The sequence below is a fragment of the Silene latifolia genome, chromosome 4 (assembly GCF_048544455.1).
Source record: "Silene latifolia isolate original U9 population chromosome 4, ASM4854445v1, whole genome shotgun sequence".
In the NCBI taxonomy this organism is placed as follows: Eukaryota; Viridiplantae; Streptophyta; class Magnoliopsida; order Caryophyllales; family Caryophyllaceae; genus Silene; species Silene latifolia.
The window spans coordinates 40505306-40577394 of NC_133529.1; the positions used below are offsets into that span (position 1 = coordinate 40505306).

A 72089-nucleotide genomic window follows, 5' to 3' on the forward strand; every position below is an offset into this window, starting at 1 on the left:
GCCATTTAGTGGGATCTTGATCTTTTGATGAAGGGTGGACGTTACTGCTTTGGAAGCGTGAATCCAAGGTCTTCCTAGAAGTATGTTGAAGGAAGCTTCAATGTCCACTATTTGGAAAATAACCTTTCGCTCAATTGGCCATGTGGCTATGGTTAGGTTAACGAGTCCTACGACCTTTCGTCGTGTACCATCATATGCGCGAACACCTTGATTGGTAGGGGTCCAATCCGACTCTTTCATGCCTAATTTGTATGCCGTTTTGAGGGGTATGACGTTGACCGCAGAGCCATCATCTACCAAGGTCATTGGCACATTCTTCTTTAGACAAATGACAGTGATGTAAAGAGCTAAGTTGTGACTAGCGCCAAAAGGTGGCAAATCTTCGTCTGAGAAAGTAATAGGATTACTTAGCTTTGGTGATTCTTGGAAGACCAAGTTGACTACATCTTCGGGTGTAGAGTTATGTGCTACATTTAATTTGGCCAAAGCTTGCAGTAAAGCTTGGCGATGTGGGAAAGAGCTTGCTACTAATTGCCAGACTGAAAGATCAGCCTTTATCTTCTGTAATTGCTTGAGCAAATGGTCAGTGGAGTCATCTTCGTTATCATTTGGTGTGACAACGTTGGTTGGATCATTTTGAGTAGTGCTTTGATATGGACGCCCCGAACGAGTTAGGTGGTCCACATCTTGGTCTTCACCATTTTGGACTATTTCCTTGACTAGGGAGTTTTCAATGAGGTACTCGTCCTCATCATCATCGGCCCATACTCCATTGATCGTAGCTAGTTCCCTCATTCTCATGATTTCATCTTCTAGTCGTATGATTTGGTCGACTAGTTTATCAACCACGGCGACTATTTCTTGCATAGTAGCGTTTTGAGAGAAGATTAGTGGCACATGCTCCTTGGGTGTTGCGTTGGGATCATGTAAAGTTGTCACCACATTTTCTAATTCTCAAACTTGCCTATCCACACTCCTTGCCCATGTGATGAAGTCGGAAATGGTAGGAGAGATAGTAGAGTAGAACCCCTCACTCTCGATTGCATGGATCTCATCTTCAATTGGAGAAATGAGGTGTGAACAATCTAAGGTAGATTCATCACTTGTAATCACTAGAACTCCAAGAGGATTCTGAGTGTTGTTGGGTTTACCTCCCGGCGGTATTGGTAGTCGACCATCTTCAATCATGTCTTGAAGCACATTTTTCAATTTGTAGCATTTTTCTGTGTCATGCCCCTTACCCCTATGGTATTCACAGTACGAGTTCTCATCCCAGAATTTGGATTTATTTTCGGGTTCGGGAGTAGGTCCAATGGGTTGGAGTTTGCCTTGTTTCATTAACCTTTTTAGAGCGTTGGAGTAAGTGTCCCCAAGATTTGTGAATTTTCTTGGTGGGGTACTTTTCTTGGATGGCTCGAGAAGGTTAACCTCATCGGTCTTGCTAGTGGAGCCGTATGAACGACTTGTTGAGCCTTGGTATCCTCGACCTACCGTTTTGGACAAGAGCCCTTTACGCATGTCATCCTCAATCCTTGTCCCTAATACGGTTAAGTCCTTGAAAGTCTTGATGTTTTGGTATCTCAAATGATTGGCATAGATGGGTTTGAGATTATCCACGAACTTCTCCACAAGGGTAGCCTCATCCGGGCGTTCGACTAGTTGGGTACTAGTCTTCCTCCACCTACTTAGGAAGTCGGTGAATCCTTCTTTGTCATTTTGGGTAAGAACCTCTAGAGTGCGCATGTTAACTTGGATCTCGGCATTATCCGCATATTGCTTAGCAAATTCGATCGCGGCATCTTCCCAAGTAGCGATCTTCTTGTGTTCTAAGGAGTAGAACCATTGCTTTGGGATGGTGTCAAGAGATGAAGGAAAGATCCTTAAGAACATCTCGGGTTTGATGCCTTTGATAGACATGTAATCCTTGAAGGCACGGATGTGGTTCAAAGGGTTTTCGTGCCCCTTGAATTTAGGGATATCCGTCATATTGAAGTTGGTTGGCAATTTGGAATTGACGGCCTCATACTTGCGGTTGTTTTCCCTATAAATGTCATCTCCTTTAAGGTACATCAATTGGTCCTCTAAGTATTGGAGTCTTTTCTCGGCTACCGTTAGTCCCATGGGAGGATTTTCGTCCTTGGATTCACTCGCGAAGTCACCTACTACTTCACTTTCGTGAGGAGGCAATCTCCCCTCTACGGCGTAGATCCGACCTTCGATGGTGTCAAGGCGATCATACACTTGGTCTTGGGTAACTTGGATTTGGGCTAGCGCAGCTAGGATTCGATCATTACCATCTTGAAGTTGGTTGAGGTTCGTGTCGCTGGTTCCAGGCATCTTGAAAACTGGATAAGAGATCGATGATGAATCAAAACACGATCGACCATTCTAACACACTTGCTAAAAGAGGAAATGTTTTGACTCGTGAAGTGGGTGTGTGCCACTTGTGTTGAGTGAGCTTTGAAGAAAAGACAAGGTTTGAAAATGTGTATCCTAGTCAACTATAGTGTAGTTGTAGGAGTGGACTCGAAGTGAGGTTTTGAAATGGACCTGTGGACCGAAATTTGACTCGACAAACGAACAGAGTTTCGACTGGGTTTTACGCTAATCAAATTACCTTTTTCGAAATTTTGATTAAAAAAGGGTTTTGATTTTTGAACAAATCGTCGTGGTTTTGTTTAGAAATGGTGATCACGTAAGGTACAAACATTTATACAAGCATTATAACGGGATGCTGAGTGCATTTAAAGGGTTTTGGTTTAAAGGGTGGGTTGCCATACCGAACCATCAAACCCGAAGTCTGTGGAGAGGCTCGTACCAAACAAGAGTAAGGCCGATTCCTAGTCCATTTCCTCAAGTAGTGAAGGCCCTTGATACAAACAAGAGTAAGTATCATGGTATGGATGACGTCAATCGCTATCCATCCTTAGGCCCAAATAAGAATTAGGACTGTTTAGACGGGACGATTGGTCGAATGGGTTGGGTTGGGCCTAGGAAGGCCGAATGAAACGATCTAGGAAGACCGAGTTATGAAAACCGACAATTGTCTTGTACAAACTATTCCCTAACCTTGTTCAAGTTTCACCCTTTTGGCTACACGTAAGTGTATTATCCCCAGCGGAGTCGCCAAACTGTGGACAACGGGGGCCCACGGGGGCGCTTGGGAGAGAGAACAAGCGTTTGCATTTTGTGGAGTCGCCACCAATTTTTATGGAAAATTGGAACCGTTCGAATACCTCGTGCCATGTCAAGACACAAAGTAGAGACATGAACACCAAGCAATCGTTACCCTTAGCATTCTATGTCTAGAATGACTCTCGTGGATGCCAATTAACACGGATGTTCACAGAGATCTGGAGTAAGGGGTGAGGGTACGTATTAGGAAGCTCTTTTGATCGAACACCTAATCCCGCCCGCCTCGATAGCGGCCTCTACTAATGATTAGGGACATCATCTATACTCGATATATCGTCGATTTTATGCATGCAATGCAACATCCAAGTTTTAATCCTAGCATGTGAGAATTAGCTAAGTGGGTGAACAATTAATTTAACATACAATTAATGTCGAAGTAGGATTTAATGCTCAATTACATGTGAAAACATACAAATGATACAAGAAATATGACAAAGAAAATTACAATAACGAAAATTACAATAATTACAATGGGTTTAGCGATTTATGTCGAAAATACCTTTGAAACGGACAATTTAAGAAAAAGAATAAAAGAAAGAAACAACGAACAGATCAGTAGATGATAATACGATTAATAGTTAATTATACGTAAACTATTTAAACTAGGTCAAGCAACAACGGAGTTCAGAGACAGAACTCATCCTGAAACAGGCGCAGCAGGACTGCGCCCTATGGAAGAGGCGCGGCAGTTGCTGCGTCTGTTCCAAGGGTGAGTTCTGGCTGTGAAGCCGGAACTGCAAATCGTTAATATCAATTGATGAATTTAATGATTGATTACGATATTTAACTCGGATGAAAGTGATTAATAGGTTATTTACATATGATTGATGGTCATAAAAGCAATAAAACACGAATGAGACGGATGCAAACGAAATATTTACATGAGTGAATGATTGATTAGTGACATGGGTGAATAAAATAGGATGAACATGATGAATTAATGACAAATTAATGACAAAAGACAGATGAAAATATATCAAAGATCGAATTCCAGAAACTCAATATGAATGAATCGATTTTCTACAACCCGGAATTGAATTTAATGACGAAAACCCGCAAATATGAGATTATAAGGGATTTAAGCCGAATTAATGATTAATAGTATGCGTTAATGAATGATAAATAATATACATGTGAAATTATTATGCTATCATACCAAAGAATTGAAGAACAAACGAAATCAAAAACAAAAGAAAACGAATTACAGAGGACGAAGGAAGAAGAAAGGAAGCAGGAATTGCGGCAGCCTCACGAAGAGCGCGGCAGAGGCTGCGCTCCTTCAAGAGGCGCAGCGATTCTTTGCGTCCTTTCTCGACGGTTATCTTCTGGTAATCCGTAAAAAGAGTTTTAAACGAGGTTTTAGAAATCGGTTTTAATTGGTATTTTCGACATAAACCTTACAATTGTGATACAAAAAGTAAATAACAATAATAAAAGAGAGATTTACACCCTCAGACTTACATGTTTGACGAAACGAGATGAACTAAGTTTATGATTAGTGATGCTCGACTCGAATGTAGACGAAAGTGCCCTCGTAAGAGGAAAACGAACAGATTAATTAAGTTGATTAGTTGTGGAGTTGGTCAAATTGGTCGGTCATGCAAACGAGGCTGGTACTTAGAAGGATCCGAGCTTACGTGGTCGAATGTTCAAGCACGTAGATGCCAAGAAGTAAGAACAAAGGTCTAGAATGCAAAGGGAGAAGAGAAGGGCGGACACTCGCGTGAGAAATATGAGGAGCGAAGGCTCCTATTTATACTAATCACGTGAAGGAATTAGGGTTTCAGAGAGTCTTTGGAAGTGAATCTCGGAAAGATATGAAAAAGATACGAAAATTACGCAGAAAAGGACCTGGGAAGAGGCGCGTGAGCTGCGTCTCTTGGAAGAGGCGCGAAGCACCTGCTGCGTCTGTTCCCAAGTGGTTTCCTCCTGCGGAAGAAAGATTTCCGTGTTTAAGTTATGGAATAAAGGGATAATTCGGTTTTCCTTAATATTTTGTATGAATATTACGGGAAATTGTTTGCCAAAGAGTAAAGATTGTGAAATATTTATAAAATATGGAATAGAAATATCCGGAACATTCCAGAACATTCTGACTCGGGATTTAACGGTTATCAGAAAATGAAGACGGTTTTAGGCCCGGACTCCAAATGTATTCTAATTACTGTCAAAACGACCGTATCGGCACGTAGATGACAACTAAGAGGTAGACATTAATGTTTGAGCAATCACTTGACGATAAACTTACGAACTGTCACAAATCGTTCCGTATACCAAACATGCGGCCCAATCATCACCGGGTGGTTTGCGGGAGGTGCAGAAATGAGGTATCTACAATAAGGCATTAGGCTCAGTCAGCAAACGCCAACCCAATTTGGCCATGAAAGCGGCATTAACTTGTCGCATAGAACGGATACCGAGACCACCATTGTCTTTGTCGTTGGTAACTGTATCCCACGAGACGAGGCTTAATCCTCGACTCTCCTGATTAACTCCCCAAAGAAACCTCCTAGACCGCCTGTCTAGGTCCTCACAAAGGGATTTAGGAATTCGAGCTGTCTGCATAGCGTATGATGGTATCGAGTTGAGAGTAGACTGCACCAGAGTTGCTCGTCCCGCCATGGATAGGCCTCTAGATTTCCACCTGGACAATCTTTTATCAACCTTTTGCATAATGAAATCGAAGGTATCCTTAGTCACCCTTCCATTTATAGTCGGCATTTCCAAATAAACTCCCAAATCCTCCGTTTTTTCCACCCCCAACACAGTCGTGATAGCTGACGAGGCATCCTCCGTCACATTGGATGAAAAGAAAACTTTGGATTTATCACGGCTTATTCTTAACTCCGAAGCCTTACAAAATTGGTTCAAACAATCATTAATTCTATGGGCTTCATCAGGATTTGCTTTAGCGAATAGAATAATATCGTCCGCGAAAAATAAATGAGTAAGGATAGGACCGCCCCGACAAATGGGAAAACCCTTCCATAGACCAGCCTCGCTAGCTTGTACAATGAGTTGGCTTAATTTTTCCATACAAATAGTGAATAAATATGGTGAGAGAGGGCCCCCTTGACGAATGCCCTGAGTAGGAGCAAAGAAATCAGTCTTTTCCCCATTCCATAGCACATTTAAAGTGACGGACTGAATCAACGACATAATGACTCTAACCATCCTAAAGGGTAGACCCATATCCAATAAAGTATGATGTATAAACGGCCATTCCAGCTTGTCATACTCCTTTTTGAGGTCCAGTTTAAGAACCATGAACCCCTTTCGGCCCTTCTTCTTTCTCATCGAATGCAAAGCCTCTTGTACAATAATAATGTTATCAGTAATTTGACGCTTAGGAACAAAACTAGTTTGGACAGGATTTATGAGAATGGGAAGCACCGGCTTAAGACGATTAACCAGCATCTTAGTAATAATCTTAAAAACCACATTGCACAACCCGATGGGACGGAATTGACTAACCAAGTGCGGGTGTTCCACTTTAGGAATCAAAGATATGAAAGCCTCACAAAGGCCAGCAGGTAGCACTTCCTCATTCAAAACACCCAAAACCATCCAACACACACTTGGCGAGACAAACTCCCACTGACTTTGATAAAACAGCGCTTGGAAACCATCCGGACCAGGTGCTTTAAACGGGGACATTTGCTTAAGGGCACACTGAACATACGTCTCAGAGAAATTACGCTCCAATTTAGCCCGTTCAGCAATAGTCAAACGAGGAAAACGGTTACAAACCAGCCCGGAAAGATCACACTCCGTCGTCGGTCCTGCAAATAATTTTTTGAAATAAGCAATCACCAACTCTTTAACCTCAGACGGCTCCCATACCCAATCACTTTGCTCGTTTTGGAGTGCTTCAATTCTATTTTGTTGACGCCGAATAATAGTGCCCAAATGGAACAGCCTATTATTCCTATCACCGTCACAAATAGCCTCCATACGCGATTTTTGGAACCATAGAAGCTCTTCTTCTCGCAGAACGTCATCGAGTTGGGTTTTCAATTTACGCTCATATTTATAAAGGTAATTAGCTCCATTCCTTGATAATTTCTTTTGCACGCCCAACAAACGTCTCTCTAGGCTCCGTTTTTTCGCAAAAATATTACGAAAAATAGACTGGTTCGAATCTTGGAGTTTATTCGCAAAATCATGAATAAACGGAATTAATGGCTCTTCATTTTTCCAATTCTTAACCACAAAATCCATAAATTTATCATGAGTAAGCCAAGCCGCTTGAAATCGAAAGGGTCTTAAAAAACCCGGAAGAGGAGCGAATCCATTGGTGCTAACAACAATCGGGCAATGGTCCGACTGGTTTTGAATCAAGTGTCGAATAGACCCTTCCTCAAACATCGTTCTCCACCCAGAATTACATATAGCTCGATCAAGCCGAGCCCACTACCTAGTCTCCACTGTGCTCCCTCTAGACCACGTGTACTCAGGTCCAGAAAAATCCAAATCGATCCAATTGTTATTCTCGAACCAGGTGTTAAAACGATTGCACCTCCTCCTCATGCCATCGCTGCTTCCATTACGTTCCGAGAGAAATCGAGTGTCATTAAAGTCTCCCATCGTCAACCAAGGTCTATTATGAGTGCGAGCAAACCTCTATAATTCGAGCCATAACTCCTCTCGTTTAACCGCATCAGGGCTAGCATAAACCGCAGTGTAATACCACGGAATTTCTCCAACTCGAGAAATCTCAACTGTAAGGTGTTGAGGATGATGTACCAATGGCGTGACGGTCACCTCCTCAGGTCTCCAAAACAGCCAAATACCACCACTAAAACCACGAGCATCAACCCGAGTCTTACCTCCGAAGCTAATCTTATCACACACCCTTTGGGCAGTCTCACCACTGATATGTGGTTCAACCAAAGCGAGAACTTGCGGTTTATTAACTCTTATCAACTCCTTGAGCATCGTCAAAAATTCAGGCCGCCCTGCTCCTGGACATTCTAAGTCATGAGACTAAGTGTAGGACGTTGGTTCAAACTATTTGGAAAACGATCCATAAAACTCGTAGGACGAAAAGGAACCGAGGACAAAAAAGCCTCAGAGAGTCGGTTCAAGACCATCATCACCTGTGAGGTGATCTTCACTTCCAGAAACAGGTCTGGAGAAATCGTCACTGGAGGAAGAAACGCCTCTACTTCCAGTTCCATCGTGTGTGCTAAAGGGATGGCTGTGACCATGTCCGGGCCTTCCATTGGTGATATTAAGCAGGGGTAATGAGAGGGGGGGATGAGGGAGTGACGAGTGATGGGAAGACAAAGCGGGTTGAAGAGAGAGTTCATGGTGAGGCAACGAAGCAGCAAAAGAGGGTTTACCAGGTTTTTTGATGAAATTTATGTCCACCTTAACCGCAAGAGTTTTCTTCTTTACGTTTTCATTCAAAGAAGCAGAAGAATATTGAGATTTGGTTGAAATATTTCTCGGCTTATTTTGTGGAATAATTGTCGAGTCTAAAAGATTATCTTTAGGCTTATTTTGTGAAGTAATTGACGAGGTCAAAGGAATATCTTTTGGCTTAGTTTGCGGAATAACTAATACGGTCAACTGATTCTCTTGGCTTATATTCGGAATATCTTTTATTGATTCAGTATGAATAGCATGATTGGCAAAGTTTCCAAAACCCTCACATGAATCAGAGTCCGTTAAGGAAATTATCCTTGCCTCATCCCCCTTATTTTCCGCAATAGGATCAATTCCCTGCATCAATATCACGTCGTCCAATTCTGCTCTATTCTCCTTATTTGACAGCGGATTCTCGCCATCCAAATTAATAGAAATATTCTCTAAGGATTTCGGGCTTGCACTTGGACTAGGACGACTTTTAGATGCCTTGGACGAACTTCCCTTAGCAGCACTCCTAACTGGAACCTCGACTAAGACTGTTTCATCACCCTTCGAATCATCTCCCAACTCGGCAAGCGTATCAAACCTGGACCCAGATGGAATAGGGTTTTTCAGAATTTGGACTCTCTGCCCAGCCTATGGGTTAGCTTGATTCATGATTTCCTTCTCTGTTTTGGTAGCCCTACGACGCATAGGTTTCTTGACTTGCATCCAAGAGCCATACGGATTCTTGTCTACTTCACCCCCTTGACTATCTTTCTGGTTGTTGTCACCCGCTTCCGGTGCCCCAACCGGCTGAACCTCATCTAATTCCGAATGAAACAAAGGACATTTAGCATCTACATGGCCTAATTTTCCACATTTGTAACAAATCTGACGCAGACCTTCATACTGAATGATCCACACCTTGCCATTGAGTATAAATTTAGACAACAAAGGTTTAGTAAGGTCGACTTCAACACTCATACGAATAAACTGACCCCTTTCCGCGGAAGCTGTAGGTCGATCAATCCTAACCACCTTGCCTACTTTGCTCCCAATCTTCCTAAGAATATCCTCATGATAGTATTCCACAGACAACCGGGGAATGCGTATCCATGTGGTAAGAAATCTAATAGGTTCATCAGTACCTATGAAATTCAGAACCCATTTCCTTATGGTTAAATAATGATCACCAATCATCCACGGACCCTCAGTAAGCACAAAATCGTAGTCAGTCTTATTAGTGAAACGGACCACATAGTATGAACACCCCACATCAGTGAAGATGAGATCACCTTTCACCGACCATTTCTTCTTCAACTGACGGACCAAAGAGTAATGTCCAATGTTCTTGTCGAACATCTTAATAATTAAGGAATTTCTCCAATTACTTCGGATCATCATCTTCTCCTTTTTCGTTAAAAGAATAGTCGGACATAAAGGATCCATATCCTGAGCAGGGTCCTCAACGTCGTCATCCGACACATCGTCATAAATGGCATTATCCGTGACCGTAAAACTCTGACCATGATTGATAGCAAAGGATGGGTCAGACCCATTATTCAAAGAGTCCTTATATGATGCCCTAATATTCCCCGGATTGGAATCCAGCAGTGGGAAACTTTTAGGGACCATAGATATATCCATATCACTTGATGATTCTTGTGTATATTCAGTAGTAGGTTGATGTATTTTGAATTTCTTTGTCGAACGAGACGACTGCTCATCACCATTTCGAGAGATAGGGTTTTCTAGAGAGAGATGCATTTTTTCATGAAAGGACAATCACAATGAATAGAGATTTGAGCATATACAATTAAACATATTTAGTAAGATTTAAGCATAGATGCTTCCTCTTCATTCATCCAACATTATAATCAAAACAATGTTGTTATACTTCGTAAGAATGATTACCTTTCCTAATTCATGAGAAAAATAAATATATACAAAATTAAAAAAAAAACATTTTTCAAATAAATATTGTGAGTATTAGATTAAAATATATGATGGAAAACAGAAAATGATTTAAGGCTTGAAAGAATTTAAAGTTGGAACAACGAATTGAAGAATGATCATCGGGTTTCAACCAATAACCATGCAAAATATTTACTCGCATATGACACTATTAAATGGTCCAATTGATATCCTTGCACAATATTTCAACATTTCGTCTATGACATTTGATTTATAACCTGCTTGACAAAATACAAATAGAAGAAACGTGTTACACGGGAATTTGAAGTGCATGAAAGAGTGAAGGACAATGTAGCAAAATTTACAACATTTGCCAATTAATATGTCAAGGGTTAGTATATATAAAATATACCATCTCATCATTTTATAGAGATTCATACAACCATTTGATATTCCAAATACACCTTAATAAAATAAATCGGGACAATAAAAGATTATTCAAGCCAAAAGAAAATTGTAAAGAATATCCATAACCTTTATTTTCTAATTTCATGCAATGTTATTGATGATGTGAGCATACCCTTCTCCTGCAATTTCAACACAACCACAAAAATTTTAAGTAAATAAGATTGTAACTATTAATTCAAAACATAATAAAGATAAAAAGTAAAATAATTTATATACCCAAGTTTTATTCACTCCAAGTGGATGAATAATAAGAGTATAACCTTCTTGCAAAAAAAAAAGTGAAATAATTCATTTAGTTCTCTGTATACTTTACCTATCAAGTTTTTTAACACAAAATATTACGATTTATTGTTATAATATTTATATAAGAAATTTTTTATAATTAGTTTTCGCATTAATTTCAACTATTTATTAGAGGAAAGTAAAAAGATTTTGTGAATGAAGGGGAAGATAAAAAAAATTATGGTAACATATATACAAAGTATAATAATGTTGTAGCAAAATAAAAAGGCCATCCAATTAAATAAAATAAATAAAGGTTAAATGAATAGGGTAGTTTAATAACCAAAGGAGAGGAAAATAATTATAGGATAAAACTTTAGTTGACTTACGAATTGACCCTCACGACTCACTTTTAGTTTTATTGATAAACATTTCTATACAAAAAACATAATTTATATTGAAAGTTCTAAACGATATACTCAAACTATTAGCAAAGAGTTATTTTTTTGGGTACAATTAGCAAAGAGATAATGACAATTGACATGTGAGTTATACAAATAAAATTCTATAAGCAATACGCATTTGATGAATTTCAAAATAAATTTTATGTGAGCAATTTTTGAGTAAAGGATACACGAGAAAATGTATCAGTTGAACAATAACACCATCATAGTTTCATTTTTATATCTCTTTTTAATTAGTGACATTTGTATATCTCTTATTATTGGTGAACTTTTATATGAGTATCTTTAACATTTATTCCAATGAATTCCAAAGAAATAAGGATACATAAGTTTATTATTTCAAATTTTATTTTTTAATAATATACTTTGTAGTATAGATACGATTAGATTTGGGAGAAAGAGTAGGAGAGGAACGTAAGGAGTAGAAATCCAGAGATAGACTTGACAATTATTCGTAGTAGAAAATTAACAAAACTAACAACACGTTTTTCAAAATGACAATGAATAGAGATTTGAGCATATACAATTAAACATATTTCGTAAGATTTAAGCATAGATGCCTCCTCTTCATTCATCCAACATTATAATCAAAACAATGTTGTTATACTTCGTAAGAATTATTACCTTTCCTAATTCATGAGAAAAATAAATATATACAAAATTCATTAAAAAAACATTTCTCAAATAAATATTGCGAGTATTAGATTAAAATATATGATGGAAAACAGAAAATGATTTAAGGCTTGAAAGAATTTAAAGTTGGAACAACGAATTGAAGAATGATCATCGGGTTTCAACCAATAATCATGCAAAATATTTACTTGCATATGACACTATTAAATGGTCCAATTGACATCCTCGCACAATACTTCAACACTTCGTCTAAGACATTTGATTTATAACCTGCTTGACAAAATACAAATAGAAGAAACGTGTTACACGGGAATTTGAAGTGCATGAAAGAGTGAAGGACAATGTAGCACAATTTACAACATTTTCCAATTAATATGTCGAGGGTTAGTATATATAAAATATACCATCTCATCATTTTATAGAGATTCATACAACCATTTGATATTCCAAATTCACCATAATAAAAAAAATCGGGACAATAAAAGGTTATTCAAGCCAAAAGAAAATTGTAAAGAATATCCATAACCTTTATTTTCTAATTTCATGCAATGTTATTGATGATGTGAGCATGCCATTCTCCTGCAATTTCAACACAACTACAAAAATCTTAAGTAAATAAGATTGTAACTATTAATTCAAAACATAATAAAGATAAAAAGTAAAATAATTCATATACCCAAGTTTTTTTCACTCCAAGTGGATGAATAAGAGTATAACCTTTCTGCAAAAAAAAAGTGAAATAATTCATTTAGTTCTCTATGTATACTTTACCTATCAAGTTTTTGAACAAAAAAAAATACGATTTATTGTTATAATATTTATATAAGAAAGTTTTTATAATTAATTTTCGTATTAATTTCAACTATTTATTAGAGGGAAGTAAAAAGATTTTGTGAATGAAGGGGAAGATAAAAAAATTATGGTAGCATATATACAAAGTATAATAATGTTGAAGGAAAACAAAAAGGCCATCCAATTAAATAAAATAAATAAAGGTTAAATGAATAGGGTAGTTTTATAAACAAAGGAGAGGAACTTATATTAATTTAATTTTTTTGTGTTTGCGACTAATTGTTTTTTAAAAAACTTCTACTTATTTGTTAAAATTTTAAATAAATAAATGAATGTGTAATTTTTAAGTAGCACGATTTTTGAAATATTAAGGTTAACAATTATCAAAGAGAAAATATATAACCTAAGAGCGGTAAATTATATTTTAAATTAGCAAAAAAAAAACGCATATTAAAAGCATTATGAAGATAAGTTTAAAAAAAAAGTAAATCATGATAGCACTTTAAATTAAGATCTATAATCATAATTACAACTTTAATATTAATAGTTTAAAACATCAAATATGAACAACTAATATCCCAATGTTTAAATTAAAATTATGCATCACGAATATGGTTAGATATCAAAGTATATAATTATTTATAAAATAATCTAATTTTAGCTAATTGTATCAATTTAAAAGTCGTAAGTATCCCCATATGCAATAATTGCAATAAAATATATTTTTTTTATTAAAAAAAGTGTCAATAAATATTGTTGATTAGTATTGTATAGGAGTATAAATAGATGATCAACTTTGTAAATCATTCCATAAGTACTAACCAATACGAGAATAATTTAGGGAGAGTATTTAGGGAGATTTATATATAATAGCATTGTTGCCATTTTTAAATGGTCTAATAGTATAACATTGATTGCGTCCATAATCATCAGTTATTTACTTCTATATATAACTTTTATTTGTGTTTTAATTACGTTATTACGCAGTATTTTTTTTTTTAAATTGTAAAGTTGATGGGATGGCGCCACATCATTTATACTTGCGATATACAATGCCATGTCAGCGGTTGAGTTAGAAGATTAATATATAGATAAATTGTTATAATATTTATATAAGAAAGTTTTTATAATTAATTTTCGTATTAATTTCAACTATTTATTAGAGGGAAGTAAAAAGATTTTGTGAATGAAGGGGAAGATAAAAAAATTATGGTAGCATATATACAAAGTATAATAATGTTGAAGGAAAACAAAAAGGCCATCCAATTAAATAAAATAAATAAAGGTTAAATGAATAGGGTAGTTTTATAAACAAAGGAGAGGAACTTATATTAATTTAATTTTTTTGTGTTTGCGACAATTTTTTTTTTAAAAAACTTCTACTTATTTGTTAAAATTTTAAATAAATAAATGAATGTGTAATTTTTAAGTAGCACGATTTTTGAAATATTAAGGTTAACAATTATCAAAGAGAAAATATATAACCTAAGAGCGGTAAATTATATTTTAAATTAGCAAAAAAAAAAAAAAAACGCATATTAAAAGCATTATGAAGATAAGTTTAAAAAAAAAGTAAATCATGATAGCACTTTAAATTAAGATCTATAATCATAATTACAACTTTAATATTAATAGTTTAAAACATCAAATATGAACAACTAATATCCCAATGTTTAAATTAAAATTATGCATCACGAATATGGTTAGATATCAAAGTATATAATTATTTATAAAATAATCTAATTTTAGCTAATTGTATCAATTTAAAAGTCGTAAGTATCCCCATATGCAATAATTGCAATAAAATATATTTTTTTTATTAAAAAAATTGTCAATAAATATTGTTGATTAGTATTGTATAGGAATTAACCAATATGGTAGCAATTTGTTGATTAGTAGAGTATAAATAGATGATCAACTTTGTAAATCATTCCATAAGTACTAACCAATATGAGAATAATTTAGGGAGAGTATTTAGGGAGATTTATATATAATAGCATTGTTGCCATTTTTAAATGGTCTAATAGTATAACATTGATTGCGTCCATAAGCATCAGTTATTTACTTCTATATATAACTTTTATTTGTGTTTTAATTACGTTATTACGCAGTATTTTTTTTTTTAAATTGTAAAGTTGATGGGATGGCGCCACATCATTTATACTTGCGATATACAATGCCATGTCAGTGGTTGTGTTAGAAGAGTAATATATAGATAAATAAATAAATAAATAAATAGATAGATGTATAGACAGATTCGAGTCAGGCCGGTCAATTCCGGGTGCAGATCAAGTTCCGGATGAAATAGACCAAGAAACAAGACGAGTAGACGAGCATGTTGGAGACAATAGGGCTTTCGGGGGTGAGGCCCTAAACATTGATAAACTAGGGTTTTTAGACAAGTCCAAAAATCTTTGCTATAAATAAACGCCGTTCATCTTCTCAGCCTCAAACATATTAACTTTTCTAACCAATCTCACTTCATAGAGATCATAATACCCTAATTCTTCCTCTCTGGTATACCCTTTTCCCTTCATTCGTTTTAATATCATTCCATTTCTTCCAAAATTTTCTGGGATTTTTATTATAGTAATTTTAAGAGATTTATTTTTATTTGTCAAAATTTGTGTAATTGAGTTAGAATCAGAAAAGTAATAGGCATATTTCAGACAACGGGTTGTAATTGATACAAATAATTAGCAACCTTTTGCACGGTGCCTATAATCTTTGCTACTCAATCACGATTGAAGGCTACTTTTAATAGTTTCCCTTCAAATTTAAAGCAGCTACATTTGTTAGTCTGTTTGCTAATTCAACATTTGTATGCTTTATTAAAAATCTGACCTGATTAGACGAAGAGATCACTTGGTTGTTGCGTTACAGAAATACATGGCTCCATAACAAAAGAGTCAACAGCAAGTGCGCATTTAATGGTAACTTGACTGCCGCTTGGAGCCAATACTAAATTAAGTCAGTGGAAGATTCCTTGATTCTAATTACAATAGTTTCTTGGCACAAAATCTGGCTATATTTCTTCATATATATATATATATATATATATATATATATATATATTTCTGTATCGTAATCATTGATACTAGTTTGTTTTTATATAATTTGTTGTTGATCTGAATTGCCTCTTAGAGTAGCCATTTGAATGAATGTGGTTTCATATTGGTTTAGTTACGAGGCAAATATTAACTTGAGATCTAATGTTTTATTTGATCTTGTTGCTTAGGCCCTCTTGTGGGAACTAGTCTTGTTTTATGTGAATGGTTCTCCAAGAATTGCCTTGGATATAACGTGTTACAAAGGAGCCATTGGTTCATCTTTTTTGTTGTAAGTCGTATAGCCTTCGAATAATCAAATGGTAATGTTCATACCATTTGGTTCAGACAGAGGCTGATAACGAATGGGGGAACTTGTTTCCCCAGCTCGAAACAGTTTGAGGGCAAGGAATGTTTTCTTTACACCTTCATCTCATTCCTTTCCTGGATAGTATTCGGACATGTCTTTCTTTCTTTTCATATCTTATCAGTGATGAGGCTTTAACATATAAGAAAATCCGACTTTGTGACGGATTTTCGATGCAATTACCTTTGTTAACGCTTGGCTTCTGAGATGACTGATATTTACTTTTCTAGTTTTTAAACTTATCTACAAATATCAGTCACAAAGTAAATGGTCTCTATTTCAGTCACAAAGTAAATGGTCTCTAGTTTTTAAACTTATCTATTTCAGTCACAAAGACCATATCTTAAGGCCTTTTGTTGTCTTTGGAAATGGTCTCTATTTCCTCTAGTATGTTCATTTCTTCATCCAGTGGTGTATATGGCCTTAAGAGTGCTTTAAGCCTGTAACACTGAGGTTCCGATCTCAAAATAATTTCTTATTACGTCTTAACAGCCATAAGAGAATTGTTAGAAATAGAATGATCGTTCTGTAAGAATGATCGGCCAGCTTCTTAGAGAGTAATTTGCTGTACGAGTGTTGATCGTGGCCTGCGTCATTAAAGCTGTGCTCTGGATTGTTGTAGAATAACACAATGAATGGAGTTCTAACAACACTTGCGAAGGCGGAGGATTGTTGAACATATGGCTTGATTCTAGTTTTTGTAGAGAGTTTATGTTGTCCTTCAGTTTTCTTGTGCTTTCTAGTAGTTACCTAATGAATAACGAGTGTAGATTCCGCACAAAAGCAACAATTAGACTGTAAAAACTAATTTCTATAATGTGTAGTAATAATAAAAGGTAGAAGCAATAAAATTCCGACATTTTTAGGTTGAATGAAATTGATAGCTGTACTTACAGTTTTTAATAAAAAATAGTTATTTTTATCATAAATAAGATTGATTCTGTTGTCCCGGGTTCGACTCCCTACACGGGAGTGCTGCGGTTACTTGTCATCCTAAAAAGGATGTCTTATATGGCATACGTGGTTTGCAGGATATTGCATGTGCCCGGGGGGATTCAACCCCTCGTCACCAAAAAAAAAAAGATTGATTCTGTTTTTTAGGGAAGTGTGCAATTGCTATTGTAATTTTTGTTAAACCTCCCTACTATTTTTAATACAAAATTGCTAAACATTGCACCCAATTTATTTTACTAAATGTCGCCCTTAATTTCATTTTAACTTGACAACTTTGCCCTTCTTTCTCCAAAAAATATTCTTTCCTTTTTTTTTCGATAAGTTGGAAATGGGTGATGAAAATTCGTACAATTACGACGGAAAGCAATTAGAAAATGATTGGAATGCCGAACAACATTATCGATATTACAATGAGCTTGATAGTTATGATTAAGCCGAGGGATGCGGTTACGGTTATGATGATAGCAACACGGGTAACACGGAAAAGAGAAGCGGTTTTGGAATGCCGAACAACATTATCGAAATTAGATATGAATTATCGTATTAATTACCGATGAATTAACAAAAAAATAATATTGGACTAACGAATTAATGAACTTTTTGCCTATGTTATGATTGATAACATAAACGATAAATAATGACTATTTAAACTAGATAAAAATTGACTATTAAGAGCGAAAAACTTTAATCGGCCATAACTTTATGCTCGGGTGTCCGATTTTGAAGATTTTTTTTTTCTTTCAAATCGCATAACTTTTCGAGACGAACACAATGGTAAAAAAAAAAATGGAAAGTGGCCCATTCGTTTGAAAAACACGAATTGGCCTGGTGTAATGAGCCGCAGTTGTAGCGCACAATCCCTAAAAATTGCGCGCGCGGTCCTTTTATTTCGAACCCTTAGATTTCTGTTTTTAGTTTCATTTAGTACTTCAAGACTACTTCCTGCGTGTCGAATCTTGGAGTCTCGTTTTTAGTTTAAAATATGTTTTTAGGCGTTTAGAAAACATATCGCTATTCTACACAATCAATGTATTCTGCTACCAGGACCAAACTATCAATTTTGCCCCTATGAGAGGTGCTAGTCAATTAAACCGCTTCTCATCCAAAAGCTTGATATTGCTTGTGTTCTTGCTTTCAATAATCGTATTGCTTACTTTTATTGCTTTCGTGTGCCGGTCTTGATAATCGTGACTAGGATTCCCGACACACGCCAACCGAGACCGATTACGAAAGCACTAGTGATCCTTCACTAGTGCTTGGCGCTCTCGCTTGCATTCTTGTCGTGTGTAAGACAAGGGTGCGCGCCACGTTCCAGCTCAAAGTCCCGGACCGTGACATTTGGTATCAGAGCTCGGTCTTCACGACGAGCTGTTGCATACGATGACGGGAAAGACCGCAGAACCGAGTGGGAACAAAGGAGAAACTAGGGCCCGGGTGTCGGCTTTAGAGAAACTACTTGAGGAGAAACTTCCTTATCTGGAAAAACTCGTGGTGAGCCTCGGAGGCACTCACCAAGCCGTAGACGAGACGGTAAGGGGGCATGAGGCTCGCCTTGGAGCCGTAAATGAGACGATAAAGGGGCATGAGGCCCGCTTTGACGCTATAGAAGCATCGATCCCACGGGAGTTCGCGGAAGAGATGGGCTATGTCCATGAGAGACTCGGACAACTCGGAAACATGTGTAATACATTGATGAAAATGGCCGCAGACGGGAATTTCGGTGGGACTACCAAGGTGAAGCCGCCTGCACCTCACAAGTATAGTGGGGCGAGAGACTCAAAAGAAGTCGATAACTTCCTCTTCGACGTGGAGCAATTCTTCCGAGCGAGTGCGCTCGATGAGACACTTAAAGTCACTACCGCGAGCATGTATCTAATCGATGATGCCAAACAATGGTGGCGTTCCAAATACGCCGAGATCGAGGCATGGAGCGTAGTGTTGGAGTCATGGGAGGATTTCAAACGACTCCTCAAGGAACAATTCTATCAGGAGAATACCGACTTCCTAACTCGAAGAAAACTCAAGAGCATGAAGCATACGGGTTCTATCCGGGAGTATGTAAAAGCCTACTCGACGTGTATGCTGGAGATAACTGATATGACCGAGAAGGATCGTGTGTTCCAGTTCGTTGATGGTTTGAAAGAGTGGGCTCAACGAGAGATCATGCGACAAAGATCCGACTCTCTCTCCGCTGCAATGACCGCAGCCGAGAGACTAGTCGATTATTATACTGAGCGCGAAGCTGCGCAGAAAAAGGTATTCCCTGCAGCGAGTGGGAGTAACCCCAGATTTGGAGGAAACACGTCGCAAAACAAAGCTCCTTCTATGGGAAACAACCGATTTCGCCCAGGAGGAGATTAAAGAAGGTGGGGCAAGCTAATCCCACTCCAACTTCCTCAAAGGGGAGCACGTCGGAAGCGTCTACAGCTAGGAAACCGTTTGCCTGTTTCTTATGGAAAGGACCACACCGAATGTTCGAGTGTCCGCACCAGGGGGAATTCAACGCCCTCAAGAAGAATTTGTCAAAGATGTCTGTTGAACCAAACTCCGAAGGGACGGACCAAGAAGTCGACCCGGGGGACGATGACAAGTTCAACGAACAGGGGGAAGTGGCACAGATGGGCGCGATGCACATGATGTGTTTGATGGGAAAAGGCACCAACCTTTCCGAGGCCAAGTCCAGTGAGCTCATGTACGTAGACGTAAAAATTAATGGAATTTACACTCGTGCCATGATAGACACAGGAGCCTCCCACAATTTTGTTACCCCTGATGAGGCGAAGCGGCTCGGGATGGAGATAAACCGTGAAGGAGGAAAGATGAAAGCCGTTAACTCCAGCGCTAAGCCAATTCAGGGCATGGCCAAAGATGTAGTGATCAAGATGGGTGAATGGAGCGGGAAGCTCGACTTCACCAGTGTCCTGATGGATGACTTCAAGATCGTCCTCAGACTGGATTTTCTAAAGCGAACACCAACCTTCTTGGCATCCCATAATGGTTCCCTTATGATGGTCGGGTCAAATCCTTGCTTGGTGAAGGCCGTGGGAGGAGATCGTAAGATGAAGGGACCCTTCCTTTCGGCGATACAATTGAATAGAGGACTTTAAAAGGGTGAGCCAACATATTTGTGTACCGTGTCCATGAAAGAGGACACTTCTGCCGAATCAGAGGAACCCTCGATAACGCGGGTGTTGGATGACAACAAGGACCTGATGCCAGATTGTTTACCTATGAGTCTTCTGCCACGACGCTCGGTAGACCATCAAATCGAGTTACTTCCAGGGACAAGACCTCCTGCTCGAGGACCATATCGCATGGCACCTCCGGAATTAGATGAACTTCGAAAGCAGCTAGATGATCTGATTCGCTCGGGGTCGATTCGACCTTCTAAAGCTCCTTATGGAGCCCCTGTGCTCTTTCAGAAGAAACAGGACGGTAGTCTAAGATTGTGTATCGACTATCGGGCCTTAAATAAGTTGATAGTGAGAAATCGCTACCCCATTCCTCTGGTAGCGGACCTGTTCGATCAGTAACAGGGCGTTGTCTACTTCACCAAGTTAGATCTGAGATCGGGTTATCATCAAGTTCGAATTGCCGAAGAAGATGAGCCAAATACAGCTTGCGTGACGAGGTATGGGTCTTTCGAATGGTTGGTCATGCCCTTCGGGTTGACGAACACACCTGCCACATTTTGCACGCTGATGAACCATGTATTCCATGAGTACTTGGACAAATTTGTGGTGGTTTACCTGGATGATATCGTTGTGTATAGTCGCTCTTTGGCTGAACACGTAGAACACTTGAAGCTTGTGTTCGCGAAACTGCGAGACAATCACTTATTTGTCAAAAAGGAGAAGTGTGAGTTTGCCCAACCTGAAGTTAATTTTTTCGGCCACATCGTGGGGAAATGGAGAGTTAGAATGGATCCGAATAAGATTACTGCAATCAAGGACTGGGGTACCCCAAGAAACGTGTCGGAGCTTCGCTCTTTCTTGGGTCTAGCAAACTACTATCGGAGATTCATCCGGGAGTACTCAAAAATAGCCGCCCCACTGACTGATTTGCTGAAAAAGGATATCAAGTGGGATTGGTCTATCGACTGAAGAAAGGCCTTTGAGAGGCTCAAGGAAGCAGTGATGCAGGAGCCCGTCTTGGCGCTGCCGGATATCACCAAACCCTTTGAAGTAGAGACGGATGCGTCTAATTATGCCCTTGGGGGAGTACTTCTCCAAGTGGGTCACCCAGTGGCCTTTGAGAGTAGAAAGTTGAATGGGGCCGAGACTCGGTATGCTGCCCAAGAGAAAGAACTTCTTGCTATTGTTCATTGCTTGCGGGGATGGAGACACTATCTCTTGGGATCGAAGTTTGTAGTCAAGACGGATAACACCGCAACATCCTACTTTCTGACTCAACCCAAGCTCAACAGCCGACAAGCTAGATGGCAAGAGTGGTTGGCCGAGTTTGATGTGGAGTTCACTTATCGACCGGGAGCAGCGAATAGGGTCGCTGATGCCCTAAGCCGTAGGTGCGACTTGGCCGCACTGCACACGATCGCTCACTTGTCCACTACCACTGTGGTCACAGATATTCGAGTTAAGGCGAAGGAACACCTCGACCAAGACCCAATGGCGAGGACTCTGAAACAGTTGGCCTTAGAAGGGAAGACTCGCAAGTTTTGGGTGGAAGATGGGCTTCTATTCACGAAGGGACATCGCATCTTTGTTCCAAAGGCGGTTGGGTTGAGGAAAATTCTTCTACAGGAGTGCCATGATACCTTGTGGGCAGGTCACCCGGGATGGCAGAGAACTTTATGCCTATTGAAGAGAAGTTACTATTGGCCGCAGATGAAGGATGATGTGATGGAGTATACGAAGACATGCCTCATTTGCCAGCAAGATAAGGGAGAGAAACAGAAGCCGAGAGGGCTGCTAAATCCGTTGCCCGTGCCAACACGGCCATGGGAGAGTATCTCAATGGACTTTATCTCTGGGTTACCGAAGGTAGGGGCGTTAAGTGTGATTCTTGTCATTGTGGATCGATTTTCGTAATATGTAACTTTCATTCCCCTTCCTAAGGCGTGTAGCGCTGAAGAAACTGCCAGAATGTTCTTCAGGCATGTTTTGAAATAATGGGGATTGCCTCAAAGTATAGTTAGTGACCGCGATTCTCGCTTCACGGGACTATTTTGAGGAGAGTTGTTCAATCTCCTGGGTTCCAAGCTGCCGATGTCCTCAAGTTACCATCCCCAAATGGATGGCCAGACTGAACGATTCAATAGCATGTTGGAAGAGTACTTAAGACACTTTGTGGGGGCAACTCAAATGGAGTGGGTGAGACTCCTTGATGTTGCCCAGTTCTATTTTAATATTCAGACGAGCTCTTCTTCTAACAAGAGCCTGATTGAGCTGGTTACAGGTCAACAACCGTTATTCCCACAGTTGCAGATACCTATGGAGGCCGGACAAAGAAAGCTCACGAGTATGTTAAAGAATGGAACGTGAATGCCGAGATTGCTCGAGCTTACTTGGAGAAAGCGTCTCGCCGCAGGAAGAAGTGGGCAGATCAGAATCGGAGACCAAGGGAGTTCAAAGTAGGCGACATGGTCATGGTGAAGCTGAACAAAGAGCAAATGAGATTCCTCCAAGGACTGGACAAGCGAGTAGTGCGAAATTACGAAGGCCCCATCCAAGTGATCAAGCGGATTGGGGAAGTAGCATACAAGCTTGACCGCCCTGCCTGGATGAAGTGTCACCCTGTCTTTCATGTGAGCTGTCTGAAGCCTTACCATCCAGATCCATAAGATCCCACCCGCAATAAGAGCAAGCGTGCCTACATCCGTTCCAATCAACTTCCAGCGACATAAGCCGACTGAACCAGCCATGCAGAGTTTCAAGCGTTGCCGAGGACGGCAATAAATTAGGTGGGGGAGAGTGTAATGAGCCGCAGTTGTAGCGCACAATCCCTAAAAATTGCGCGCGCGGTCCTTCCACTTCGAACCCTTAGATTTCTTATTTGTACTCATGTATTTTCATTTCTGTTTTTAGTTTCATTTAGTACTCCAAGACTACTTCCTGCGTGTCGAATTTTGGAGTCTCGTTTTTAGTTTAAGATATGTTTTTAGGCGTTTAGAAAACATATCGTTATTCTACACAATCAATGTATTCTGCTACCAGGACCAAACTATCAATTTTGCCCCTATGAGAGGTGCTAGTCAATTAAACCGCTTCTAATCCAAAAGCTTGATATTGCTTGTGTTCTTGCTTTCAATAATCGTATTGCTTACTTTTATTGCTTTCGTGTGCCGGTCTTGATAATCGTGACTAGGATTCCCGACACACGCCAACCGAGACCGATTACGAATGCACTAGTGATCCTTCACTAGTGCTTGGCGCTCTCGCTTGCATTCTTATCGTGTATAAGACAAGGGTGCGCGCCACGTTCCAGCTCAAAGTCCCGGACCGTGACACCTGGCGTGTTCATGTGATTTACACGAATCAGCCTAGGCAAGTTCATGTAAATCACACGAATTTTACACACGAATAGGCTTAGGCCAGTTCATGTCTTTCCATTTTTTTACTAGTGTGTTCGTTTAGAAAAGTTATGCGATTTGAAAAAAAAATTGTCAAAATCGGACACCCGAGCATATAGTTATGGCCGTTTGAAATTCTGTTCTTTTCTAATCGTCAATTTTGTTTTTAATTTAATCGTTTTTGGTTATTAGTTATCGTTGTTATTAATTATCGTTTATTAATATATGAAAATCAACGTTACTAAAATATGTAAAAAAACGAAAAGTGATATGTGGTTTTTTTTTCGATTTTTTGTTATTGTTGTTCTTGTACACGTTTTTTTTAAGCGGGTTTTAAAATTTTTGAAGCGGAATTAGTTTGAATACGGAAATGAAAATAATCAAGATGGTAGTGTACAATGGAGCAAGGGGCAAAATAGTAATTTGTTAAGGGCGACATGAGTAAAACTAGGGGCGACGTTTAGCAAACCCCTTTAAATAACTCTTTCCTTTTCTTTATTTATTTATTCACAATAGTCTCTCCTTTTCCCTTTTTAGTAAAGGAGACTTACAAATTATTCTATAAATATAAGTAAAAAGGAGACTTATACATTTTGCGTCTAATTTAATTGATAGATATAATATTCTTACGTAATTTTTCACAAATTATTAAACTGTCAGAGTCTCACTTCCCCAGATCCTCATTTTATAACCTGAAATTGATACAATCATAAAGAAAGACTTTTGTATTTGATAAATTTTATATATAAAAAAATTTTAATGGTGCCTAGTTCCATATGGGCAAATAAGAAAAAGGGAAGATAAAAATTATCTCATACTTCGCTTGTCGTGTTAGAAGAAGGATAGCTATACTGATTTGGTATACTCTAAAGACACCTTTGGTACAATATTGGCAATCTTACAAAGATGTACATTCTCTGTAAAATAAATGTACATTCTCTGGTTTCATCTTTTACTAATTTGCCTTTTAACTGTACAAAAATATATGGAGCTCGGCATGTTTGGAAGCACAGGAGAACGTTCTTTTGCGGATATTATTACCAGTATTCGATACTGGGTCATTCATAGTATTACTATACCTTCTCTATTCATTGCGGGTTGGTTATTCGTCAACACAAGTTTAGCTTATGATGTGTTGGAAGCCCTCGGTCAAATGAATATTTCATAGAGAACCGACAAGGAATTCCATTAATAACATGCCGTTTTGATTCTTTGGAACAACTCGATGAATTGAGTAGATCCTTTTAGGAGGCAAAATGACCATAGATCGAACCTATCCAATTTTTACAGTGCGATGGTTGGCTGTTCAGTGTTCACGGACTGGCTGTACCTACCGTTTTTTTGGGATCAATATCAGCAATGCAGTTCATCCAACGACAAACAAAACCGAATTCTAATTATAGAGATACGACACAATAAAACCCGAATGAACAAAATGTTGAATTGAACCGTACCAGTCTTTATTGGGGATTATCACTTATTTTTGTACTTGCTGTTTTATTTTCCAATTATTTTTTCAATTAACAATTAAATAAAAAGAACCAAAGCAACATTAAATATATAGAATTAGAATAGAGTTGAAACTCTCTTATCTCATTCGGAAGGCCCTCGTTTCATAATTATCAATGACTGTTTGTGTCTCTAGCACGACCACTTGATGAAATGTGGAGGGAAGTGGGTTAAATAGCCGATACTACTGGAAGGATTCCTCTTTGGATAATAGGTACTCTAGCTGGTATTCTTGTGATCGGTTTAATAGGTATTTTCTTTTATGGTTCATATTCTGGATTAGACTCATCGCTATAGTAATTGGATGAACCGAGGAATAGATATGAAAGTATAAGAACTCAACGGGACCTTCCTTCCCCCTCGACTTAGACAAACAACGAAGGGGAAGGTGCCATTAAATTAAGAATTAAAATATCATAAAAAATACTTTCGTATAAATGAGAAAAGCACCCCTTTTTAAGAGATATAGTTTTGGTCATTCAGAACATCTATTCCTCGATAGTACGTAATTGACCCTTGGTAAATTGTTCGAAAAAAGGTAATATTTTAATTTAGTCAATGACACAACATACTCTCTATTTTTATAGATTAAATAAATTGCAAGAAGTTTCATTTGTTCTGATTTCCTCAATTTGTCCACTCCTTTAAATTTCAATTATACGTTTACCAATAATAATAAATAACTAATAAATCTAAAAAAGGGTTAAATAACGAGAAAAGAAAAATTCTTCATAATTCTTAAGTCTTTGACGAATGTAATCAAGACTCATTACTCATTATTATTTTGACACACGACAAGGCATTTAAGCTTAAGCATACTTTACTTGTCGTGTGTCGAAGACCGGGAAGGCAAGGAATCCCCCTAGAATAAATTTTCCTTTCATTTATCTTTTTTCGTTATAATATCTGCTTAGGCTAGTATCTAGTCAAATTTTATTCTGGAATAAAAAACTTTTGATCCACTCTATGACATTGAAATATGATATATGATGATAATAGTAACATCATTCCAATTTCGATTGAAAAAGGTGAAAAAGTCAAATAGTTTTCTTCGCGATAGTTATATTATAACTAATAATCTAATGTATCATTAAAGTAATAATTTCAAATTTATTGTAAATGTAAACAAAAATATAAATAAACTTTTAAGAATTTTTTATTGATCGTCTAAAATTGTCAAAGAATTGTCAATACGAATTATCTTCTTGTTATGATCTTTATGTTGATAAATCCACGAATCTAGAAATTCATTTCAGACAATTGAACTTTTTCAAACTGTTTCTTTTTAAGAACCAAAAAAATCTGTGCCAAAATAACAGATGCAAAGAATTACAAAAGACCTTGTACGCGTAATGGGTCTTGAAAGACTATTTCTGCGTCTCCCTAGCCAAATCCACCCACACTAGGATTACTCGTTAATGGTTGATCAAGTTTGATAGATTCACCCTCTGAAACAAGAAGCTCTGGTCCTGGAGGAATAATATCGACCACTTCACATCCATCCAAGGCATCCGCAATGCTTATTTCGTATCCATCTCTTTCTTTTCGTAAAAGTTTCTTCACTATACCTGTTGTTGTGGAATTATAAACTGTATTATTACTCTTGCTTCCGTCAGGATAAATCTGACCCCTCCCTCTGTTACCACCTACATATATCATATATTTAAAAAGTAAATATCTTTCTTAGTAGCAGGGTCCGGGGAAAGAATAGGAAAGGTGATTTCACTATATTTTTGATCAGTAACAGGACCTATCACAATAATATTTTTTTATTGGGATGGTAACTCTGAAAAGAAAGATTTCCGACCTTTTCTTTCATCTCCGGAGAAATACGATCGGCTGGGGCTAAAATCAAATCCCTCAGGTAAAATAAGAATATCCCCGACATTCAATCCCCCTTTCTTGCCGTTAGCAATAACTTGTTTTAATTGCATATCTAAGGAATTCGAAAAACTGCTTCAAATACAGTATCCGGAAGAATCACTTGGGGAACCTCAATATCCACGGGCTTGTTAGCTAAATGGCAATTGGCACATACAATGCACCCAGTTGCCTCTCGCGGATTTTCATAGCCTTGTTGGGCAAAAATGGGATACGCATTTGAACTGAAGGGCTTAGTCATTATATATATATCATGAGCGAGACGGAAACGAATCGAGTAAACTGTTCTCTTATCCAAGAAAAAGTATTTATAGTTTGCATTTGCATGGTCCAATCATTTATCCCGAAAATTTCTACAATAAATTGGGTAGGTTGCTAGTATAGTTTCCTATCCGCGATTCTGCTATTTACTTCTTTAAACTTAATTTACTGAAATAAGAAAGAATATTAATGGAATGTAGAAAGATCGGCTTGCCTTGGATAGTTAAAAATGGAAAGATAAAGTATGATTTTGAATGGTTTGCTTATGTTTATGTAAAAAAAAAAAAAAACATTATAATTTTATTTATATCCTTATTATCTTTTTTCTTTTCAGTCATTCAGTGAATGATAAATCACTACAAGTGATGGGACACGATTTAAATAGTGGAAAATCCAATATTTAAAAATTGTATCAAGAATGACTGGAAAAGTGGAAACAAGACCCGATATAATTTGATCATTATGAGCAAATCCAAAATCTTTGTAGATAGAGCCAATCATTAGTTCCCAACCGTGGGGCGAATGAAATCCAATACATAAATCCGTCAATAACAGAATAGAAAAAGCTTTTATTGTGTTACTTAAGTTATATAGAAATTCCTGAACCCAAAAATTAATAAGAATAAGTTCTTTATTCGCCAGAATAGAACAACTGCTTAGAATAAAGAAACATATTATATTTGTCGAGAATTGGAAAATTACATGGATACAATCCTCATTATGCATCTTGATAAATTGAATCGTTTCGTTGTGGATTCTGATACGAAGTTTTTGTAGATGCGTTTCCGGGTATTCCTTTACCATTTCGTCCAACAAGCGTAGCTCTTCTAATTCCATGAATTTTTCTAGAAAACTTTTTGTTTTTTAATATCATTCAAAAAAGTTTCCAATCTGTTAGTATTCCACCAATTAGTAATCCAGGATTCCAGACTTTTTTTGACATGATAACGCGATCCACCAAGGTAAAAAGACTATTATAATACTACGGTTTTATGAGTCTTTGGGTACTTTATCGAGTGGGGCTTACTCTGTCGAGTATGTATGTTTGGTATACGAAACAGTAGTCTGCCTGTAGGGTACTCGATCGAGTAGCCTTGACACTCGATCGAGTACATGACTTACTCGATCGAGTAAGTTGGTTATCGGGTGATTTGCGACGGGTTTGTTAATAATGCGGATTAATATATAATACTCCGTCATCTTTTTCCTAAACACTTTTACAAACCTAAAAACACAAAAAGGAGAGATTGCAAGTTACGTTGTTCGTTTCATTCGCATTATTGGCAAATCCCGGAGCTAGAGGTGTCGGTTTCCTTTGTTCTTTATACCGTTGTGATCCTTGCGTCAAGGGTAAGTTCTACGTATCATTTTTATAGCATTTGGTTAATGTTGGTTAAACCCTAATTTGGGATTTGGTGTTTTTTTATGATTGTATGGTTAAGGTAGTAATTGTATGAATGTATGTATATGAGGAGGGTTCCTAGAAGAGAGGTTTTGAGACAGCTGCTAGATTGTCTGATTCTGTGATTGCATTCCAGGTAGGGTTTCCCTACTCAGTATTAATTACATGATGTGTTTGGTGGTTTCATTGTGATTATTGTTAAAGTATATTGTTGGTGGTTGTGACGGTTGTTGGTTGTATTGTTGATTAATATCGTTGATTAATGTTGTATCTGTCTGTGGTCTTCGGGGTGCGTCCCTGGTTGAGTGGACTCACTTGCGGGAGTGGCTTCACGCCCTTGATTCGCCTTCTGTGGAACCCGCCACAGGAGGGATGTGCACATTAATGAACATGGGTTTATCGCTCGATGGAGATGAGCGGGGCTTAGGTGGGAACGGCTGCGGTCCCCCACTAGCGGTGTGGAGTATGCATTGCGATGGGTACAGCGGGGCTACACACTTTAGTGTGTAGTCAGTTGTGTGGAGTTTGGTGATAGAGACTGGGGTTTTGATGTGTTGGTTGAGTTGTTTGGCGTTTGTTTCATATTGGTTTGTATTGTGTAATTAGTACTGACACCGTTGTTTGTTTTGTAAAACTGTGGTGATCCATTCGGGGATGGCGAGCATGTTTGATACGATGCTTTTGGGCTAGCTGGGATGAGTCATCACTTGGCATTAGAAGAGTCTTCCGCTGTATTAGACGATGTCTGTAGTTGTTCAGTTTTGCTAGTAGACAATTTTGGTTTTGGGATTGTATTTCATTTAACAGTTTTGGTTTGATACATGTAATCACTTAAACTATATTTACTTTTAAAATACGTTTCTTTATTGTCTTTTGATTATCATTGTCTTGGGTAACCGAGATGGTGACGTTCCTATACCTGAGTGGTCCTGCTAAGGCACTTGGAGTATGGGGGTGTCACAAAGTGGTATCAGAGCGACAATCCTGAAACCTGTAACCAATGAATCTAATGAATATAGGGAGTCAAATTAAAATGAACCCGGGGTAGAAGTTGTAGGAGCTAATGCAAAGGCTTGGGAGACGTCCTAAAGTCGCGAACTCGCCCTACAATTTTGAACCGGTCACATGGGGTACGTGTCGGGATCGTATGTGTTATCTTCTTGTGTGAGTATTTATATAGTGACATGTGGTGTGGAACGCTGGATGTGTGAATGTGGAGGATAGGAGGTACGAAGTAAATGTTGATAGATATGTGACTTGTATGATTGGATGAATGAGGCATGTTGTTTGTTTTATAATGTGGCATGCTAGAAATATGGAAGTAAAGTTATCTTGCTTGAGTATATAAAGAGTTGTTTATATATATACAAGTTGTTGTTGTTTCATGTTGGTATATAAAGCTTGTATTGTATAGTAGGAAAGGAAAGATAAGCATGCGGGTAGTTATACGAGTCTGCATGACTCGATCGAGTGGAGGGCACTCGATCGAGTTGGTGAGAGGCTCGATCGAGTGGGTCTGACTCGATCGAGTGGGTAATTTTGTGTTTTCTGGGCAGAAGCGTGTTTTTGGGCACTCGATCGAGTAGGTAGGGGCACTCGATCGAGTGGTGTCAGCTCGATCGAGTGGCTAGTCAGCTCGATCGAGTATGTTTTTGAGCAGTGTTCTGATCAGGTTCTGGAGTCGAGGCACTCGATCGAGTAGGTGGGGCACTCGATCGAGTGGCCTCAACTCGATCGAGTGGGTTTTGGGACTTGATCGAGTGGGTTTTATATAGGTCGTATGCATGTTTTGGGTTATAGTATGAGTGTTTATGTCTACCTTTCTCTTATATAGTTACAAGATGTCGCCAAAGAAAACCGCCTTGTATGCTAGAGCTGAGAGTATGACGGTTGACGACATAGTAAAGATGTTAGAGCACCAAGATGCTCTTACGGAAGCTTTAAAGAGAGTGGGGAAGGATAAGGAGGTTGATCACTCCAAGATCAGTATCCGTATAGCTAGGTTCAATCCGAAAGAGTATAAGGGAACTGGGGCGCCAATTCTACTAGATAATTGGCATAGGGAGATGGAGAATATCCTGGAGTTAGTTCACTGCCCGGATGAGTTGAAAGTAGAACAAGCTGCGTTCTACTTGAGGGAAGCGGCATGTGAGTGGTGGGATAAGGTCAAGGTGAGTGCTAGGGAGATGTACATGAAGCAGGGACTACCTGCAATACCTTGAGATGAGTTCAGAAGAGCCATGAGACGTGAGTTTGTGCCGGAACATGTGAGGAGTAAGCCGAGGGAGGAGTTCGATGAGTTTAAGATGACATCTGATATGGCGGTGGCTGAGTATTACCGTAAGTTTAACGAGAAGTCCAGATACGCTGAGGATATGGGGCTGAGTGAGGAGAATCTAGCCTTAAGGTTTGAGAAGGGGTTGATGTTGGAATATGTGTCCTCCGACAATAATACGATCACAACTGTCGATTATGATGATCACATGTTTAAGTCTCATTTTAAGAATACATGTGGGAAGTATTTTTACAGTCAACTGGTCCACACATATCGGTAATGATTGGCTGACTAGAGTTGGACATTACTGTCGTGCGATGGTGGTGATCAGTTGATCCCCTTAGGTCATACCTAAAGGGTAACACTCTTAATTGATTATTTAATTGATCGTATGACGATACGGGTTGATTAAATTACTTAAAATTGACGGACGATTTTGGAAGTAATATTTACGTGTCTCATTGTAATTTGATTAAATAAGATACAGTCTAAGTGATCGAATTGTTTTATTACTAAGATGAAATTGTTGTTTACGGAAACAATTAAAACTGAATGAATAATTTATTATAAATACAAGATGTTGTGATTTATAATTGGTAAACCGTTTTGGTACAAGTGATTGTGAATTACTAAGTCGATTTTGTACATGACATATTTTTATTAATACGTTGATTTTTAATATGTTAAAAATGCATGACAATTTTACATGACTTGTGACATGTGACAAATTGATAAATTGACAAAGATAAAATGGAACCCATTTTATCTTTAAATGGACCGAAATGAAGGGTGTATTAGGCTAAATATTGTGTTGATTATTTTAAGTGGAAAGCATAATCATTAACCTAATGGATAGCCATGCAAACCTAGTTGTTTTTGTGAAGAGCATCTTGATCATGCATTGGCTATTACCACCCCCCTACCCGGTTTTCCTAGTGCAAGGCGAAGGGTCTTTTGCTCTATATTTTCCTAATATACACTACATGCATACTAGTGTATAATTTCATTCTTGCACATCTAGAAACAAAAGAATTTTGGAGAGATAAATTACTCCAATATTCCTCCCCTCTTGACCGAAATTCCAAGAGGACAAAACAATAGTTTTGGGTCAAGTTTTAGTTAAATTAATATTATTCTAGTATTAATAATATTAATTTTTAAGAGGTTATCTTGGGTATAATTCCTTGGGAGGGATTCTAAGCTTGAATCCTTGTTCATCCAATATTAGGAAGCTCAAGAACAAGTGAGTAGGAGAACTCATTTGTGCCCATATATCCGAAATCTCAATGTAAGGAAAACGATTTCTTCTTTATCCTTATTCATGTTTGCATGCATAAGATCTAAATTAATTTTATGACTAAATTAATTATAACATATATGAATATGGTGAGTATAATGAGATTATAAATTTCTAACAAGCGGTATCATGAGCCTTAGGTTGTTTGCATGCAAATCGGTTATTGTTTTTCCGAGTTATACGATTAACAAACAAAACTTATAAATTTGTGTTTATTATGATATATCACGAAATTTATTATGCATGTTAAATTTTCAGGTCCTAAAATGTATGTAAGATATTTTGGTTAATTTATGGATTTTTATTGTTCATTTTGTATAATAATGGCATTAAAATGTGATTTTATGATAAAAATGTCATTTTTGGACTACAATTAGCTAAACTTCGATTTTTCTAGTGGTTTTTGGATATGTTTTCACATATATTATATTTTGATGACCTGTAATGTTTCATAATTTTATGAGTTCTTATGCTCGAAATATGGATTTTTCAAGATAAAATCGAATTTAAATGGAAAAATAGGTTAATATGAGTTATATTTCGAATCTGGTCATAGAAATTTAGTATGTTGTCACATGCAATTTTACAAGATGTGTGTAAAATAATTGTCTATAATGAAGTCTTTATGCATGATTTATGAATTTTTGATGAAAAATCACATAAATAGTGACTTTAATTAGTAAAAATTGCTAAAACATACTTCATGACTAAGGAAAAACGTCACATGTGACACCCCTCGTTGAGGTAAATAAAAGAACTAGTAAAACGCAGCGGAAATACGAGATTTTTAAAAACTTTTAAGGCTTCTAATGAAGTCCAACGCGAGGCATCACCAACACGATAGGTAAGTTTAGATAGTTAAGTTTAAGTTTACAACACAAGCCTATTTATTGGGGAAAAGATATCCCACGAATTAACATAAGTTCGAAAAGTAGGTGAGTCTATTATGTGATAACTAAATAAGGTCCGAGGTAAGAACTCGCTAGCTCACACGGTCTTCCCCACTTAAGCTTCATCACAAACCTGTCATTCATAATAGATATGAAAGCCACAGTCAGTGGGGAGTAACTCAGGGTTCTCCCAACCACAATATGTCAAAATGCAAGTAATTAAGAATTTAGTTAAGCAAACAAGCATAAGAGTAAATACTTACGGTATTAAGAAAATCATGATTAGTGGGCACAAGAAAATAGGAACGGTAAAGCACAATGAGAGAAGAATTATTAGGTCAAACTGTCACATATCAACTCGACTCAAATGTAAGACAATTACAAAGTATAGACTCAAACAAGACAACCCTCTAGACTCCAACCTCTTGGTAGGACGACGATCATAATACGGTCCTAGTCTAAACTCCGCGGACTCTCGGGATGGACGACACCCGATTCGACAAACGATACCAAATCGTATCCAAGACTCGAAATATGGTACACCTAACCGTGCCCGAAAGTCGAGTAACCTCAAGCGGAACCTTGTCACCTAACCGTGACCCCCGGTCCGAAAAAGGCGGAAGGAAAAATAGCCCAACTCGGAAACAATGGCACCTAACCGTGACCCAATGTCCGAGGGCGAATAAATAGGGAATGTCGAGTAGTCTCACAATGTAAAACGTCACACTCGGGTCCGAACAAGAACCATAACCATTATGCATGATCATAACATTAATGAGTCTTAAAGTAACCAATTATCGATAGGAAAGAAGATGCATGCATAGCTCAATCATTATTAGAAGTCGCAAGTGAAATAGAACAAACAGGGGACTCCCAGAGGATGGTGTACCTGGCCAAGCCACCGGCCTGGGACAACATGCCAAAATCAAAATTTAAATAAAACTTACAGTGCACTCCCGGCCGGTCACCCTACGGGAATACAAACAAATTTCAAAAACACATAAAACCTTCATGCGCTCCCACGGTCAAGATTCCGCACGGTCATCCTACTGGGAATACGCCAAAACTCAAAATCACCTAAAACCTTCGGTGTACTCCCAGCCGGTCAAGAGGGCCGGCCATCACCCTACTGGGACTACAGGCTTACGAAATTATGTCCAAAACTTACAGGATCTCCAGCCGGTCGGTCAGTCAAGAGGCCTGGGGTCACGTCCATCACTGGGACTACAAACACGCGGATTCCATGCAAAACACTTCCAAACCATTTGAAACCAACAAAAATCGTTTCCCATCAATTGTTTACGTATCCTAGCATGATTCTAACTCGGAAAAATAACATATTTGAACATGTGAATGGGTAATTTCGGATTCAAGAGATGTAGCATGAGATTTTCATCCAAACATGTGAGAATTGCAAACAAGCATGATATTCAACATCCAAATTAGCACCAATCATGAAAGATACAACTTTTAACATTCATATGAGATTATAACTACATAAAACCACACAATTTTAACATAAAAGTCGAGTAACCCATCACCGTTACCTTTTTGCACTTCAATCTTCCAAAGACTCGTCAATGATGTAGCTATCCTCCTCCGGGTTGTCCAAGTTCTCCCCTAAACACAAAAATAAAGGTATTAAGTCAAGAATCCACATCCTTGTAAGATGAGAATTTCGAAATAGAGGAAAAGACGGCAACTTTCTTACTTAGAAAGAAAGGAAATGAGAAAAGGAAGAGAATGGCGCGAAAAGGAACGAGATTGGTGAAGAATTGAGTGAGATATTGTGATTTTAGGGTTAGTAAGGGAAGGTCCAACAATGGAGATGTGTTTGTTGGGAAATTTCAGAAATTAGAAGTGAGGGAGATGAAGTTGTGAGGGTTTAGTTGAGGTTTTGTGTAGAGAAAAGAGGGGGAAAAAGGCCCATGAGTCAAGTTAAGCCCAATAACTCAAAATGAGTCGGTATCCACTAGAATTTTCGTCCCAAGTCTACTATAACTCGAGACGGAGAATAATATTATTAAAATCTACACTATTATTACCGTTACACGGCTATGGCTATATTTTATGAAAATAAGCTTTAAATAATAATTATTTAATAAAAATTACTTAAAAGTTTATTTAAAATATAAGGAAAGGGCGGGGTGTTACATCACATGTTTCATTTTATCACATATTTCAGATCTAAAATTGAAAATTTGATAAAAATAATTTTTTCTCATATTTTTATGGTTATAATTGATAAATCCGATAAACCGCAACATTGTTTTTCTCGATAAATTTTGAAAATTTTAACCTAAGTTTTTGAACATTATGAGTGTCATGGTATTTTTTCAGAATGTTCATGAGTTTAAAATTTCAAATTTCAAATTTATTTGAAATTTTTATGATTTATTTGAAGTTTATGGCATTATATTGTAAATTTAAGTCCTTTTATGAACAATATTAAGAAATATAAGTTAATTATTGTCAATATGTTAGTGGAGACTAATTTTGAGTCCTGAGATGGTTAGGGTAATTAACTAGTACATAAATATGATTTTATGTCATTATTGTGATTTTAAAAGGTTAAATCACGCAAATCCGTAAAAACCGATTAATATACGATATTGGCTCCTTAAAGGCGATTTAGCATAAAATTGGGCATGTTCATACATATTATAATGCTGCATTTTATTTATGATTGTCATAATTTTATTTTATGTAATTTTTGAATTATGTAATTTTACTTAGTATGGCCTTAGTTTTAATTGATATTACCCGAAATGTATGGGAATATCGATTCGGTTGTAATTTATTGTGATCTTGTATCACCGTTTTGTAATTTAATAGATTTATTTTTATTTTTATTACAAATGTATAATAGGAAATTATGTAATTTGTTATGTAATTTATTTATTCCGGAGATCCTTGAAGACGGTGCCATTCGAGAAGGCGATCCATTAAAGACGGTGTTACCTCGAAATGCGTGCCAAGACCGAAGTTCAAGGGACCAAAGGAGTTGGTTTCCGAATTTGTAATAGTTAAATTAGATTTACTATTTTAGGAAGGCCATACTATGATTTTTTTTTATTATTATGCTTTGCATTTTATTTATATGTTGCATGCATCGCTAAATCGCCATAACTAAAACATGCATTATCATTTTATCGAGTTTATCGACCGTGTGAATTACAATTATCGTAGTTCACCGCTTTAGTTTACTTAAAACGTGATAGATAATAAATTGACATGACCTCTCACTAAAAATAAACAATTGAGACATAGCCTTACCAAAAAGTAGAAACCATGAAAACCTATTTCGCGAGGGAGTGCACTCGGCCACCCCGGGGTACAAACCTTGTTACGTAGGGGAAGTGGGTGATAAATGTCTATCCACCGAATTCATGTTGATGAGGGATGAATCGGCTACCCCGTGCCCAAGTTAATGTGAATTTGGATCATGGACACATTTATTTGAAATTTGGATTGACCTCAACGGAAGTATTCGTGACTGTAGTCGCATGTGTTCCGGGCTATAGATAAATATTAGTGTAATTTATCGACCAAGAGTTCTAAAAGTAGAATCGATTAAAGAGTTAATCCACCGAGTTATATTGATAAGGGATGAATCGGTTACCCCGTGCCCAAGTTAATATGAATTTGGATCTTGGAATCATTTATCAAGTTGGGTAGATGTCACTAGATAAATGCAATAAAACTTGTTTAAATTAAATTTTTACGAGTGTTATTATTATTTTGAAAACGGCATATGTTTTATTCCTTCCATTTTTCGTTCTGTAGACCGCTTTTATTTCTCATAACAAATGGCCGCTCCAAACACCAACGCCACACCTCTCACTAATGCTTTATGGCTCCGATCCTTCATGGATCGTTGTAAACTTGAAAATAATGGGTCAAATTTCTCCGATTGGGATGCCCAACTCAAATTAGCCGCCCAAGGTGACGACAAGCTTCGTTACCTCACCGAGGCCTCTCCACCCGAACCTAATGCTAGGTCGAGTGCCGCCACTAGGGAAGCATATGAGGCTTACCACAAGGAGTCCGCCGCAATGAAAAATGTGTTGATTTTTGCGATGGAGGCGGATCTCCAAAGGAGAGCCTTTAAAATGGGCACCGCTAATGAAGTCTATTCCAAGCTTGTGACAATTTTTTCACAAACTCCGAGGATCATCCAATATGAGGCGGCCTCGGCATTCTTTGATCTCAATTTCAAAGAGGGCCAAAAGGTTAGCCCTCACGTGCTCAAATTGTTGGAGCTAGTCGAGACTTTGAAGATTCAAAAAGTTGAAACCCCCAAAGAACTCATTGTAGATAGGATTCTACACTCCTTATCCAAAGTCAAGGCATATGTTCAATTCCGGGTGAATTTTAACATGCAAGACAAGGACGTGTCTCTTGAAGAGTTGCACAAGTTACTTGTGCAAGCCAAAAGAGACATGGGGTTAAATGTTAACCCACCTAAGGATGTGCTTAACATAAGCACCAAGAGCAAGGGGAAATTCAAAAAGAATGGGAAGAAGGGTAAGAAGCAAGCTCCCACTTTCACCAAGGCTAAGACTTTTGAAGCTAGCACTTCCAAGACCAAGAAGGGTCCTCTTGATAAATGCCATTATTGTAATGGTGTTGGACATTGGAAAAGGAATTGTTCCAAGTATCTTGGTGACATCAAAGCTGGAAAGATCACTCCAGTAGGTAAATGACTATCCTTTCTTTTATGTTTCTAATTCAACTATGGTATTTTGATACAAAGTTGTGATAATGTATCCCCTTTTTTATTGTAAATAGGGCCTCCACCAAGCAAGGACAAGGGAAAGGAAAAGCAAGCTTGAGAAATCATGAAGGAGCTAGGAGTAGCTACCGATAAAGCTTGGCTTTTATTATTGTCTTTATTTTAATGTTATGGATTTTTAGAACTATTTTGATTTCCGTGTTCGACATGGAAATGGTTGATCCTTTCTAAACAATTGTTGTATTTTGGATTATGGTGGCTTGGTTGGCAACCCAAGTCACCCCTTTTACCGTATTTTCTTTGTTCTAAAAATTAGTCTTTATATGCTTGTACATAGAAACATATGATCATCCACTTAAAGTGATCTAATAGACAACTATAATGATGGGATTCATTATATGTCCACAAGCTTAAGGCTTGTGTATGATCAATTATAAAGTGATGTTGAGTTGATGAACTCTCTTAAAGGAATGTCAATCACCAAGTACACTTATCAAATCTAAAACAATTAGTCAATCTATGAGATAGTCCTCCTTATACTTCAAAATCATTATTTGTGTCTCATAAGCTATCTTTGAATCTCTAGTGTATTTATTCTAAAGATAGAGTGGGAGAAAAATAAATATACAAAGAACACAAAGCAAATTTGTATACTTGAGTAAATGAGATCTACAAAAGAAAGAATGATTTGTATACCTATATAGATAGTGTACACGAATAGATGAGATAGATGAGATCTATGGTCTCGAATAGATGAAATCTACATGACAAAAGAGACCAAGTGAAGTAATCAAAAGAATATGTTCTCAAGATAACTACACGAGGAGACCAAAAGAAAGTTTTGGAAGAAAATGACTAATGAAAAGACTTATCAAGAGATTTGGCTAGTTTATGAACAACATTTAACCAAGATTTTCAATATTGATATTTACTTAAGAGCCTAAATGAAACAAAGTTGCATCCTTGAAAGTAAATGAGATTTATGACTAAAAGTTGCAAAGAAAGATATGCCGATATCTACAAAACTAAGTTAATTGTTAACCACGCTAGTGTCATTACTTAACCTCATTATGAAAATGAAATGGTTAAACCTCCTTCCGGAAAAGGGTATTTTGAGAAGGACGTGTATTAAATGAAATTCACATTTAAATAATGACATTGCTACGCATCATTACAAAATCAATGAGTTAGAGATTAAAAATCTTTTTCCATAAGTTTAAGATTGAAACCTTTTCTAAATAGGTATATTGAAAGGATATGCTGGGAACATATATGTTTTAATCTTAATAACTTGGCAAAGAAAAATGTATTTCAATTCTTGAAATGTTTCGATTGAGTAGTCAATTGCGAAACATGTGGAATTGAGTGGGAGTTTGAAATTATCATGTGCAGACATGGAATTTAGTGGGAGCAATCATCTTGTAAAATTGATAACTCATTACTCATTGAGAATGACGAGCTAATACTATCTTTCACAAAGATATGTTTGAGTTTTCAATTCTGGATGAAAATGGACTATAATGAATCCAATCACATCATGAGATGTTGGATAGGTATTGAGATATACACATTGAATCAACGAGAAACGTAGGTTCACTAGTAGAAAAAACCCCTATCGCGACGCTATTATAGTGGTGGTTCTAATAAAAACCGACACAAAAAGTAGTTAAGAAACTATTGGTGGCGGTTTTTATTAAGAACCGACGTAATAAAGAAACTATTTGTGGCGGTTTTATTTAATAACCGTCGTTATAGGGCTTTTGTGGCGGTTTAATTTACAACCGATGTGAAAAGTGATGTAACAATTTTACATAAAGACCGCCATATAAGACTTTAGTGACGGTTTTATTTAAAACCGACATGAAAAATAATGAGACGGTTCTATACTATTTACCCAAAATACGTTTAAAACCACCTACCCCTCACACTATGACACTACTCACCTTATATCACGAAGACCGAAGTCCTCCAACCTATATCGCTCTCATACTCTAACCCTCTTGACGACTCGACTACCATGGTTCCTCACAGGCGACGACCACCACAACGTTCATTTCTCCATCAGCTCGACCACCGACATTCATCTCCCTCGGAGATCTAAATACTTTCAAGGTACGTCTCTGGCCCTATTATTCAATTGATTTATCATCACCCAAGTTCCACTCCAATTTCCATCTCCACAAGCTAATTTCATCACCCAATCTGACCCCATTAGAGGTAATATCCATTTCATTATCGGGTTTCATATCGGTCGTGGTGTATATGTTGATTTATGACTGCGCACCACCTGTTTGTTGAAATGTCTCTAAGAGCAATTACTGTGTAGTACTACTATTATCTTATGTGTTGATTATTGTTTGAGTTGGATTAATTGAAGTGAACATGGATTAATCTTTGGTTGTATATTTGTGATTTAAGTGTTTATTTGTTGATTAAAAAAATTCTAACTTGCTCTTTAAATTTGTGCCCATCATTAGAAGTACTTGATATCATGGTGTCAGTTATTATGACTTTCCCATGACTTTACTTTCGTTCTTTATTAGTTTATGCTGTAAGTTGATGGTGTATCGCGTGCTATTGCCGTTCTGACTATTGATACTTTATAACCTTCCTTACAATTATGATTGCTTGTAATTGTATCTGAGAGTATATAGATATTTTACAACTGGGAGACATAATATGCTCTATGTTCCTTAATTCCATGGCTTCACTGAATTATTTTGACCAATATTTCTGTTATTATCGTCTCTGGTCATGTTGTGATACACGCTGTATAACTGTTACGTTTCATGATTTACCGTGCTCATGTAACTGTGGAACCAACCGTACTAGACTATAACTTTAATTTGAGATTTGCTTGCCAAAACCAACATTATGTGTGTGTGGAATCAATAGAATTCAGACTTTTATTCGCTCGCAACTCAACTTTTACTTTTCCTGATACAGGATGATGTATAAGAGGCCTGCACCTCATCTTAACATCCTCTTCAATTCGCTAAGCCACTCACTCTGGTTGTTAATTAGTTTCTTATTGTTTCATTTTCTTCAACAGCTTGGAGAGGCAAAAAGCAGATAAGTTGGTTAAGACAACTCAAGGAAAGACTTTCCCACTCCAACTACTCATAAAATAATGCTGAATATGTAAGTGAAAATTATGCAAACATGTCTCATACACTAATTATTTTTCTGCTTGTAGCACTTAATTGTTCAAAGGTGCTCTTGAGAACTTACGTTTTTGTTATTCAAATTCTTCTTTAGATAAAACAGCATAAGCTAAGCTAGTTAGTAGAGTCTTGACTCGTGCCGAATTTGTAAGGGATTGATTTACCTGGTGAAGAGGAGTGTTAATGTATAAGACATAAAGGGAGAGTAATGTGGAAGACTTGTATGCTATTCAATTGATTTTGTCTGTGTTACAAATGAGATACGTGAACTGCCTATTTATAGGCTTTTTAAGTCGGCCTTATTTGGCCATCAGTCAAGATGGCAAGCCAATCGCGGACTACTTTGGCTGTCTTAATTCAATTTAGGAAGATTTAAACAGTTTAGATCCATTGCCGGAATGTAGTTAAATGCTCCTCTTGTATTCTCAAGAAAATGGTTGACAGGGGCAATAGGAACAAAATGCTTGATTTTCTAATGGGCTTAGACACTCGTCTGACAATATTTGTGATCAGATTCTGGCCACTGATCCCCTACCTACTGCGGAGTAGTACAGGATTAGTATATGCTCAATATTGCTTATCACTCGCTATAATTTTGGTTTGTTCAGGTTCCAGGGATTCTACAATCGATTTTTGGGAGACAAGTTGCTCTAATGTTGATGATGATCTTGTTTATATCAAGAAGAGAAAAAGGAGAGGTGTGGTAGAGGAGACACAGTATGAGGTATGTATCATCCTTCATAAAAGATGTTAAACTGGGGATTGCTGCTTTATACTGTGATTAAAATTAGCTGCTCCATTGTTGTGTGATTAAAATTAGCTGCTCCATTGTTGTCAAAATGGTTTGTATTCTGATATCCTGTGTTGTCTATAATATTTTTCTTGTTTCTTATTTTAGGTGAGCCATATTTAGATTCTTTATTTCGTGTTTATGTAGGCTATCACTTCTACTGGGACAAAAAAAAAGGGAAAGTTGCTTTTTGTAGATGTTGGTGCCAAGCTGATAAACAAAAAACAATACTGATAATTTCAAAGATGATACCAACTCCAATGTGAGTAATATGCATTTTGATTGACATGTGGGAGTGTCGCACTATGTATGCATGATATTTAACATTGGTGGCCGCAACACCGTAGCACACTGCAGCAACAAAATTTTCAAGGTTATTGAGATCTCATTTTGAGGTTCATTCATAGTGCTAACTGAAAAGGCCAGATAAGGCTTAAATAATTGTTTATCCAAGTCTGAAACCGAGATATACTACAGTTTTACTACCATGACACGGTGTTTTAGATGACTTGCATATGATTTTCTTTAATATTAGGCTCTTGTGATGTGATTAATCTATCCTTCCTCTCTTGTCATCCCTTTTCCCTTAGTTTCTCACCACGATCACAATTGACGAACCTGCTCCTGGATTGAAGGCTATTTTTAGCTTCCGAGTCCCTGATCAGAGATCCGTCAAGGTACAAAGGGTTACATTTCAATGTCTACTTTCCCTTGGTGTAGAGTTTTATAGTGTCATGGATGTCCTAATAGCAAACATGTGAAATTGGATTATTATTGTTAGGTTAACTCCAGTACCTGCATGAGTGAGCTGTAGAAAAGTTTCAAATCTTATTCCTGCAAACTATTAAACAATATTTGTTCTAGGAAGTTCTGTTCCTGAAAACTGTTACCTGATCATCGCCCTATTTCTCTTGAACAGACACAAGAAGTTAATTTATGGATGCCTTCAACAATATCTCAAGTAACATTGACAAGATCTACAAACAGTTGACTAGGAGCATCACACATCCTCTCGGCGGAACTGCATATTTGAATCTGGAAAATGAGGACGAACCATTCTTATATGGCATAAAATATACGGCAATGCCTCCAACAAAGCGTTTCCGTGATATGGAACGACTGTCTGGTGGTGAAAAGACTAGCTGCTTTGGCATTGCTATTTGTTATCCATAGGTTTGTTTAATACTTTTATTCAGCCCTCCGTCAGGCCCTTTGTCGTCCCTCGGTTAGTCTGGACACTTCCATATGTAATGTTGATTAGTCTATTAACTAATATGTGTTTGTGATTATTTATACACTTGGATGTATATATAATTTTGAACATCAACCTTATTGTTTTGTCGGATGATATGCAAGTATGTTGGCTGAAATTCATTTGTATGTATTTTTTGTTTATTTCGCTATTTGGCTTCTCAAATCCATAGGGCACTGCTATCAAAATTTTGGTAGCAAATATTTTTTTTTTAAATAAAAATTCAATGGCGGCGGTTCTTAATATGAAACGCCACTATTAGTTCGCCTTTAGTGGCAGTTTTTTATTAACAACCGACGTCATAACTACCTTTAGTGGCACTTCTTTAACAACAACCGACATTATAGGGAACCTGTCGTGTTGGGTTGTGGTACAACGTTATTATTGAAATACCTATAGTGACAGTTTTCAGAAAATAACCGTCACAATAGATGAATTACAATGGCGGTTCTTGTCTAACAACCGCCGTATTATATAAGTTTATAATGGCGGTTTTGTATAATAACCGCCACTATAGGAGAGCTATAGCGGCGGTTCAACAATCGCCTACAACCGCCGTAAAGTTTATACGACGCCGTGATAAACGACGCACTCTAAATCTCTAAAAACCGCCACAAAAGGTCATTTATAACCGCCACCGTAGGGGGTTTTTCTACTAGTGGTTATTCATGTCAATGAAAATGGAATTGCCATTAGCAGTCATGGTCATTCATTGAACCTAAGAATGGTTGATCACATGATTATAAATTACTAATGTTTCCGCCATTAGGAAAATCATGCACATGTCCAATAATGAATCATATGCATAAGAGCATGATGAATCATTGGCAAGCCATAGAAGAATCGTCATGAATTCTCGAGGAGAACTAATGAGCTATTCCAGTGTTGGACAGAACACTCTGTTATGTGACAAGAGGTTGCACATATTGAAGTTCGAACACACGTAAGGATTTATGAAAATCCTAAGCTATTCAAGCTAAAAGGAGAAATAAGAAGTTTGGAAAGATATTTAGTTAAAGTAAGAAGTTACTTAAAACTAATATTTTCTAATATGCTAGGACTTATGAGAAGTGCTAGGCCAATCATCTTGACAATTGTTGCAAGACCCTACAAAACGTGTACCTAGTGCATTGCGAGTTGGTAGAACACTTGACCAGTACAAGTTATATCATCCACCACAAATTCGATTGGTTATGTGATAAACAACAAGAAAGTTCTTTCAAGATAAAGAACCCAAACCTAGGTTGGGAACCTATATGTGTACTTGGTAAGGTTCATGCTATGAGAGATAACATGAATATAAAGGAAAATGCAATACAAGAAGTATGAACACATGGACACATGGTATGTTAAACTTCTATTGCAATCGACTAGTGTTTACACACTTACGATATACATCACAAGGTTGTAATATGGTATTGACTACCCGAATGTGATGTCGACATTCGTCGTTTGCGTTATTATTAACTCACCTTATACTTTGTTACATCCAAACGGGTTGTAGAGACAATTGAACCCCATTAAAGTGAACACGGATTAGCATTGTATTCGCCCATAGTTACTTACATGAGGTGATGTCTTGAAGTGACTAGAGTGTGATGCGATTGATGGCAAGTTCAAGTGCCATGGAGTCATGTGTGATGACTAGTCGATCACATAGGCAGACTGTTAGGTGTTGGGGCTGGTGTCCTCCACAGTTAGTGCAATGACATATAAATCTCTAAAAGGATCAAAGGGTATACTTTTGTATTATTATCAGTTGGTCCACGTTTATCAATAACGGTTGGCTTGCTAGATAAGTTTGACGTTATTGTCATACTGATGGCGGTGATCAACTGGTCCCTAAAAGTCACACCTATAGGATACGTTTGAGAGATGTGACGGTATGAAAATACAGTCATGTTGATGCCTAATTTGACTAAACAGTTAGTCGGAGTTATTGACTAATAATTAGTCAAACGCGATGTTGAGATAATTATTTAATACGGATTAAATAATAATGGCTAAGATGAATTAAGCGGTTAATTCGTAAATTAAATATAAACGGTTATATTTAATTAATGTATATTGAATTAATTAATTATACAATATTGTCATTGTCGGACAAGTATTAATATATCGACTGAGTCATGTTACTAGTTGATATTTTAATATCCGATGACGGATGACGATTTATAATTAAAACCCGTCATATACATTTTAGCGAAACGAGTCGGACCACGAGTTAAAATAAGGAGAAAGTGGAAAGCCCACTCCCTCCCTTAGCTCACGGCTTGGACGAGTGAAACAAAAGGAGAGACCTTCTCTCCTTTTGACCTAATCATTGTCATTTGCACAAAATTAGGGTTTTGGAGGCATTCTCTCTGAAATTCTAGATCTCACATCAGAAAACTCACAAAAACTCTCTCAATATTGCAAGGCAATTAGAGAGTACTTTCTAGCACAAGGGGCATAGTCTCAGACGATCTTGGGTGCAACAATTAGGAGGAAATCTACATTGATTTCTGTTCATTAGGCCGAATTGCACAAGGACCCGAGGTTGATTCTTATTCTTTTATCGTTTCTCTTGTTTTTCGTTTATGACAATTAATCACATGATACTGGGAGGCGGCATTACGGAATGCTGCCATTGCTGACGGGAAGCTCAAATATCTGATAGAGCCCATCCTGCCAAACCCAGGTCCCACGGCTAGAGCTAACGAGATCGCCAAGTATAACGATTTCGCCATGGAAGCGGGTGCGATAAAGAACGTACTCATTTTTGCAATGGAATCCAATTTGCAGAAACGCTTCATAGCCCAAGGTGCAAACAAGATTTTCACCACGCTCACTAAGGAATTCTCGAAAGCACCGAGAATCGTGACCTATGAGCACACCTGTCGCTTCTTTGAGGCGAAACTCCAGAAGGGCCAACCGGTTAGCCCACACATTCTCAGCATGATTGAGAATGTCGAGAAACTGGAGGCACTTGATTACAAGATCAGTGAGAACATCGTGATTGACCGCATGCTTCATTCACTCCACGATGGTTTTGCGCTCTTTAGAGCCAATTACTATATGAATGATTTGAAGAAAAGTCCTCATGCACTACACTCCCTTCTCGTACAGACCGAGAAGGACATGAAGTTTAGTGGGAGTCTGAAACAGGATGTTCTCGTTGTGTCAAACAAGGGCAAGGGTAAGGGTAAGGGCAAAGCTCATGCAGACCTAGCAGTAGGCAAGCCGAAGTTTAAGAAGTCGGGATCAGGTAAGAGTGGGCCTGGTGAGTCGAGCACCTCATCAGGCGCGACAAAGAGCAAGACCGGTAACATGGAATGCCACCATTGCCACAAGACTGGGCATTGGAGGCGTACATGTCCTGTATACCATGAGGACATAAAAGCAGGTCGCGTTACTCCTGTTGGTATGTCTTCTTCTTCTTCTTCTTTTATTCATATGATTGAGATTAACCACGCAAGTTACGGAACTTGGGTACTAGATACTGGTTGTGGTTCTCATCTGTGCAATCATTTGCAGGGGCTCCGAAACATCGAACCCCTCGTAAAGGGTGAGGTGGACCTGCGTGTCGGGAATGGAGCACGAGTGGCTGCCGTCTCGAGGGGAACATATGTGATCCAGCTTCCTAGCGGATTTGAGTTATTTTTATATAACTGCTATTATGTACCCAGTCTTTCTAAAAACATTATTTCAGTTTCTGCACTTGACAAACTTGGTTTTTCATTTGTAATAGAGAATAATAGCTGCATTTTCTCATTACACGATATGATTTATGGCAAAAGAGTCTCCATGAATGGAATTTATGTTTTAGATCGGACCAGAAATATTGCACGTAATGAATAAGAAGTTAAAGGTAGGTGACAAAGATCAAACTTATCTATGGTAGCCTGCCAGTATGGGACACATTAATGAGAAACGCGTTAAACGGCTCATACAGAATGGAGCTATCTCGGCCTTTGATTTTCAATCATTTGGCACGTGTGAATCATGTCTCATTGGTAAGATGACTCGAATTTCCTTCAAAGGTGTTGGAATGCGCGCTGGCGACCTATTAGGACTCATACATACGGATGTATGTGGACCTATGTCAATCACCGCACGAGAAGGCTATAGGTATTTCATCACTTTCACGGACGATTTAAGTAGATATGGCTATGTCTACTTAATGAAGCATAAAAGTGAGTCCTTTGAGAAATTCAAAGAATACCGAACAGGGTACGAGAACCAAGCTGGGTAGAAAGATTAAAACACTACGATCGGACCGTGGTGGCGAGTATCTTTCACACGAATTTGATCAACACCTTAAAGACTGTGGGATTGTCTTTTGATTAACTCCACCTGGAACACCACGGTTGAATGGTGTGTCGAACGGAGAAATCGAACACTACTTGATATGGTTCGATCCATGATGAGTCACACCGTATTGCATGATTCATTGTGGGGTTATGCTCTTACTGTCATTTGCTCTAATACTTAACCGAAGTCCGTCTAAAACTGTTGACAAGACTCCATATGAACTATGGAAGGGAACGGTCCCTAACTTGTCCTTTATACGGGTTTGGGGCTGCGAGGCTTATGTCAAGTGGAGACACGAGGATAAGCTCGACCCGCGATCGGTCAAGACATACTTTATAGGTTATCCTAAAGGAACATTTGGTCATTACTTCTATTCGCCAACCGAACAACGTGTTTTTGTTGCGGCTAGTGCGACATTCTTAGAGAAGGAGTTTCTCGAGAACGCGAAGAGTAATAGAACTTTCGAGCTGTCGGAGATTCAGAACCAAATCGAGCAACCATTGGAGGAACCAGTTCCTTCAATCCCGCTACGGATTAGTATTCTGAGGAACCTAGGAGGTCGGGTAGAGTCTCTATTCCTCCGGACAGATACATTGGTATGGTCGAGGAACATGACATAGATGACATTCTACTCTTAACGAGTAGTGAACCCGCAACCTATAAAGGTGCCATGACTAGTTCCGACTCAAAGCTATGGCTTGAGGCCATGCAATCCGAGATGGACTCCATGTATGAGAACAACGTATGGGATCTTGTTGACTTGCATGCTAAGGTTCGTCCCCTTCAATGCAAATGGCTTTACAAGATAAAGCATTCTGTGGAAGGTCAACAAGATATCTATAAAGCACGACTAGTTGCTAAAGGTTTCACCCAAGTGCCAGGTTTGCACTACGATGAAATTTTTGCACTCGTAGTTATGCTGCGTTCCATTCGGATTATCTTAGCGATTGCCGCTTTTCATGACTATGAAATTTGGCAGATGGATGTGAAAACCGCCTTCTTAAACGGTTATTTGGAGGAAGAGTTGTACATGGTACAACCCGAAGGTTTCATCGATCCTGAACATCCTAAGAAAGTGTGCAAGCTTAAGCGTTCCATTTATGGACTTAAGCAAGCTTCTCGGAGTTGGAATCATTGTTTCGACCAAGTGATAAAAGAGAATGGATTTACTCGATCGGTCGAGGAACCATGTCTATATATCAAGTCGAGTGGGAGCAAGATTGTCTTCCTAATATTGTATGTTGATGACATACTCCGGATTGGGAATGACATACCTCTCTTAACTCGGTAAAAGTATGGTTGAAGAACCATTTCCGGATGAAAGATCTGGGTGAGGCACAAAGAATTTTGGGCATCCGTATCTATCGAGATAGATCACGTCGGATGTTATCTCTCGTCAGAGTCTTATATAGACAAGATTCTAGAGATTCAAAGCATGACTAACTCCAAAGGGTTTCTTCCTATGGCTCCAGGGTGCATTTGAGCAAGTCTCAGGCACCAGAGACACCGGAAGAGAAAGAGCGCATGACCCGGATTCCTTATGCTTCGGCTATAGGATCAATCATGTATGCCATGATATGCACACGTCCGGACGTGGCATATGCATTGAGTATGACAAGTCGATTCCAACAGCATCCAGGTGAATCACATTGGATGGCTGTCAAGAACATTCTTAAGTACCTACGGAGGACTAAAGATTGGGCATTGACTTATGGAGGCGAACAAAAGCTATGCGCAACCTTGATTCTGTGAGATGCTAGCTTCCAAACGGATCGAGATGACTCGAAATCTCGGTCTGGATTCGTTTTTACTCTTAATGGCGCTGCAGTCAGCTGGAAGAGTTCCAAAAAAGTGTTACTGACAGATTCTACGACCGAGTCCGTAGTACTATGCCGCGTGCGAAGGCTGCAAAGGAAGCGATATGGATGTGTCAATTCTTACAAGGACTATCTGTAGTGCCTAGTTCGAATGACCCGATCACCATCTATTGCGATAATAGAGGTGCCATCTTCCAGGCTAAGGAGCCTAAGTCTAGCAACAAGTCTAGACATGTACAACGGAAAGCTCATCTAATCCGAGATTACGTGGAGCAAAAGGAGGTAGTGATAGAAAAGATTGCTGAGATGATAATATAGCGAGATCCTCTCACTAAACCATTACGACAAGATAAGCATGAAGGGCATGTTAATTCCATGGGAATTAAACATGTTCCTGAGTTGTAGTACTCTTTTATGGATTAGATTCATTTTCTTGTGTACTCTATACGACATCATCGTTTTGATATTTATATATTTTGTTTTTCATGTGGAGTTGTACGACAATTTTTGAACACCACAAAGTGAATTGAACAAACATTATATTATGGTCCTTAATTGCCCACGTGAGTGATAACTCGGCAATTATTTTGTGACGTTGGTTGATGGTGGGTTCAACGAGCCATAAGTCAAACGGTTGGTGACCAATCACGGAGGCGAGTTATACGGATATCTCGTAGGACACAATTGTGACAACGACATGGAGTCCTAAATGTTTTATAACATTCGGTGCCAGGTCGTGGATAGGACCTCCATGGTGATCCTAAGAGTCGATTCTTTTGACTATCGACTGTCTCTTGAGATTAAGGCAGATTTTGGGTGACTTTGGTTTCTTTCTCACGGTCATCCGTAACGGGGGGCCAAGTAGATTTTTAAGGTCATTTCATCTTTGTGCTTAGATCGGCGGGAGTCGAGTTGAAGGAAATATTCAGCCTTTATCAGGTACTCGATATTTCTCGGGGCCACTCGAGGAGTCAGAATCGAAATGCATGGCCATGCTCGAATACGGATTCGTTTTATCAGTTAAGTTACTCTCTAGTCGGGGAAACCACTCTTGATATAGATCGATTGTAAAATACGACCTTTGCGGATCCGGATCTGCAAATTGTTTTACATTGAGTGGGAGAAATTTTAAATGGATATGAGAATCGGTTATCGCACATACACTTGTACGGACAAGTGGGAGTTTGTTGGAGCCGGTGTCCTCCAGTTAGTGCGGATAATGTTATTGCACATACACTTGTACGGACAAGTGGGTGTTTGTTGGGGCTGGTGTCCTCCACAGTTAGTGCAATGACATATAAATCTCTAAAAGGATCAAAGGGTATACTTTTGTATTATTATCAGTTGGTCCACGTTTATCAATAACGGTTGGCTTGCTAGATAAGTTTGACGTTATTGTCATACTGATGGCGGTGATCAACTGATCCCTAAAAGTCACACCTATAGGATACGTTTGAGAGATGTGACGGTATGAAAATACAGTCATGTTGATGTCTAATTTGACTAAACAGTTAGTCGGAGTTATTGACTAATAATTAGTCAAACGCGATGTTGAGATAATTATTTAATACGGATTAAATAATAATGGCTAAGATGAATTAAGCGGTTAATTCGTAAATTAAATATAAACGGTTATATTTAATTAATGTATATTGAATTAATTAATTATACAATATTGTCATTGTCGGACAAGTATTAATATATCGACTGAGTCATGTTACTAGTTGATATTTTAATATCCGATGACGGATGACGATTTATAATTAAAACCCGTCATATACATTTTAGCGAAACGAGTCGGACCACGAGTTAAAATAAGGAGAAAGTGGAAAGCCCACTCCCTCCCTTAGCTCACGGCTTGGACGAGTGAAACAAAAGGAGAGACCTTCTCTCCTTTTGACCTAATCATTGTCATTTGCACAAAATTAGGGTTTTGGAGGCATTCTCTCTGAAATTCTAGATCTCACATCAGAAAACTCACAAAAACTCTCTCAATATTGCAAGGCAATTAGAGAGTACTTTCTAGCACAAGGGGCATAGTTTCAGACGATCTTGGGTGCAACAATTAGGAGGAAATCTACATTGATTTCTGTTCATTAGGCCGAATTGCACAAGGACCCGAGGTTGATTCTTATTCTTTTATCGTTTCTCTTGTTTTTCGTTTATGACAATTAATCACATGATAATTTGCGTTATAGTCCTTAATTTTAAGGGGTTTTATACGGATATTACCCTACATTAGGAACACTTTGTCGGGCCTTATGACCGCTTATAGAGTTCTGGCAAATTTATATAGCCTGGTTGTGGCGAGAGCTACTATAGTATTCTAATGAGTCGATTCTTTTGACTAAAGACTGTTCTCCTAAGATGGCACAGTTTCAGATTAACTTTGATTTGTGTTACTACGACCTTCGTAAATGGGGTCAAATGGGCATATTTTGGGTTATGATGGCTGTGGCTAGTCGAAGGGAATAAGTGCGATAGGAATTGTCCACCCCTTGTCAGGGTTATAACAATATCTCAGAGCCACTCGAGGAGTAATGAACTGGAAATGCGTGGCCACGCTCGGAAGGTATCCATGGTGGATAATTCCGGTCAATCAATTATTCTCCAGATCGAGGAAACCACTCTCGATATGATCACTTGCAAGTACGACCTGAAAGACACCTTGCATTGAGTGGGAGATAGTAATAGGACAAGAGAATTGGTGACGCACACTTGTCGAGGACAAGTGGGAGATTGTTGGAATATGTGTCCTCCGACAATAATGCGATCACAACTGTCGATCATGATGATCACATGTTTAAGTCTCATTTTAAGAATACATGTGGGAAGTATTTTTACAGTCAACTGGTCCACACATATCGGTAATGATTGGCTGACTAGAGTTTGACATTACTGTCGTGCGACGGTGGTGATCATTTGATCCCCTTAGGTCATACCTAAAGGGTAACACTCTTAATTGATTATTAAATTGATCGTATGACGATACAGGTTGATTAAATTACTTAAAATTGGCGGACGATTTTGGAAGTAATATTTACGTGTCTCATTGTAATTTGATTAAATAAGATACGGTCTAAGTGATCGAATTGTTTTATTACTTAGATGAAATTGTTGTTTACGGAAACAATTAAAATTGAATGAATAATTTATTATAAATACAAGATGTTGTGATTTATAATTGGTAAACCGTTTTGGTACAAGTGATTGTGAATTACTAAGTCGATTTTGTACATGACGTATTTTTATTAATACGTTGATTTTTAATATGTTAAAAATGCATGACAATTTTACATGACTTGTGACATGTGACAAATTGATAAATTGACAAAGATAAAATGGAACCCATTTTATCTTAAATGGACCGAAATGAAGGGTGTATTAGGCTAAATATTGTGTTGATTATTTTATGTGGAAAGCATAATCATTAACCTAATAATGGATAGCCATGCAAACCTAGTTGTTTTTGTGAAGAGCATCTTGATCATGCATTGGCTATTACCACTCCCTCTACCCGGTTTTCCTAGTGCAAGGCGAAGGGTCTTTTGCTCTATATTTTCCTAATATACACTACATGCATACTAGTGTATAATTTCATTCTTGCACATCTAAAAACAAAAGAATTTTGGAGAGATAAATTACTCCAATATTCCTCCCCTCTTGACCGAAATTCCAAGAGGACAAAACAATAGTTTTGGGTCAATTTTTAGTTAAATTAATATTATTCTAGTATTAATAATATTAATTTTTAAGAGGTTATCTTGGGTATAATTCCTTGGGAGGGATTCTAAGCTTGAATCCTTGTTCATCCAATATTAGGAAGCTCAAGAACAAGTGAGTAGGAGAACTCATTTGTGCCCATATATCCGAAATCTCAATGTAAGGAAAACGATTTCTTCTTTATCCTTATTCATGTTTGCATGCATAAGATCTAAATTAATTTTATGACTAAATTAATTATAACATATATGAATATGGTGAGTATAATGAGATTATAAATTTCTAACAGTTGACCCCCAAAATCATGGAGAAGCTACCGGTGAGAGTCCTTATAGACGTGAAGGAAGTTTATGAGCGAGCTGGGAGGACTGCGAGATTGGTTGAGATGACCAAAGAGAGAGGTGTTGAGAAGAGGAAAGCTGAGAGCGAAGGGGGTGGTCAGTCCAGTTATAAGAAGAGTAATCATAATCAGGCGAGTGCATATTCATCTGGTTCAGGGTTTAGTGCTGGGGTTTCATATGGGCATGGCCGAGGGAGTGGTAGTAGTAGTTGGGGGTATGACATGTTTTAACCGCGGCGGTGTGGGCCACAAGAGACATGAGTGAACTAGTGCGGTGAGTGGGGGTTTCCAGAGACCGTCACAGGGGATCTTTTTACAGAGTCCTGCACAGAGTTATGCTAGTAACAGGACGGCTGGGTCATGGAATAACAGGGGAGGTCAGAACAACAACGGTGGGGGCAACCGCAATTACGGTAATTCTTATAAGAAACCAGCTACGAACACCAACAACAACCAGGGGTCGGCTGCTAAGCTGACTACCTCAGCTAGTACTGTCCAGGGAGGTGGGCAGAAGACCAGTGGCAAGCTGTTTATGATGGAGAAAAAAGCAGCTGAGGACGATGCTCATGTTATCACTGGTACATTTCTTGTTAATGGTGTTTATACCTTTGTTTTGTTTGATTCGGGAGCGTCACAGTCGTTTGTATCATCGAGTCATGTTAAACGGTTGGGTTTGAGTGAGTTTGAGTCTGTAAGAGAGGAAGTTTTTATACCTTCGGGTGAGTCTGTATCTTGTGGGAGGTTGTATAGGGGGTGTGTCCATGATAGTTGGGCAAGTTGATCTACCTGTAGACTTGCTAGAGTTTCCTTTAGATTGTTTTGAGATGATAGTCGGGATGGATTGGTTGGGAAAGTACAAGGCTAAGATAGATTGCCATCAAAAGAAAGTTTCTCTGAGAGGTCCTAAGGGGATTAGTGTAACTTATCGTGGGTTTGTTGTTAAACCCAAAGTTAATTTGATTGCAGCAGCGACCTTGAAGTCCTATCTGAGGAAGGGGTGCCCGTTGATCTTGTGCCATGTGAGGGATCACAGAGTGGAGAGTCCGACAGTTGAGCAGATACCAGTTGTGGGAGAGTTTCCAGATGTCTTTCCAGAGGAGATTCCGGGGTTGCCACCAAAGAGGGAGATAGATTTCAGTGTTGAGCTGAAACCGGGGACGAGGCCAATCTCTAAGGCACCGTACTGGATGGGTCCTAAGGAGTTGGAGGAGCTAAGGAAGCAGTTGGATAATCTGATTGAGAGGGGATACATTAGACCTAGTGTATCACCGTGGGGAGCACCATTTTTGTTTGTGAAAAAGAAATATGGGAGCCTGGGGTTGTGCATAGATTACAGGGAGCTGAACAGAGTGACGGTGAAGAACAAGTATCCTTTGCCAAGGATAGATGATTTGTTTGATAAGTTGAGTGGTGTAACAGTCTTTTCTAAGATTGATTTGAGGTCGGGGTACCATCAGGTGAAGATTAGAGAGGAGGACATACCAAAGACAGCTTTCACGTCGAGGTATGGTCATTATGAGTATGTGGTGATGCCGTTTGGGTTATCTAATGCACCAGCTGTGTTTATAGATTTGATGAACCGGGTCTTCAGTCAGTTCTTGGACAAGTTTGTGGTTGTTTTCAGAGATGACATCTTAGTCTTTTCTAAGACTAGGGAGGAGCATGAGGAACATCTGAGGATTGTGTTACAGACCTTGAGGGAACATGAGTTGTATGCAAAGTTGTCCATGTAACACCCCCTCATACCAAGGTACCTTACCAGGACTACCCCAGCATGAAAGGTTGTTACCATCTCGGTTGCCCGAGGTTAGTATATATCAAAAGCAACAGTCCAAACACATTTATTAATGTACGGTAATTATAAAGGTTACATAGTCTCCAAAATCTAATAAACGAATTATCCAAATGACAACAACTACCAACACATTAACTAAAGCTCGTGATGGTGTCATCTAATCCAGCGTGGTGACTCTCCCATGACTGCCCCCAAGCTCAATAAGCTGTATCACTGTCACAATCGCTCACCATCCCCGAATGGATCACCGCAGGTTTTACAAAACAACAACACGGGGTCGTACTACTCAATCAATATAAGACAACAACATTACCGCTAGCTGATCATCGATCTCACGACAAGAATCGACTACACACCGAAGTGTGTAGCCCCGCCAGATTACCCATCGCAACGGGTAATCCTCGCGCCGATGGGTGACCGCAGCCCATCCCCACCTAGTCCGGCTCATCAACGAGCGACTAACCATCCCTGTCCCTTAATGTGCACATCCCCTCCCGTGGCGGGTTCCACGGAGGGCGAACTAGGGTGTGAAGCCACTCCCGCAAGTGACTCCACCACAATCACAATCACATGACATCACGGCCATCTCAATCCCCTCATACCAACATCGTCACAACAATCTCCATACTCCGATGATCAGCAGATAACAACAATTACAACAAGCACAATCTCAAATCAATTGTGATGGCGAGTAGGGAAACCCTACCTTTTCGCAATCCGCTATTTGTAATCAACCACACAAATGCATAACAAATATCACGTCGTCACCTACAACAATAATCACATACTACAATTACACATTGCACAATCCCATTTTCCCCAATTCCATATATACAGTAACCCCAAAAGAATACAAATGACAAGGGAATGAAACTTACCAACAGTAGAATAAGAGACTACACGCAAGGATCACGACGATTTGCACACACAACGAGATATGAGGATGATTAGGGAGTGATTAGGGAGAGATCGTAGAATGATAAAGCTTTCAAACGATATTAGAAAGCGACGCGGAAATATAAAATACCCTAAACATTCCCTAATCAAACCGTCGAAATAACACTCCGCCAAACCGGGCACTCGACCGAGTAAGTGTATACTCGGCCGAGTGTCCCATACTCGGTCGAGTGTTAACTATACTCGGCCAGTGTTCCTCGCGAGAACCAAAACAACACACAACCTCAGCACTACTCGGCCGAGTAGGCGCTACTCGGTCGAGTAGTCACCAAGTAAAATCCGTAGTGTTACAATCTTCCCCCCTTAAAAAGAACTTCGTCCCGAAGTTCACACTCTACTATAAAACAAAGCACAACACTACGCCCCAAGACTAAACCAACCACATATAACAACACTAAGGAACTACACAAGTCTCCACAAGAATCATTACCCCGACTCAAAGCAAAACAACAAACAAAACAAAACAAAACACGACCGCGAAGTTCCAACCCAACCTATAAAATATGGACACTTAACACCAACTCCACAAACCACTCTTCCTTCCACAACATGGCTCACGATATCGTCTCAACTATAGCATAGGTTCTCAATCGACTCCATAACATTACCCAATAACCACAATATAATGTTGCCAACCTTGTATCACTTCCATAACACTCAATAGCACTCAACCACAAAAGAAAATCAATCATCAAAACGGAATGTTACATTCTATCATCCTTAAAACGAACTTCGTCCTCGAAGTTTACTCACACACATAAACATCATCTTCCAACTGACAAAACTATTGGACTCATAATCATTGTCATTCAACTATCAACACTGTTGAAATATTCTCTCATTGCTAAACATCGAACTACTACAAGCACGGTCATGACCTTTGATCAAAACAAATATCCGACCTTTATGCTACACCAACACTCTACTTCCAATTATACTACCATATGTACAACCATCAAAATCTCTTTTATCCTTTGTCGCAACCCTACCTTTTAAGATAAATGTTACGTCCTCGTAACTTGCTAATACTAAATCCTAGCTATATTTCCTCATTATCCCCATCACCACCGCGTGTCAAAGATAACCACTTATAATTTGAACAGTCGCCATGCATATATCTTAGGCTCTCTTACTTAAACAACTCTCATCCTTAAATTTCAAAATCTTTAGCTTAACCCAAAACTTCAAATCTTCCACATTACCGCAACATGACACACCTCTCTATATAAACTATATAAAACTCATATCACCAAAAGCATAACTCACATTCCACACTTGTTACGTACACTCATACTAGATCCTCAAGTTCTTTTCTTTCATTACCGCAAAACTCATACATAACTTAACATGACACCAATTCCCAATATCCTGTACTCACTATCTCAACAAAAGGTTATGAACCGCCTGCCGCTTTCAGATCATTATAACACATATTCCACTAATCACTTGTCATGACTATGACTACCGATATCTCATCCACGAAACAAGGTCAAACTTATCTGTAACAACTTCTCACAATCAGTATCCTATCAACAAAATGTCACTATACCATGACAACAACAAAAACATATACAACTCTCTTTCATATCATACTCTACCCTCATTCCCAAACGGAACGGTAAGAAACATCAACAAACAAAACAACAATGATCTGCATGTCTAACCGAAACTCACAAGAAACAACAAAGAACAAAACAACAATCTGTGCATAACTGGTCTGTACTTTCGAAACTCAAATCGTAACCACTCCGTATACTCAACCACAACCGGTGACGGCATCGCAACACCGCAACCAACAGCCGCACCACAGCGCGAAAATGCCCGCATCACAATACGAAGTACCATGCCCGGATCACCACCCGAGGCACAACAACCACATCGATAAACATCACAACCACATATAATTCCCATAAACACTGACTCAGTATGACATTTCGAACAAGAAAACTCATTCAAAACCGTTTTACTAGATTATAACACATCATATTATAGGAAATAAACTGACAAGAATCTCATGAACATCATCCTTACCATTTCACGGGATAAACATGTATCATCAATACACATACAATTTTAACTATTCTTGCCAGATCAATCAAATTATTACCTTTTGAACCTCATTTCATTAGTATACCGTACCCAACATAAATTACAAAACATTCATATAACAACTTTATAATTATCACACCATACCACTTCTTGTGAGGTCAGAACCTCACACAAACATTTACACATATCATAGACCCGTAATCACATCCAACTAGTCAATCCTGATCACGTAAGTTACCACTTGACAATGAATACATCTCATCCGGACTTAACTCAGGTGCCTTTCATAACATATCCTCTCTTACACACAATTATCACCCCTCCGGCAAATGTAGCCATAACATCAGTACCCAACTTCCAGCGAACACCTCGTATATCCACATCTTATACTTCCTCACAACCAAACATACCAACCACCTCCACAAAATCAACCTCATTAGAACAACTAACTTCTCTAAAGTAACATCATTCTCAGCTACTAGTGACACTACTATGACACCAACATCCTTCATGTGACTACTCTCTTACTATCACTTCTTAATATAACAATTTGTTTCCTCTCTTTGGTTATCATCCCAAATACGAACATCCAATCCATCAACAAAACATACCTCAACATTATTCCCAATTCTATCCTTTATCATATCGCTACCTAACTCTCCACCAAAATCTCAGATCTTGCAACACTCCACAAGCTTCTTATTCCCTTAATACCTCGAAACTCACGGCTAACACGTCGTCCTGCTCTCCTATATAACCATTAACTCACACCCTCTAGTGGGGATATCGTACATTTCATAATTTCCTACCTTCATGCTCCTTAACTCCGGTCAACGTTCTCTCAACTTACTTCCATCCCTCTTTCCCTCCTTTTACTCAATAATGCCAATTAATAAGTCATCTCCTTTCTCTTTCCACCTAACTCTTAGTCATTTGTTTATTTTCCATAACTCCACAACTCTAATTCCATTAATTCATATCAATATCTTATCATTCTTCTTATCATTTATCATCTCTCATCTTGCTTCACACTCACCCTTGTCACCATCAAGTCCACGCACTAACAGTTACTCTTCAATTAGTCGTATCTCCCTTTCGCATCTCTAGAAACCAAAATTCACTTCATACCGTTTGTCCAAAGAATTACACACTGGGCTCACCCCTTGATATTCCAACTTCCCAAACTTAGCCACTATCTACAAATCCACATCGCGACATAACTTCCTTTAAGTTCACTATATACCTCTCTTTCCTATCTTCTTACAACAACCTTCCATTACATATATCCTTAAGCAACTCTATCCTAGCTGTTTTCCTCCATAAATCCTTACACATCCAAATATGCCACTATTCGTATCCCTTATCTCAATCTTTCATTCTCATGCTTCTTTATACTTACATCACCCTTGCCCATATACACTTACTTTTATACTACTCAACACACGACTATATCACTCGTCATATCTCACAAAACATGCTATTTACCTCGATTAGCTCATCATTCTTCCCTTTTTTTTTCCACTATCCTTCACAACCACATTAACACATGTCTTCCTTACCCAACACATGTCCCTCATAAGCCGTCATTCTCCATGTCATAACTTCCGGTAACTTACGTATCAAGACCGTCTCACATATAAAAGAATGCGTTAAGACTCAAAACATTCATGTGTATATACCCTACGACTCAAAACAATGTAAAAACATAGCCACCGGCTCAAAAAAAAAAGTAAGAACATAGCCACCGACTCAAAGTGGCCGCCCAATGAGGTACTCAGTCGAGTACATAACATACTAGGTCGAGTACAAGGTACTCGGTCGAGTAACTATATTACTCGGTCGAGTTTTCGACTCAGAAGCAAACTCAATTGTCGCAGAAGGATTACTCGGTCGAGTATTGGGAATACTCGGCCGAGTAGACCTTACTCGGTCGAGTATACAACTACTCGGCCGAGTTCACAACTCCAGACGCTAAACAGTATTATCACAGGGAGATTACTCGGCCGAATATGGAATACTCGGTCGAGTATAAAAGACACTCGGCCGAGTAGGGACTACTCGGTCGAGTATAGGCGCAGTTCTCAGCACCGTCCAGTTTTCGTAAAACAGTCATATCTCACTCGTTACTTGGTAATTTTGGGCGTGTGACCTATCGTTAGAATCGTAAGAGGACAAGCTACCACCTCAACTTGGAATCACAACAATATCTTTTCTAGAACTCGACTTATGACAGTTTTAAGACAACCCTTCCGTAATCGATCTTCATACTAATCAAATTTCCTAAACCAAAACAATTTGAACATGCATCAAGCAACAACAACAACTCAAAACTCCAAGAAACCAGTACACAAGTGAACTCTTATCATACTCACATGAAAATTAAACACGACATTCACATATATAGATGCATGACCTTAATCACATGCTTCTACCAACAATCAAGCATTAAAATCATCATGTTCATATGCACATGTACCACTACCATACTTCATGTTCAACATTGTATTAAACAGGTAACATGATCACATTCTTCATGCTCAATATCAACCAGATACAATTCACAATTCACCCTTCATATTTTTACCATATTTCAACACTTAACATGCCAACATATTCCATGCTCAAAGTTTAACATCAACAAATTCTCGATACATCCTTCGACAACCATCACATTCCACTTCTTTCATCATTTCATCCAACCATGCACAAGATTCCAACTATAGGTATCAAATACACATGACTCAACATACAACAATTTCCCCCCATGTGACCGGCTTGAGATCGTAAGGGCCTTAATGCGACTTCGGGACGTCTCCCAAGTCTTTGCGGCAGCTCCAAACAACTCTCCCCGGGTTCATTTTATTTAGACTCCCTAAGTTCATTGGGTTCATTTGTTTTAGGTGCCGGAATCGTCGGCTCTGATACCACTTTGTAACACCCCCTCATACCAAGGTACCTTACCAGGACTACCCCAGCATGAAAGGTTGTTACCATCTCGGTTGCCCGAGGTTAGTATATATCAAAAGCAACAGTCCAAACACATTTATTAATGTACGGTAATTATAAAGGTTACATAGTCTCCAAAATCTAATAAACGAATTATCCAAATGACAACAACTACCAACACATTAACTAAAGCTCGTGATGGTGTCATCTAATCCAGCGTGGTGACTCTCCCATGACTGCCCCCAAGCTCAATAATCTGTATCACTGTCACAACCGCTCACCATCCCCGAATGGATCACCGCAGTTTTACAAAACAACAACACGGGGTCGGTACTACTCAATCAATATAAGACAACAACATTACCGCTAGCTGATCATCGATCTCACGCATGAACCGACTACACACCGAAGTGTGTAGCCCCGCCAGATTACCCATCGCAACAGGTAATCCTCGCCGCCATGGGTGACCGCATGACCCATCCCCACCTAGTCCAGCTCATCAACGAGCGACTAACCATCCCTGTCCCTTAATGTGCACATCCCCTCCCGTGGCGGGTTCCACGGAGGGCGAACTAAGTGTAAAGCCACTCCCGCAAGTGACTCCACCACAATCACAATCACATGACATCACAGCCATCTCAATCCGCTCATACCAACATCGTCACAACAATCTCCATACTCCGATGATCAGCAGATAACAACAATTACAACAAGCACAATCTCAAATCAATTGACAAGAACGAGTAGGGAAACCCTACCTTTTCGCAATCCGCTATCTTTGTAATCAACCACACAAATGCATAACAAATATCACGTCGTCACCTACAACAATAATCACATACTACAATTACACATTGCACAATCCCATTTTCCCCAATTCCATATATACAGTAACCCCAAAAGAATACAAATGACAAGGGAATGAAACTTACCTGTGATGAGAATAAGAGACTACACGCAAGGATCACGACGATTTGCACACACAACGAGATATGAGGATGATTAGGGAGTGATTAGGGAGAGATCGTAGAATGATAAAGCTTTCAAACGATATTAGAAACTGACGCGGAAATATAAAATACCCTAAACATTCCCTAATCAAACCGTCGAAATAACACTCCGCCAAACCGGGCACTCGACCGAGTAAGTGTATACTCGGCCGAGTGTCCCATACTCGGTCGAGTGTTAACTATACTCGGCCGAGTGTTCCTCGGCAGAACCAAAACAACACACAACCTCAGCACTACTCGGCCGAGTAGGCGCTACTCGGTCGAGTAGTCACCAAGTAAAATCCGTAGTGTTACAGTCCAAGTGTGAGTTCTGGTTGGAGGAAGTTGCTTTTCTGGGGCATGTGATTTCAAAGAAAGGGGTAGTTGTTGATCCTGCAAAGATTGAAGCAGTTACCAAGTAGGAAGCACCAAAGAATGTGGCTGAGATCAGGAATTTCTTGGGTTTAGCAGGATATTATCGACGGTTCGTGAAAGATTTCTCCAAGATTGCTAGACCTATGACAGATTTGATGAGGAAAGGTAACAGGTTTCACTGGGATGAAAGTTGTGAGACGGCGTTCTAAACATTAAAGGAGCGTTTGACCACAGCTCCAATCTTAGCATTGCCTGAAGGGAGTGAGAACTTTGAGGTGTATACGGATGCTTCAAAGAATGGGTTGGGTTGTGTGTTGATGCAGAATGGGAAAGTGATTACCTATGCTTCTAGGCAATTGAAGTCTTATGAGGAGAACTACCCTACTCATGATCTAGAGTTGGGTGTAGTTGTGTTTGCTCTTAAGATTTTGAGATATTACCTATATGGGGCGACCTTTAAGGTATTTTCAGATCACAAGAGTCTCAAGTACATCTTCACTCAAAAGGAGTTGAACATGAGACAGAGGAGGTGGATGGAGTTGATTGGCGATTACGACATGGATATTATCTACCATGAAGGAAAAGCCAATGTTGTTGCAGATGCTTTGAGCAGGAAGAGTGTGCATTCTCTATGCACAGCTATATCTTTGATGAGATTGAGAGATGAGGTGGGGAAGTTCGGGATACATATGATCCAGAAAGGTGATGCTATGGGAGATTTGACAGTGCAGCCAGACCTTTATGATTATATTCGCGGTAAGCAGGTGTTGGATCCCAAGATTGTGGAGTGGAGAGCTGGAGTAGAGAAAGGGACAATGTCTAGATTCTCGATTCATACAGATGGTAGTCTGAGGTTCAATGGGAGGTGGTGTGTTCCTAATGATGAAGAGCTGAAGAAGGCGATCATGACAGAGGCTCATTGCACACCATACTTGATACATCCAGGTGGTGACAAGCTATACAAGGATTTGAAGAAGACTTTCTGGTGGCCTGGGATGAAGAAAGAACAGCTGAGTTCGTGGCTCGTTATTTGACATGTCAGAGAGTGAAAGGGGAGCAGCGACGACCACAAGGTAAGATTCAATCTCTTGAGGTACCTGAGTGGAAGTGGGAGTCCATTTCTATGGATTTTATCGTGGGTTTACCGAAGAGTCAACAGGGTAACAACATGATATGGGTTATAGTGGATCGACTGACCAAGTCAGCTCATTTTGTGCCAATGAAAGATACATGGACTAAGGCACAGTTAGCTATGGCTTATCGGAAGAATGTGGTGAGATTACATTGGGTGCCTAAAGATATAGTGTCTGACAGAGAGTCGAGGTTTATCTCACGGTTTTGGAAAGAGTTGCATGAGTCTTTGGGAACTACCTTGAAGATGAGTACAACATTTCATCCTGCGACAGATGGCCAGACGGAGAGGACCATCAAGACTCTAGAGGGTATGTTGCGAGCTTGTGTTATGGATTTTGGTGGTAGCTGGGAACAGAGGTTAGATCTGATTGAGTTTTCTTACAACAACAGCTATCACACCAGTATTGGCATGGCGCCATTTGAGGCTTTATACGAGAGGAGATGTAGGAGTCCGATTTGTTGGGACGATAGTGTTGTGGCAGTTGTTTTAGGACCAGAGATGGTGGAGCAGATTAAGCTGATCAAACAGAGGATGAGAGCGACCCAGGATCGACAAAAGAATTATGCTGATCTACATCGACGGGATATAGAGTTTCAGGTTGGGGACAAGGTTCTTTTGAATGTGTCTCCTATGCGTGGGGTCATGATATTTGTTAAGAAAGGGAAGCTGAGCCAGAAGTTCATAGGACCGTATGAGATCTTAGACCGTGTGGGTGAGGTTGCTTATCGGTTGGCTTTACCGTCTGCTTTGGATAAGGTACATAATGTGTTTCATGTATCTCAGCTGCGGAAGTATGTTAGTGATCCGTCACATGTGTTAGAGGTAGAGAACATAGAGCTGGATGAGTCCTTGTCTTATCTTGAGGTGCCTAAACAGGTTCTTGACCGGAAAGTTAGGAAAACTAGACATGGTGAGACAGTGTTACTTAAGGTTCTTTGGTCTAATCATGAGGTTGAGGAGGCTACATGGGAGGCGGAAGAGGCCATGAGGGAGCGGTACCCGTCTCTTTTTGATCAGGTATGTATGGTTACGGGGACGTAACCTTGTTTCTTTTAGGGGGGTAGGAGATGGTCGCGAAGAGTTTTTACATGTTTTTATGTTGATTTTTATATAGTTAGTAGTTGTTTGAGTCGGGTTGAGTTTGGTTTGGTAAGTATGTTTTGAAGTTTTATGTTGAGTTTTGTTTTCATTGTTGTGTCGGGAGAGTGTTAGTGTGTTTTTTGTTTTGTTGTGGTTTGAACTTCGGGGACAAAGTTCTTTTTAAGGAGGGAAGACTATAATACTACGGTTTTATGAGTCTTTGGGTACTCTATCGAGTGGGGCTTACTCTGTCGAGTAAGTATGTTTGGTATACAAAACAGTAGTCTGCCTGTAGGGTACTCGATCGAGTAGCCTTGGCAATCGATCGTATAAGTGGATCGAGTACGTGACTTACTCGACAAGTAAGTTGGTTATCGGGTGATTTGCGACGGGTTTGTTAATAATTCAGATTAATATATAATACTCCGTCATCTTTTTCCTAAACACTTTTACAAACCTAAAAACACAAAAAGGAGAGATTGCAAGTTACGTTGTTCGTTTCATTCGCATTATTGGCAAATCCCGGAGCCAGAGGTGTCGGTTTCCTTTGTTCTTTATACCGTTGTGATCCTTGCGTCAAAGGTAAGTTCTACGTATCATTTTTATAGCATTTGGTTAATGTTGGTTAAACCCTAATTTGGGGATTTGGGAGTTTTTATGATTGAATGGTTAAGGTAGTAATTGTATGAATGTATGTATAGAAGGAAGGTTCGTAGAAGAGAGGTTTTGAGACAGCTGCTAGATCGTCTGATTCTGTGATTGCATTCCAGGTAGGGTTTCCTTGCTCAATATTAATTACATAATGTGTTTGGTGGTTTCATTGTAATTATTGTTAAAGTATATTGTTGGTGGTTGTGACGGTTGTTGGTTATATTGTTGGTTGTATTGTTGATTAATATCGTTGATTGTTGTTGTATCTGTATGTGGTCTTCGGGGTGCGTCCCTGGCTGAGTGAAGTCACTTGCGGGAGTGGCTTCACACCCTTGATTCGCCTTTTGTGGAACCCGCCACAGGAGGGATGTGCACATTAATGAACATGGGTTTATCGCTCGATGGAGATGAGCGGGGCTTAGGTGGGAACGGCTGTGGTCCCCCACTGGCGGTGTGGAGTATCTGTTGCGATGGGTACTCTGGCAGGGCTACACACTTTAGTGTGTAGTCAGTTGTGTGGAGTTTGGTGATGGAGACTGGGGTTTTGATGTGTTGGTTGAGTTGTTTGGCGTTTGTTTCATATTGGTTTGTATTGTGTAATTAGTACTGACCCCGTTGTTTGTTTTGTAAAACTGTGGTGATCCATTCGGGGATGGTGAGCAGTTGTTGAGCAGGTTTGATACGATGCTTTTGGGCTAGCTGGGATGAGTCATCACTTGGCATTAGAAGAGTCTTCCGCTGTGTCAGACGATGTCTGTAGTTGTTCAGTTTTGCTAGTAGACAGTTTTGGTTTTGGGATTGTATTTCATTTAACAGTTTTGGTTTGATACATGTAATCACTTAAACTATATTTACTTTTAAAGTACGTTTCTTTATTGTCTTTTGATTATCATTGCCTCGGGTAACCGAGATGGTGACGTTCCTATACCTGAGTGGTCCTGGTAAGGCACTTGGAGTATGGGGGTGTCACAACTATAGATACAAGATATAAAAAAGTAATAAATTTTTTCTTTTTTTCCAAATTTTTCATCTCTAATTTGTTTATGAACTCGTCGCATTCGTCAACTCTATCTTGATCTAGTAGGTCGGAATGGATTGGAATGGAATGAGATACCATACCTATTATTTATTATTTGGTTCACTCTAAAATTGTATGGAAGAGGAATGGAGTTAGAAACCTGAGTGGGAAGGTGGGTATGGGATTCCAAGGGGTTGGGGTGGAATTAGAATCCATCAGGATTCTAACTCCATTCCAAAATGCCCCAACCAAACACTAGAATCGCTCAAATTCATTCCATTCCATTCTAACACCCCCTTAGCCTTTTTTTAGGTCTTGAATCTTGAAAGAATACAGAACTAGAAAAAGATTACACTTCTAATTCGAATGAATAAAATGCGTGTTTTCAGATATTACAATTGGTCACAAAAAAATTCCATTACTTCGATGAATATGCGTCAGAGCCACATCAATTTTAAATTAATACATTTTCTATAATTTTGTTTAATATATGGAGAAAAGTTGCAGACATACGATTTGCAAAATATCGAGATTTAGAATATATATATGAAGCCATATAAGATCAGTGAAAGGTGGTCTTATGAGTTCTGGTAAATTTAAAAATATTAATGGGATGTTTATTATTCAAGTTAGTTTTGGTAATGATTGAGGAATTAATAATCCTTGTTAATATATTATGAATTAATGAGATAATTTAATTATAGCAATGATTGATGATTGTTCCGGTTTAGTACGTTATTATACTTATTTTTTACGTTATATTTTTTGAGCTTGAAGATTTGACCCAATTAGAAGTTAATATAATTAGGCGGGAAAAAATGTAGAATCATCTATTCATTTAACAAATAGGGGATTTTCTTTCTCATTTCAATATAGTTCCCTATTTAAGATTTGCTTCTAGGTTTTTTGATGTTAAAAATTTCGTTTTCGGTAAGATAAGTTGTAGCTAAAAGATATGCTATTAAAAAAAGTTATAAAACAATATCATTAAATCTGTGTAAAAAATTTTTTTCATTAAAATGCACATTTCATGTTATGAGTATTACTTAAACTAGTATTGGTGCCTGGCTTCGCCCGGGCTACCTCTACTTACCATTAAATTTTTTTTTTTCATTAAATAAAATTACTTAAAAGTTGCATAACCCATAAATTTATCATTAATATATTTTTCTATGACATATCCTAAAATTACGATGAAATAAATTTTGAGACAAATTCACTCTCCCGCAATTAATATTTTACTCTTATTAATGAAATAATAGTAATAACATTTCAATATTTGCCCGTAATCAATGTTACTTTCACTACTCCCGCCGTAATTATTGTTATTGTCACTACTTCCGCATTAATATTGATAATTTCACTATCTCCACAGTAATTATTGTTACTTTCACTATTGTCGCATTAATATTGATTATTTCACTACTCCCGTTGTTGTTTCTACCACTCTCACTAATCTCGTTGATAATATTGTTACTTTTACTATTCAAATGAGTGATTACTATCATATAACTATATCCAACGTTACTACAATTATTTTCTTTACTGACGAAATTACTCTTACTACTTAGGCATGCAATTTTAAGAGGATTATATATTTATATAAATATATTACATATATGCATTAAATCAAATCGAAAGAATTATGGAATATTATATATTATGACATTCTAACTTGAATTATTTATAACCTACTTATTATATTTTTGTATGTTAAATAATTAACATCTCTATACATCTAATAAACTATAAAGTTTAATAAAATTGCATAGATTTTAAATTTAATATATAATTTTATGATGATAATAATTAATACCATAAGTGTGCATGTTTATAATAATTAATTATTTTATTTTAAGGAAATTGACCATCTTCTAGTCTTCTATAAATATTTAGGAAAATTACCAGGCATCTTCTTTCTTTTAGTTTCCTTGAAATTGACCATCTTAATTAATTATTTTATTTTAAGAAAATTGACAATCTTAATTAATTATTTTATTTTAAGGAAATTGCCCATGTTTAGGAAAATTACCAAGCTTCTATATAATTTAATTTTAACCCAAACTATGTAATATTTGCACTGAAATCCCTTAATCGGGTCCATCACACGGTGCTATTGATTTAAAACTATATAGTATAATTAATTTGTATAACTTTCTTTAATTACATTGAAGTCCCTTGGTTTCTGGATTTAATATATAGTATTGATTATTTTTTCTTCTCTTAAATCAAAATAAAATGATGAAAAACATTAAAAAATAACAAATTGTCAATTTATACTCTATAAATATAGTATACTAAAAGGTAAAATTCTATAGACACCGTGCATGCATTGCACGGGACCTATACTAGTTTAAATTAAAAAAATTAAACATTTGTAAAAAGGCTTTAATCAAACCCGTTTTAACCCGAAACCCGTATAAACCCGACCCGTATAAACCCGTATTTTACAAACCCGAAATGGACCCGGCCCGTATTTCACCCGAACCCGAAATGACCGAACCCGTAACCCACCCGATCGACCCGTTTAACAGGTTTACCTTCAACCTTTGGTGTATACCGGGTAAACCCCTATGTATACGTGGCACCCTGCAAACCACGTATACGTGTTCAACCACCCATTTTAGAGAATGATAAGACTCGAACTTTATAAAATACATACTCTGGCCATAAATAATAATTTCTACACAAAATCTCATTGAAGACGGGCGATATCCGTCACAAACTTGTAATGGATACCAGTTCCTCTCACAAAATGCCCATTAAGAGGTGAGTGAGAAGCACATGGGGGGTGCCCCACCTTGTCCCCTCTCCCTTTTTGTGAGAGGTCACAAGCTTGTGACGGGATTAGCCCGTCACAAGCAAGACTAGTTGTAACTTCTACTCCGTATAAGATTGATATTAGTAAATTTGACTTAAAACCTTGAGAATTTATACCGGTTTCCCATTTTGCCTGGTCTAATTGACAACATATGATATGAGAGGTGTAAAGAAGTGTAAAATCAAATAACCGCACTAATGTCGGAGGTAAGAATCGAATCCCCAACCTCAGGTTGACGTAAGAGAGTTTTTACGGTCTTACCACTTGCACTAATTTTTGTTTTTATGGAAATATGAATGTATTAAGTCGATTATCAACTTTGAGCGTTAGAGTATTACATTGTTTATTAGAATTTTCTTACTGTATCACCTATTCACCTTAGAGCCTAAGATTGTTACCTTGTGGACTTCATTTGAATTTTTTTTTCGAGTGACGAAACCTTGAGAATTATACTCAGTTCTAACCACTAGACTCCACCTTTGCGGACTTTATTGAAATAAGTATCATCAATAAAAGGATAGAAATAATAAAAATAAGTGGGGTGAGAGAGGCTCGAACTCTCGACCTCAGGATCACTCAACATTAGCTATGAGACCTACGCGCTAGCCAACTGCGCCACCACCCCTTTTGTTGTGTTATATATAATTATAACATTCTTGTAACGCAAACACCCTGGATCACTGGAAGTAACATGCAGCTTAAACAATCACATCCCTACACTCTCCTACAGCGAACTACAAAAAATACTCCTATGTGAATTGTGAAACCATCTCGTTTGATTATTCTTGGAAAATTGAGGTGACGCAGGAAGACGGTGGCCGAAACATTCTAAGATGAAGTCACGTTCAAAAACATTATTGAAAATTATAAGTGACTACATTTTTAATAAGACAACCTTGCTATTTTAGCCAAAGAAAAAAAAAATGAAATCCTCATCAGAAACATTAAAGAAAAAAAATTGGAACAATGTGATGTGATGACAGTAGGACACTGATCGGAGCAATATTTCGCACAAAAAACGTTTTTCTACATTATGGACATTGCAAACAGGCATATTGTATAATGCAGTACACTGTATAATTTTCTGGGAGAATATACAATAAATGTGATAAATAAATACAAATAAAAGTTTATTAAACTATCTTTACTCAAAATAGGAAAAGTTGACAACACTATCCATGGCTTCTGGGATCACCAACTTGGTGAATCTTCCGAAACTCGGCGCTGGAATATTGTCCGACAGCACGAGCATGAGGAATAGATTCCTCTCCACGCGCTAAAGCATCCACGTTCTCCAACAAGTACTTTCTCGGGAGCCGTCCCACAACATTCCCCTCTTCGTTACCATCCTTATCCAAGAACGCAAAATGAGGGATGCCCTCTACCCCGAATTCATCCAGCTCCTGCTCCCATTTTGTGTTGTCCACATTTAGCATCACAAAATTCACTTGATCCCTGAAGGGGAAGATTGTTAAGATTCGAGTTGAGTTTTAAATTCAAAAGTTATTTGATTACGAATTATATGTCCACATGCGACGCAACAACATTTTTTATACAAAATGTCACTTGGTGCAACTTTATTCTAAGCCCAAACTATTGGAGTAGAAATTTGGACAACATAGGCAGCTTGACACCTCCAGGCTCCAACTGAGTCGTGAAAAAACAATAGTCATTCTAGGGTAAGAAATTGGTACAAAATAGCCGTGTCTAACACTTGCAATTAGACTCGTGAACATTAATTTAACAACGTGGTTTTTAACTACATCCGTCATGAGAATTAGCAAAATCAGAAATAGGAAGGGACCTACTTGTACTGCTGTTCCACTTTGTAGACATCCGGTGCCAATTCCCGACAAACTTCGCACCAATCAGCGTAAAACTCTACCACCGTTGGCTTCCCATTTGATAAAGCCTAGACAACAATAATGTACCAACATTAACATTAAGGTAGATGGACAACTTTTGAAAGCAAAAAGGAGATCAAAAAATACATGCCAAAGATTGTAACCTTGTTTTAATATGCACGATGCACACAGAGACGAAGAAGCACAAGTGGCAAAACGAAGGCGTGCACCTCATGTATGAGCGTATGGCACACTTTTGCAAGCAAATTTAAGATACAATATTGAACTAGCCTTTTGACTAGTGCTTCACTAAGCCTTGAACCTAAGCATGTCTAAGACGCAATCTTCATACTAATCACAGCAAACTGTAAGTATGTTCATAGGTCTGGTAAAGCTATATGTTCAAACCGATTCACAATATTAGGAGCGTAACATACATAACCGATAAAAATGGACCACCTTTCTAATTTGGGATTCTTAATCTTAGCAGTTTCGAAATATAAGCAAGTGTTATCTGACTATACCACGAATAGCATTAAAACAGAAAACCATCATATATGCCAAACAAAAGTGTTCCGAGTATTTTAGCAAATAATTTCAGTAAACCACTAAACTGCAGTAAGTAGTATCCTGCAGTATCCTTCAACATCTTTTTCACTTTATGACTATCTTTGTAGAAGTCAAGAAGTTATACCAGCAAATAAAAAAGTCAAGAGATAAAACAAACCTCTTCATATGGTAATGCCATGGCAGTAAGGTCTCGGAGTGAAACACCAAAATCTAAGCGTGCTGATAAGAACAGCCCTACTGCTGCAAATGTGGAAAGCAGGGCTACCCTCTTATTCACATCTTTGTTCGGA

The 72089-nt window shown here is 38.3% G+C and overlaps 1 protein-coding gene, 1 long non-coding RNA gene and 4 other non-coding genes across 6 annotated transcripts in view; 4 read left to right on the top strand and 2 right to left on the bottom strand.

Annotated features, from left to right (window-relative positions):
• The first annotated feature begins 15399 nt into the window (after window positions 1-15399).
• LOC141653454 (uncharacterized) lies at window positions 15400-17334 on the top strand. The gene is made up of 2 exons (XR_012547412.1): window positions 15400-15560; window positions 16950-17334. It is a non-coding gene; the product is annotated as an uncharacterized LOC141653454 (long non-coding RNA).
• On the top strand, window positions 16216-16345 carry LOC141654118 (small nucleolar RNA U19). Its single transcript, XR_012547689.1, has one exon. It is a non-coding gene; the product is annotated as a small nucleolar RNA U19 (small nucleolar RNA).
• On the top strand, window positions 16392-16555 carry LOC141654130 (small nucleolar RNA snoR138). Its single transcript, XR_012547701.1, has one exon. It is a non-coding gene; the product is annotated as a small nucleolar RNA snoR138 (small nucleolar RNA).
• On the top strand, window positions 16575-16668 carry LOC141654089 (small nucleolar RNA R24). The gene has a single exon (XR_012547665.1). It is a non-coding gene; the product is annotated as a small nucleolar RNA R24 (small nucleolar RNA).
• A 52588-nt stretch (window positions 17335-69922) lies between the features above and the next one.
• Window positions 69923-70010, bottom strand: TRNAM-CAU (transfer RNA methionine (anticodon CAU)). Its single transcript is given in 2 exon segments — window positions 69923-69958; window positions 69973-70010. It is a non-coding gene; the product is annotated as a tRNA-Met (tRNA).
• Window positions 70011-70390: 380 nt separating this feature from the next.
• Window positions 70391-72089, bottom strand: part of LOC141653455 (thioredoxin-like protein HCF164, chloroplastic) — a 3806-nt gene continuing 2107 nt past the window's right edge. The window contains exons 3-5 of the mRNA XM_074461223.1: window positions 71957-72089; window positions 71194-71297; window positions 70391-70840 (exon numbers count right to left, since the gene is read on the bottom strand). The exon at window positions 71957-72089 is cut by the window's right edge and continues 86 nt beyond it. Coding sequence (XP_074317324.1) covers window positions 70558-70840; window positions 71194-71297; window positions 71957-72089 — 520 coding nt within the window. The 3' untranslated portion in view covers window positions 70391-70557. The remainder of the gene's footprint in view (window positions 70841-71193; window positions 71298-71956) is intronic.